The sequence below is a fragment of the Suncus etruscus genome, chromosome X (genome assembly GCF_024139225.1).
Source record: "Suncus etruscus isolate mSunEtr1 chromosome X, mSunEtr1.pri.cur, whole genome shotgun sequence".
Lineage (NCBI taxonomy): Eukaryota > Metazoa > Chordata > Mammalia > Eulipotyphla > Soricidae > Suncus > Suncus etruscus.
In genome coordinates this window covers 55203511-55275599 of record NC_064868.1, presented here as the reverse complement: position 1 = coordinate 55275599, position 72089 = coordinate 55203511, and the positions used below count along the sequence as shown (strand labels likewise).

Sequence of the window (72089 nt, the reverse complement as noted above, 5' to 3'; positions counted from 1 at the left end):
TACTCAGAAAATGTTCCCCAGACGTACAGTCACCTAATTTTTGATAAAGGAGCAGGAAATCCTAAATGGAGCAGGGAAAGCCTCTTCAACAAGTGGTGTTGGCACAATTGGATAGCCAGTTGCAAAAAATTGAACTTAGACCCTCAGCTAACATCATGTACGAAGGTAAAATCCAAATGGATTAAAGTCCTCAATATCAGCCCCCAAACCATAAGATATATAGAACAGCACATAGGCAAAACACTCCAGGACATTACAGGCATCTTCAAGGAGGAAACAGCACTCTCCAAGCAAGTGAAAGCAGAGATTAACAGATGGGAATATATTAAGCTGAGAAGCTTCTGCACCTCAAAGGAAACAGTGCCCAGGATACAAGAGCCACCCACTGAGTGGGAGAAACTATTCACCCAATACCCATCAGATAAGGGGCTAATCTCCAAAATATACAAGGCACTGACAGAACTTTACAAGAAAAAAACATCTAATCCCATCAAAAATGGGGAGAAGAAATGAACAGACACTTTGACAAAGAAGAAATACAAATGGCCAAAAGACACATGAAAAAGTGCTCCACATCACTAATCATCAGGGAGATGCAAATCAAAACAACGATGAGATACCACCTCACACCACAGAGAATGGCACACATCGCAAAGATTGAGAATAAACAGTGTTGGCGGGGAGTGGAGAGAAAGGAACTCTTATCCACTGCTGGTGGGAATGCCATCTAGTTCAACCTTTATGGAAAGCGATAGGGAGATTCCTCCAAAAACTGGAAATCGAGCTCCCATACGATCCAGCTATACCACTCCTAGGAATATACCCTAGGAACACAAAAATACAATACAAAAACCCCTTCCTTACACCTATATTCATTGCAGCACTATTTACCATAGCAAGACTATGGAAACAACCAAGATGCCCTTCAAAAGACGAATGGCTAAAGAAACTGTGGTACACTGGAGAGATAGCACAGCGGTGTTTGCCTTGCAAGCAGCCTATCCAGGACCAAATGTGGTTGGTTTGAATCCCGGTGTCCCATATGGTCCCCCGTGCCTGCCAGGAGCTATTTCTGAGCAGATAGCCAGGAGTAACCCCTGGACACCGCCGGGTGTGGCCCAAAACCAAAAAAAAAAATACTCTCCTTTCTCTTCCATCTCTTGCAGCGGCCTTTGCCTTGCAAGGAGCCGATCCAGGACCAAAGGTGGTTGGTTCGAATCCCAGTGTCCCATATGGTCTCCCCCGTGCCTGCCAGGAGCTATTTCTGAGCATACAGCCAGGAGTAACCTCTGAGCACCGCCAGGTGTGGCCCAAAAACAAACAAGCAAACAAACAAACAAACAAAAAAAGAAACTGTGGTACATATACACAATAAATTATTATGCAGCTGTCAGGAGAGATGAAGTCATGAAATTTTCCTATACATGGATGTACACGGAATCTATTATGCTGAGTGAAATAAGTCAGAGAGAGAGAGTGAGAAAAGTGCAGAATGGTCTCACTCATCTATGGGTTTTAAGAAAAATGAAAGACATTCTTGCAATACTAATTTTCAGACACAAAAGAGAAAAGAGCTGGAAGTTCCAGCTCACCTCAGGAAGCTCACCACAGAGAGTGATGAGTTTAGTTAGAGAAATAACTACATTTTGAACTGTCCTAATAATGAGAATGTATGAGGGAAATGGAGAGCCTGTTTAGAGTACAGGCGGGGGTTGGGTGGGGAGGAGGGAGACTTGGGACATTGGTGATGGGAATGTTGCACTGGTGATGGGTGGTGTTCTTTACATGACTGAAACCCAAACACAATCATGTATGTAATCAAGGTGTTTAAATAAAAAAAAAGAATAGAGTTGCTGTGTTCAAAGAATACAATTTGCGACGCCACTATCAAACTCAACATAAATATAAATATGATTGTTTGGTTGGAGAAGTGAGAAAAGATAAAATATTACAACTGAAACATTCACTGACGACTCAGCAAAATACTTTTGTGAAGCAGAAGCAGTTAAATACTTCCTCACTGAGGGCAAGTTTTCAAGTTGCAAAGCTAATAGCATGCAATGGCAAACCATTTGTGGAGGGAGAATTTGTTAAAGAATGCCTTATTTCTGTTGCAAAGAGATGTGTCCAGAGAAGGCCGATTTATTTTGTACAGTGAGACTTTCAGGAGTTACAATGACACGAAGAATTGAAGAAATGGGAGAAAATTTGCTGCACCATTTGCAAAATTCTGCAAAGAAACTTTGCTATTTTTCCTTGGCACTCGACGAAAGCAATGATGTTCGTGATTCTGCCCAACTTCTCATTTATATGCTTGGGACAAATGAGTATATTGAAGTCACAGAAGAGCTTGCTGCACTGCAAAGTATCAAAGGTACAACCACAGGAGTGGATATATTTGAAAAGGTTTGCCAAAGTGTGAATGGTTTGGAGCTGGACTGGGTTAAACTAGTCAGTGTAACAACTGACGGTGGGGTCTAAGAGAGGAGTAATTCCTCACATTACGCAAGAGATGGACAAACATAACCATCCTCATCCATCAACACGCGCTGTGTTGTAAATCACTGAATTGGGACTCTGTTATGAAAATTGTGGTATCTTGTATTAATTACATTCGAACTCATCCACTAAACCACAGACAATTTCAGGAATTTCTATCTGAGGCAAATGTTGCTCATGAAGATGTTCTGTACCACACAGAAGTTCGTTGGCTGAGTAGAAGGAGATTTCTGAAACGCTTCTATGACTTACTTCCGCAGATTACAGCTTTTCTACTTTCAAAAAACCAAGAAGTACCAGAGCTCAATGATGCAGAATGGAAATGGCACCTTGCCTTCCTGACAGATATAACAGAGCTACTCAACAGTTACAATCTGCAACTTTAAGGCAAGAGGAAGCTCATCTGTGATATGGCATCGCATGTGAAAGCATTTGAAGTAAAATTAGGCCTTCTCATCAAACAAGTACAGGAGGAAAACTTCAGTCATCTCCCAACAACTCAAAACCTGTCAGCGGACAAACCATTGGTTGCATTCCCAAAGGAAGCATGTCTGGCTTCACTAGAATTGTTGCAAAAGGAGTTTCAATTTAGATTCAAAGAGCTTCATCTCCATGAACAGGACATACAGCTTTTTCGTAACCCATTTTCTGTTGAGATTGAAAATGTCCTTACAATTTACCAAATGGAACGGGCTGAACTGCAGAATTGTGACTCTCTGAAAGACGCATTTAAGTCAAGTAACCTTTTGAATTTCTATTCATCTCTCCCCTCTGAGACATATCCAAATATCAGGAACCATGCACTCAAAATGGTCACCATCTTTGGTAGCACTTATGCCTGTGAACAGACTTTTTCAAGAATGGAACATCTGAAATCTCCACCCAGATCAAGATTAACTGATGCCCACTTGCATTACTTGTTACGGCTGGCAGCGACAAATATGGAACCGGACATTGACCATCTCATTAGCCACAAGCAGGCCCACAGTTCCCATTGAAATACTGGTGCGTGATCTGTTTATTTATAAATGGTTTTCATTTTATTTATATAAGATATGTGCAGTGTGAGTAGGAATTAGTAGCTCATATAGTCCAGCCCTCCAGCTCTCTAAGGGACCGTAATCCGGCCCCCACTTTAAAAAGTTTGAAGACCCCTGTGTTAAACGAAGTAAGTCAGAAGACGCAAGATAAACACAGAATGATAGCACTATTCTGAAGCACCTTATAGACAACTAATAATCAACAACCAAATAACAGGGTTTAACAGGGTAGAAACTCCAAACACTGTAATAGTCAACATATACTCGGGAGCAGTGTCCAAAATACAAGAAAAAGGAGCAACACAAACTCTTGATAACACATTATACCACAAAGAAACCAGCAACAGCAGAAACAGCAGCATTGAGAGAACAGGTATGTTATCAGCCTTCTAATACATAGGCCCACAATAAACCCTTAGGGATCTTATACAGGATCACAGGTAAAGTGTACCACAGGAAATCACTGACTCCAATGGAAACATCTCATAATACTATGTTTTAGTGCCTTAATCTTACTATATTTAAAATAATCTCTCAGCTTTTCTATCCACAGGCGTTCTTGGATACAAAGGGCGGACAACCTAAGATGGCATCTTGGGGCTCAGTCACACGAGATATCATACCCAGCTTGCACTATGAGAATGTCCCAAGAAAACCCTTTAACATACACTTTATCTCTATGTTATAACTTCTTTTAGGATTTGAAGCACGTGAGCAGTCAGACCACCGAAGCAGCAACTGTGACATACAAATTTATACTACAGGCCCTACTCATCGAACACATTCAAGCAAACTAGCATTTCCTTGCTACTTTCTCCTCTCTTCTCACTACTTTCTTTTTTATTTTTTCTTTTCTATACCTTTCTTTTCTTTTCCTTTTTTTCTTTCCTTTTCTCCCTTTCTTTCTAATGTATTTTCTCTTTTCTTCCTTCCTACCCCTTCCATATACTTTCCTCTTCCCCCCCCCTTTGGAAATCCAACTATCCCTTCACCCTTCAATCCCATCCAGACCTCCCACCATATTAAAACTCTTCACCCTCAGTTCTTAATCCATTAGGCATCAAGACTGACCTCCTACCCCAACGAACCAGTACCCAGCACCCAAGCGAAGGGACACCCAGTCAAACCCACACTTCGTCCCCTGCAAGAAAAGGCAACCAACTCCCCTGCGGACTCAGGCTGCGTGGCCCTCCCTACCAACTCCCCCTAACGTGGACTGTTACTTGAAACCGGACTTAGCTCTAAAAGTATCCCCAATGCAAGAGCTCTTCCAAGACCTCCCTGCTGCAAATCTTTACCAATCTCAAGAAGGTCAGGGGCTGTGATGGAAAGGTGCCTGGGAACCCACACTCCACAAGAAAATCTCAAATGACAATGGGGAAACCTAAACTTTCAACCTAAGTATAAAACCTGTATTACACCATCTCCTTACCTGCTTATCCCCAAAAGTAAAGTAGTCTCTTGCATCACTTTGTTCCTTTAATTACTTTGTTAATTCATTTATAAAAAAATGTTTGTTATGCATATACATAGGTGAGCACACATATTTTTATTCCTATTTTTATCTTTTTTGGGTGTGTGACCTGTTTCTGTTTTCTTCTCTGTCCACCCCCAAATGCACCGACAATATAATGTAGCACCATTCCTCCCTGCAAAGGCACACTAATAAAAGGGGGAAATACTACATATAAAAACGAGCTCTTATCTACTAGGGATAAGAATTCATACTTGATTACAATACAGGGACATCTCCCACCTTGAAAATATGTCATGCGGACCCAACTTAGACCCCAGGTGATTAGACACCATCCATCCAGACTTGAACCCTGGATCCCAGACATAGAAACGACAAAGTTCTTCACAACAGCTACGGGAAACAAATCCCAACCGGGACATCCTTAAAACTGCTGGGCCACCAACAAGTGCCAGCTCTAATATGACATCCTGACAACGAGGAAAATGGGAACAACTTGACCTAAGAGCAGGTTATCCTACCTCACCAGCTAACGATAAGACAAAATCAGAAGACTTATCACCCTTTGGTCGGTCCAAACGCCAAGATCCAATTTACAGATGACTGGCTACTAAAACCATGACTGGACTGTATAAATCTTGGGATCAATAAAAAAGCCCCAATCTAGGGTTTGAATTACGACCTGCACAACAACCATCATCCCCAGTTCCAACGGTCTGGCTGAGACAATTGCAACGGAATGGGGCTTCTGGATACACAATGAAAGACGCTATCCTAGGTTCCATCTAGGATCAGTGCAAAGACCAAGACCACTAACCACAGAAGATGGATTAAAATGACACTGAGGGAACAGAACTTCTAGAATGACAAAGAAAGTCTTTATCATAAATCCCACTCCTAGACCTGTGCAGATACTGAGATCTCTAGATACAGAGGTCTGATTTTATCATCCAGGAAGGAGCAGAAGCCTTCCAAACACCACGGAAGCACCAAGGGGAGAGTAAATGAACCTGAACGGAGTCTATAGTTAATCCCATGACAATATACTCCAAGGGTGGAGAAAACCCATATCTCTTAGGCCAAGTGAATTCCTTTTCGAATGACCCCAATATTTACTGTGCCATTGCAGGAGGGGAAAAAAGGCAAAAAGCACAAAACATTTTTTATATATATTATTTTTTAAAATACTCATTTTTTAAATTATTTTTTATTTTTATTTACCTATCTACTTCTTGTCGATTTCCTTGTTTTGGTGTGGTTATTGAAGTTGTTGTCCCCATTTACATTTATGTTTTTTCCTTCTTTTCTTTTCTTTCTTTATATGCCCTGCCATGTTTTTTTTTTTTTTTTTTGGTTTTTGGGCCACACCCATTTGACGCTCAGGGGTTACTCCTGGCTATGTGCTCAGAAATCGCCCCTGGCTTGGGGGGACCATATGGGACGCCGGGGGTTCGAACCGCGGTCCTTCCTTGGCTTGCGCTTGCAAGGCAGACACCTTACCTCCAGCGCCACCTACCCGGCCCCCCTGCCATGTTTTTTATCTGAAGACCATGGCTATTTTTGTGGTGCTTATCATTGTTATTGTTGGAGTGCTCAATGGATATTTGACACTTCTTTTTGTACTGTTGGGGTGTTACACCTTATTTTTCTCCTTCGTCTCTCAAACCAATGAGGAGAGCCTCTAGAAGGATCCCGCCCATTTTCGGTGTATTAGACTTTTACCCCAGTTTATTACTTTTCTCTTCTTCAAACAAAACCACATAACTTGAACTATCTAGTCCTGCCTCCCAGTTAGAGGGGGAAATAAGGGAGGCACCAAGACCAAACAGGTGCAAGACTACTAAGTATTAAACTAGGTACTGAGGGGACCACATTTTCTAGCAGCCCCAGGGATGAGGGAGGAGGATTTGGGAGGTAGGACGAAAACGGAGGTAGAGGGAGGACAAATTGGTAATGGGAATCCCCCTGATTTTATGTAAATATGTATCTAAAATATTATTGTCAACAATATGTAAGCCACTATGTTCAAAATAAAAATTATATTTAAAAAATGTTACCATAGAAAAAAACTCAGACACCACCCCCATACCAATACTTAGGCTATGTCATGAAATGCCCCTAGAAAATCTCCACTTATCAGAAAGATCTCAGAACTCTTAATAATTTTCAAAAACTATTGGGAAACATTAATTGGATCCACCAGTCATTTGGAATTTCCAACTCTTGAGCTCAGCAATTTACTCCACACCCTGTAAGGGGTATTTACATGGGAAAGCCCCTGGAAATCACCTCCTGCAGCTGTAAAGGAATTAGATTTGTTTGTGGAACAGCTCCAAAAGTCTTATCTTTCCAAGTTCATGCCTGGAGATAAAGTATGTTTATTAATCTTTTCAATCCCTCAATCCCTCACCACCATTCTAGTTCCATTGTTGGGGATTATTAGAATGACTGTTTACACAACAAATAGCCTCAAGCTTTTGTGCTGTATTTAGAATTAATAGTTTCTCTTATAATCAAAAAGAAGCTCCTAATGCTTGCTTTACTAGGACTTGATCCAAATGCCTGTCAATTCTAAACAAAAAAAAAATTCCAAGGTTCTTCCATTGGAGTAGTATTAGGAGATTTCTCCTGAGACTAAAGCTCTGCAAAGAGCCCCACTGAGGGTCAGATGGATTCAGTTTTCTTCTCTTTCTTTTTCTTTCTTTCTTTCTTTCTTTCTTTCTTTCTTTCTTTCTTTCTTTCTTTCTTTCTTTCTTTCTTTCTTTCTTTCTTTCTTTCTTTCTTTCTTTCTTTCTTTCTTTCTTTCTTTCTTCCTTTCCTTCCTTCCTTCCTTCCTTCCTTCCTTCCTTCCTTCCTTCCTTCCTTCCTTCCTTTCTTTTTTTATATTTTTTTATTAATTTTTTATTTTGAATTATGAGAACAAAAGATGCAAAGAAAGAGGATAAGGTAAAATTACAGTGGAAGGACAATCACCCATAACATAATTATCAGAAGAAGTCCCCTTGCTGATATCTTAACTTTGAACTTTCAGCCAAAGAAAGTTAAGATAAATAAAACAGAATCCACGTGCAATTACTTTGTCTCTCAAGTCCCCAGATTGTAGCACATTATAATATTTCTTAACAGCACACAAGGCAATCTAAAGCCATCAAACTTACGTAACTCCTTAAACATTAGAGGCATAGTATTTTTTTACATTTCCATGTACATGCATATTAGCTTAAGTTAACCTCAAATTTTAAGTGGGTGAGTTTTAAGGATTAGAGTCAAAGGAGCACAGTAAAAACGATGTTAGAGTGGCAATTGTTGTTTGCATAGGCCCACCAAAATATGAGAGGCATGGAAAGGAATAACCTTGGCCTAAATACAAAGAGATCCTACCCTTGAATTTTCCTGGCATAAGACCAGCTCTAGGCTTCAGGCAAGTTATCGTTCAAACCAAGACATTGTCCGTAGCGCCAACACACTTATCACACAGTCTCTGTTGTTGGTATCATGTTTCTGTATTAAAGATTCTGGAATCTGCATGTCCTACATTGAAGTCATGATGTGGAGTGCCTTCTCGTTTCACCTCACCATGAAAGGGCAATGCAGGAAGCCCTGTCCTGTAAGCAGGTTGTTGTTGTTAAGTCTTCTCAGTGTTAAGGGAAGTCTCTTTTGAGCAGGACAATGTCTGAGCAGTGGTAGGGTCTTCCATGGTAGAGGATTGCTTCCAGGTGATGTTATAGACAAACCTCACCATTAAGGGGCAATACAGCAAGCCCTGTCCAGTAAGCAGGTCATTGTTCTTGTTGTCTTCTCAGTGTTAAGGGGTGTCTCTTTTGAGTAGATCGATGTCAGAGCAGCTGTAGGGTCTTCCCTGGTACAGGAATGCCTCCGGGTGATGTTATATACAACCTTGGATGTTTTGTAAATGTCTTCTGTAGATCAAGGGGTAAATGGAGAATGCCCATTCTTCTGAGGCCTGTGCCAGGTCTTTATGTCAATGTTCAGGGTGTAAGGTCTCATTGCACTACAAGATTTGTGTGTTCCCATTTCTATTAGATAAGAACTTATTGGTATGTATAGTATTTTCCCATTTTAGTGTGCCTACGCAAACAAGAAATAAAGCCACGTGGTGCTATCAGATATATGGGGGCGTAAGAACATTTCCAACAAGACCCATGACTTGATTCAAACATAAGTATTAAACTGAGGGATTCTTTCACACCAAATTCCATATTATGCAGTTCACAAAGAGAAGATAAAAAACATGGGGGGGTATCATCACTGTATAAGAAAGTATTCAGCAAAAGTTTATAGCCGTCAAAGAAAACACCCATAAAATGTTGAAAAGATATGTGTCATTTTTATGTTTTTTAAAATAGTTGGGTGGGTGTTAACTCCAGGGCACCACTTTGGTCTGTGACTTAGGACTTAAGTTAGAAAGGGTAAATGAGGAGTAATGATGACAGGAGTTAAAGAAGTTAAAGAGAAATATGAACTTATGAAGGGGTATGCAAAAGGGCAGAGTACAAAATGGACATTCTGCATACATAAAAACATAATTCAATGATAGTGAGTACTATCAATGTTTCTTGTGAAAGTACTATTAATGTTTCTTGTGAGAGTACTATTAATGTTTCTTGTGAGAGTACTATTAATGTTTCTTGTGAGAGTACTATTAATGTTTCTTGTGCAATAGCCCCCGTGCGATTTTGAAAATGTAGACTGGACAGAGATTACCAGTAACTTCAAGAAACTGGGAGGCCATGTGGCCGGCCCGGGGAAGCCCTGGAGATCTGGAGCAAGGCGGTAGAGGGGTGCTGGGGTTACCCAAGTCCCGCACCCCCACTAGGCCTGGTCAAGCAGGCCTCCGGCATGGCGGGGGCCTGCCAAACCTCCTCCTGCTGGACTCCCGGCTCCCAGGAAGGAGAGATCCTTCAAGAAGCTGGGAGGCCAGAAGTTCAGAGCCCCACCCAGACCCTCCCTAAGGAGCTGCATGGATAATGGGGGAAGGCCTAGGGTACCTTCAAGCTCCACCAAGGGCCCCAACTCACCGGCTTGCCCAGGCATGTGGCCCGGGGAAGCCCTGGAGATCTGGAGCAAGGCAGTAGAGGGGTGCTGGGGTTACCCAAGTCCTGCACCCCACTAGGCCTGGTCAAGCAGGCCTCCGGCATGGCGGGGGCCTGCCAAACCTCCTCCTGCTAGACTCCCCTCGTTCTTTCTTTCTTTCTTTCTTTCTTTCTTTCTTTCTTTCTTTCTTTCTTTCTTTCTTTCTTTCTTTCTTTCTTTCTTTCTTTCTTTCTTTCTTTCTTTCTTTTCCTTCCTTCCTCCTTCCTCCGTTCTTCCTCCTTCCTTCCTCCTTCTTTCTCTTTCTTTCTTTCTTTCTTTCTTTCTTTCTTTCTTTCTTTCTTTCTTTCTTTCTTTCTTTCTTTCTTTCTTTCTTTCTTTCTTTCACATTAGCTTTTTTCCAAAGAAACTCTGTCTTCTTGTAGTGATCTAATTTTATGTAGACCACACCTATGATTTCTGAAAAGCTAAGACTATTTACTCCTTCTTATTACAATGTTTTTCTGTCAAGGGTGTCCCCATGAGCATCAAAACTGACAATGGCCCTACCTATACTAGTAAAACCTTTCAAACATTCTGCAAAGAATGGCAAATCAAACATATCACTAATGTCATTTACAATACTCAGGGTCAAGGCAAAGTTGAAGTTGTTCACAGAACCCTCAAAACTCAATTTTTAAATACAAAAAGGGGCATGCCACTAACTGATCTTTTATGCTTAACACTATTTTCACTAAACTTCCTGAATTTACCCCTAGAAGAGCCTCATACAGCTGCAGAAAGACACTTTTAAGAGAAAGCATAGGCTTAAAAAACCCCAATAAACTCGCCTATTTGGGTAAAAATTGATAAAAAAAGAATGGTAATTTCATATGAGAAAAGAATATCTTTATATTTCTACAGATGACAATGCCAAGAAATTCTGGGTCCCACTATGCCTTGTCAGAAGCAGAATTCTCACAGGTTAGAAAATGATGAAACACAGATGAAACCCAAATGATGAAACCCAGCTGCAGATTCTTGATAAGCAACCCCACAAACAGAAGAATTCCAGATCCTCTCAAGATCCAACAGATTATTCAAGAGAAGAAAAAGAAAGAAACCAGCTGCTACCCCAACAAAGAATAGCGACATGTCAACATATCACAATAAGCAGAGATTTCAGGGATTAAGAGTGACCAGATTCAGAATTTCAGTTTTGTATATGAGGGAACTGGTCTAGCTCTCACCAGAATTTATAATATAGAAAGCATTTGTTACATGAACTCAATATTACAAAGCCTGGGTAATGCTCCATGTTGGCTGATTATTTTAACCAACACCATTATGATGATGATCTTACAGGTCAAATCTGTTGGAACATAAAAGCAAAGTAGCAGAAGAATTTGTCAAAATTATGAAAGCACTGTAGGAAGGACACAGAGCAATGCATATTAGCACCAAAGACTTTAAGATAACCATTGGGAAGCTCAGGTATTATTTTCAGGGCACAGCCAACAAGACTCACATGAACTACTTCTATTTCTGGTAAATGTTCTCCACAAAGACTGAATAAAGCCGATAGGCAGAAAAACATAAAGGAAAAAATAATGATAATCTCGATGACTTAAATGATGCAGAGCATGCTTGGCAGAGACACAAGCAGCTCAATAATTATATTATTGTTACACTTTTTCAAGGCCAGTTCAAATCCACAGTAGAGTGCCTCACCTGTCTCAAAAATTCTCATATAGTTGAGACTTTTATGCATCTATTCTTTCTTTTGACATTCACATTATACACTACAGAATTGCCTCAAGTTACTTTCCAAAGAAGAAAAGTCCGACAGACAATAATAGGTTTTAATGCAGTCACTGCAGAATGCAGCAGGATTCTCTATAAATGATAGGAATCTGGAAATGATCACCTATACCTCTTAGAAGCTTTTTCTATGAGGGAAAGCAAGCGCAAAAATCAGAGATCTATTTGGACTTCCCCTTAAAGAACCTAGACTTGTCATATGATGTTATCGATTCTAAGAATAACTCTGAAAAATACAACTTATTCTCTGTTTTGAATCATTGTGGTGATATGGACAAAAGTCACTAGATGGTCTATTGTAAAAATGCAGCAAGATAAGGCTGGTTTAAGGTGTCATGATGTTTTAGATATCTTCACCTCTTCTGTTAAGTCTTCAGCAATTCATATCTTTTTTTTTTTTTGGTTTTTGGACCATATCTGCAGTGCTCAGGAGTTACTCCTGGCTCTGCTCTCGGAAATCTCCCCAGCAGGAGTGGAGGGCCATATGGGGTGCTGGGAGTAGAACTGGGGTCCGGCCCACTTGGCTGTGTGCAAGGCAAACGCCCTACAACTGTGTTATTTCTCCAGCCCCAGATTATATCATCTTATATCCTTCAATAGGACCTATAACAATGGATACAGTTGCATACATTAGAGCAGGCATTCAGATAACTGTCTTACATAGATGTCTACCAAAATGTTATAATGCTTTCACCCACAGAAATCTCTGCAGAAGGGCTTTTGATGCCATGAACTCCCATGACAGTGTTGACCATAAGAATGTTTTAGTAACTAAATTTTAAACTGATATGTTTGCAATAACTTTCCAATGTTTTGTTCACAAAAGTCCATGTGTAAATAGATGCTCTTAGTCTAGAAATACATTATAGTGCTCTACACTATAGATTCTTATTATAATGATCATCGTAATATGTCTCAATTTATTACCTATGTCTAATACATAATTTTCAAATTGATTATGCTGTCAAAATGCTCTAATGTGGGGCCGGAGAGATAGCATGGAGGTAGGGCATTTGCCTTGCATGCAGAAGAATGGTGGTTCAAATTCTGGCATCCCATATGGTCCCCCAAGCCTGCCAGGAGCGATTTCTGAGCATAGAGTCAGGAGTAACCCCTGAGCACTGCCGGGTGTGACCCAAAAACAAACAAAAAATGTCCTAATGTTTTTTTTTCCACAAATATATTTGAAGAAGGTTTCTATATAATCTTACTATAGTGCTCATTATGAGAAAGTTCTGGCAAGCTATATTAAATTTACATATCTTTTAAATAATGTTCTAATGTTTTGGTTCACAGATTCCTACAGGAAAAGAACATGGATGCTCTAGAAGAATAATGAAATGCTTCATGATCTACTCTTGTTACAGTGCTCTATACAAATTTATATAAGAAATATAACAATAGGCTTTAGTGTTGTGCTAAAAGATGGATTTAGAAAAGCAGATTGTGGCCTACATAAAATACTTAATGACATGGCTTATAAAATTAGAAAATGATCAACAAAATGAACCAAAAATAGGTAGACAGAAGGAAATAACAAAGCTTAGAGCAGGAATCAATGAAGTGCTAATTCAATATACAATTCTAAAGATCAACAAAAGCAAAAGTTGGTTCTTTAAAAAAATAAACAATATTGATGAGCCACTAGCAAAACTCACAAAGAAAGGGAGAGAAAAAATAATAAACTGGATTAGAAAGGAAAAGGGGGATATCACTACAGATACAGTGACAAAGGGTAATCAGACAATACTTTGAGAAACTATGCCACAAAACATGAGAACCTGGAAGAAATAAATAAATTCTTGGACTCTAAAATCTTTCAAGGTTGAATCAGGATGATCTAGCACAGTGGTCCTCAAACTATGGCCCGCGGGCCACATATTGTATTTGTATCTGTTTTGTTTCTTCATTGCAAAATAAGATATATGCAGTGTGCATAAGAATTCGTTAATAAGTTTTGTTTTTACTATAGTCAGACCCTCCAATGGTCTGAGGGACAGTGAACTGGCCCCCTGTTTAAAAAATCTGAGGACCCCTGATCTAGCATATCTAAACAGAACCATCACTACTGAGAAAATTAAAATGGTAACCAAAAGTCTTCCCCAAAACAAAAGCCCAGGTCCAGAGAGATTCACTAACAAATTATTTCAAACCTTTAAAAAAAAAAACTACCTATCCTTTTCAAGATGTTTCAGGAAATTTGTGTACCCCCCAAAACATTTTAAATTAAATAAAAATATAATGAAGAAGAAAAAATGAAAATTTCATTTAAGCACCATGATTACAAACATGTTTGTAGTTGGGTTTCTGTCATAAAAATCACACACACCCCTTTCACCAGTGCAACCTTACCACCATAACTACCTCCCCTTTCCCTCGTCCCCCATCCCCTGCCTGTATACAAGAAAGACATTCTATTTCTCTCACTACCATAGTTGTTTTCTAGTTGAGCCTAGTAGTGAGATGCATGTCGGGAAGCAAATGTTGACACAAGAAATAATCAACATAGTAAAAAGGTATAAGAACGGGTTCAGGAAATCTAGCACTCAAGCAACGGATCCAACCACACAAGCTTTCTTCTCCTAAGAAGGAATGTAGGTTAGTGGAGGAAGACAGAAGAATCAGTACCTGCCTTCCTCAGACCCCTGCTTTTATTGACAAGAACCCGCTACACCCTAAGGTTGGAGAGGAATACCAAGCAGGGAATAATCCAATAATTCCATCACCAGATCATACCCTAGAGTGGAATACGAATATTGATTAGGGTAGGACCAACAGTTGTTAGTACAGTTGTTTCTCTAACTGAATTCACCACTGTCATAAGCTTTCTATTGTTGGGGTGGTGTTAAATCCAGTGCACCACTTTGGTCTGTGATTTGGCCTGTGTGGTCTGATAACTGGCTGATGACAGTACCATATCAGGAAAGATGCTTGAGCTGTGATTTCTTAGAAATTGAGTCTCTTAGCAAGCAAAAGTCCACAATAAAGGAAGAAGGAGGAACAGAGGCCTCTGAAGAGTAGGTCAGAAGCAACAATGTACTGGGATCTTCTCAGGCTGAGAGTCTATCTTATCACTTAGTGTGCAGGTGGGCCGCTGGCTTTGTGTGGAGACAATGATCTGCCTCTTGATGAAACAAGAACTGAAGGTAAAAAGGGTTAAATGTGGGGTAATGATGGTTGGGGATGATGGAGTAAAGGACTAGAAATGAGCTTGTAGGGCGGTGGGCAAGGGCAGAATAAAAGATGAACATTCTGCATATGCAAAACATACATTAATCATAGGGAATCCTATACATACATACATACATACATACATACATACATATGGCCAGTTTTGAAAATGGAGACTGGTGAGAAGAAAAGTTGTCAGTGACTGCCTCAGCATACCCCACTTGTGCTGGGTGGGTGGGGTAATATCTGGCCTCCCAGCACCCCCAAGCTAGGGAGAAGGCCTTTGGCCTGGAGTCTCCCCAAACCCCATGCTGACAAGAGCAAGCCTCCAGAACAGAAAAGGATACAATATGGAACCGAAAGCCAGTCATCTGTCTGCCCTCCTCCCCATGCCCTCCCCTCTAGTGCAGGGTGAGGGGTGGAGAAAGCCTGGTGTCCCCTTAAGAGTCCTCCTGGCACCCACCTTTCTAGCCACCTGGGCAGGCACCCAGAGATGGCTTGGAGTCCGGGGGAAGAAGAGGGGAACGGCTGGGGGCCTGCCAGGCTTCCCAGCACCTCCCAATCTAGGGAGAAGGCCTTCAGCCTGTGGTCTCCCCAAACCCCATGACAGCAAGAGCTAGCCTCCAGAACAGAAAAGGATTCAGTATGGAACAGGAAGCCAGATATCTGCCCGCCTTCCTCCCCGTGCCCCTTCCCTCTAGTTCAGGGTGAGGGCTGGGGAAAGCCTGGGGTCCCCTTAAGAGTCCTCCTGGCACCCACCTTTCTGGCCACCTGGGCTGGCACCCAAAGATGGCCTGGAATCCAGGGGAAGTAGAGGGGAATGGCTGGGAGCCTCCCAGAACCCCCAAGCTAGGGAGAAGGCCTTCTGCCTGGATTCTCCCCAAACCCATGGTGGCAGGAGCTAGCCTTCAAACAGAAAAGGATTCGGGATGGAACAGTAATCCAGATATCTGCCCGCCGCCACCCTCCTCATGCCCCTCTCCTCTAGTGCAGGGTGAGGAGCGGGGAAAGCCTGGGGTCCCCTTAAGAGTCCTTCCAGAACCCACCTTTCTGGCTGTATGGGCCGGCACCCAGAGATGGCCTGGATTCCAGGGGAAAGAAGAGGGGGACGGCTGGGGGCCTGCCAGGCCTCCCAGCACCCCCCAAGCTAGGGAGAAGGCCTTTGGCCTGGGGTCTCCTCAAACCCTATGCCGGCAAGAGCTAGCCTCCAGAACAGAAAAGGATTCGATCTACATTTTTCTATAAAGCTAAAAATGGGGAGATGTTGAATTAAAGTTTCCACTTTATTCAATATATTTCTTTGTTGATGCTTGTTACTCATTGGATGGAAGCACCTTTTGGATTGGTACCTTAGACCACCTATTCACCATCGCAGGATGTGGTCTTTGGGTTCCCAATAAAGCCTGTAGGTCTCAGGGAGAAATGTTTTGTAATTTTGAATTTCCACGACTGAGCTATCTGCTTGCCAGGAGTGGAGGGCTTGCTGTGGAAGTTCCTGAACCTGCTTTATATCCTTAAATGTGCGTGGATTATTTCAAGTGTTGGCATTTGCTTCCAGACATGTGTCTCCCCAAACTCCTGGGATTGTGGCATGAGGTTTCCAAGTCAATTGGGTACTGTATGGCTGGCAAAACAAAAGACTTGAACACCACTTTGAATTTATTAAGTTTTATTAGGATTAACGGGGTTCACAGGATTGATGTGGGGCTTCTGGGGAAGCAGGGCAGTAGTACGGCACTGTGGAAAACCTTGCACAGGCACAGAGCAGACTAGCTGTTACAGCAAGAATAGGTAAGAGATAGAGAAAAAATAAAGTCTTGGGAGAACAGGGTGACTACAGAGCCCCTAAAGGCCCAGCAGCCCTTCCCAGTTGAGGATCAAAGGTGTACACTCAAAACAGCACAAGGAGGAAATAATGGGGCACCAATTATATAAGGCAACACAATATATACATGTTTAACAACACATAGAAACCTGAGGGGAGGAGGGTCAAAAGAGAGGCCCCTCCTTACCCTCTCCTCCAAAATAAGAACTCTGAAATTATTAAACCATAAAAATAAACCTTAAACCTGCGTATGAATTCGGTCAATACTCCCAGAAGTGTAATGTGGGGCTGGCATGGTTTGATGGAAGGAGAAGGCAGATGGGGCAGGGGGAGTGGGTACAGTGAGGCTCCTCACTCCCATAAAGATAATACTAAACAAATTATCCAGTTTTGCCGCTGTTCTTTCCACAGTTCATCCAGGTGTTTTGGACCAGAAGCACTCCCTCTACATTGGAGTCTTCCGAAACATCCTCACTCTCACTCTCTTCAAATACATCTTCATACCTTCCTTCCTCTTCATCAACTTCATCTTCTTGCTCACTGCCTGCACAGGTTAAGAAGGGAGGACAGGGAGGGTGATTAGATGGGCATGCAGTTGTCACTTAAAGTGACAAGGATCAAAGCCCATTGCTAGAGCTTTAGAAGTCTTGTGACACTAAGTGCTTCTGCTCAGAGCATGTAGCCATGGAGGAGAAGAATGTTAGAGAAGCAGGATGGGCCTTTTTTTTTTATCAAATCGGAAATATTTTTGAAAGCATCCCTATTTCCCTGGTATATGCCCTAATATGTGTCTCTTTCTTAGCTCTGGTCACAGACAATATGCTTTCTCATCCCCAAGCAGCTCCTATATTTGTTCCCAGTGTGATTTAAACAAGCCAGAGTCTTTAGCTCAATCTCTCAATCTGCTGAACAGATTGCACTTTCCCTCTCCTCAGAAAGTGGTGGTCAGAAGTGACAAGGCTCACAACTCCCTTATTTCTCTATCCTACCCAAAAATGTCTTGGATGAGTTTATACATTCATTCCTCTTCATCAGATACCTTTCTCTACTCAATGTTTTCCAGGAGCCCTATGGTTGGTCAAACACCTTAAGGTGTTGCCTGTATTCTTTTCTTCCATTTCAGGGGTTACTCCTGGCTATGCACTCAGAATTGCTCCTGGCTTGGTGGACCATATAGGATGCCGGGGATCGAACCTCAAACTGAGGTCTTTCCTGGGTCAGCCGCATGCAAGGCAAACACCCTACCACTGTGCTATCATTTCGGCCCCACTTCTAGCCAATCTTATTATATTTACACCCCATTTGGTCCCTCATTTCACAGTGGTCTAGGTTTGCTGTACCAGTTCACTAAAACCACCAAGGTCATAAATGATCTCTTCAGCTTCAAATCCAATGGGTACATCCTGGTTCTCATTTTACTTGACCTTCAGCAGCAATGAACACTATTTATAATCCTCTTAGAATGTTCCATGTAATGAAGTTCACTACAAAGAGTATTGAGTACAGTTAGGGAAATGACTACACTAACAACTATCATGACAATCTTAATGAATGAGAGAAGTAGAATGTCTGTCTCAAATACAGGCAGGGGTGGCGAAGGAAGGGGCGCATTGTGGTGGGAATGTTGCAACGGTGAAGGGGGTGTTCTGTTTATGACTAAGACCCAACTACAATGATGCTTATAATGATGGTGTTTAAATATTTTATAAAATATAAGTATGCTTCATGTACTGGTGTTGGGCAGATAGTATAGTATTTAAGGTACTTTCCTTGTCTGTAACTGAACTGGGCTTGTCCTTGGTTTCCCATATGGTCTCCCAGCCTGCCTGGAAAAATCCCTGAGTACATAGCCAAGATTAAGTCCTGAACACCTTGGGGTGTGCCCCCAAGAAAAACAATAATAATGTCTCTTGGGGCCGGAGCGGTGGCACTAGGGTAAGGCATCTGCCTTGCAAGGATGTATCGCAGTTTGATTCCCCGGCATCCCAATGGTCCCCCAAGCCAGGAGCGACTTCTGAGCGTATAGTCAGGAGTAACCCCTGAGCATCAATGGGTATGACTCAAAAACAAAAACAAAATAATAATGTTCCTTGAAATGTTTTTCCTAATTCTACCTTTACAGAATCGGACACCTCATTGAAAGAGCTCAGTTTCAGCACTTATAATTGGTCCCAAAATCAAGTACTAGATTCTGAATACGTTTCTTTGTACCTTCAACTTCCCAGTCACATAGTTTCAAGTACCTATCACAGGCCACCTGTAATTTATGTAGCTCAATCAATTTTGTGTTCCTCTTTACATTCTATGAATTTGACCCTACGTTTTACTTTTCTTTGGGGGGGGGCCACACCTGGGAACGCTCAGGGGTTACTCCTGGCTATGCACTCAGAAATCACTCCTGGCTTGGGGGACCATATAGGATGCCAGGGGATTGAATCGCAGTCCATCCTAGGCTAGCGCAGACAAGGCAGATGCCTTATGGCTTGCACTGGCTTCTCCCATAATGTTTTTCATCCCAAGAGATAGCATCTTCTTTAACCAGACTTTCAAGTCAAAACCAAACCTGGGATTTATCTTAAATACTGCCTTCTTTTTCAAGTCCCACATGCAACCCTTCCTCAGCATTTCCCAAAGACACATTTTTTTTTATAAGTAGTGAACTATGGTTTTAGTGGTCATGAAGTTTGGGAAATTCTGGATTCCATAAAGTTTAAATGGGTTTCTTCTAGCAGGACCTCTGAAGTTTTGTCTATGTAACTGACCAGGCTTGATTCTATGATGTGCAGTATTTATACAACATATATGACTGCTAAAATCTTTAAAAGTGGGTAGGTTCATCAGAAGACAATTTGGAAAACCCTGCCAATTTTCAGCCTTCCAAGATCTTATTCCCTTAATTTGAGAATGTTCTAAAATGCACTGGCAAATTCCAGCATCCCTTTTATCAAGTTCATCTATCTACATCTTGAGGTAGAATGTCTCACCCTCCTCCAGAAAGAGTACACAGTTCATTTTATTCCCAGTTCCCCAGAGAAGCATAGGAGTTCCCAGGCCAGAATGGGTACAGAGTGTGCTGAATTACAATGTTTGCACACATCCTCCCATTTTGATATTAACCTTTCCTTTAATTTACCACCACTGTTTCCATTAACTCCTGCTATTGTTTTTTTTTTTGCTATGTTCAATCTAGAAATAAAATGTTTCTTCAATTTTGTAAATTTTAAAGTTAAATAGCCTGATGTTTTGTTGCAAAGTTGCAAAGGTTTTTTCTTATTTCCATAAGTGTAATTTGTATTCATGCCTTGCTGTTATGATAGCAACCAGTTTTTCTCTGAAAAAGAGAAAAGAGGAAAGATGAGAGGGGGTTCTTTCTCACCTTCCTCACTATCCTGGTACTCGTCTTCCACAGATGATTCCAAGAAGTTTTCTGCCTCATCCATATAGTCATTCTGGCTTTTGCAGTTAGCTTGATCCTTGTCAGAGTCTTCATCATTATCCTCAGAGTCTTCAAAGTCTCTGTCGTCATCGTCATCATCATCACTACCTTCATTGTCACCTTCATTGCCATCATTACCTTCATCATCACTGTCTTCATTGTCTCCACTGTCACTGTCACTGTCACTGCTGGTTGCTGGTTGCTGCAACTGCTGCTGCCACTGGTTGCTGCCACAGCTGCTCAGGTTGCCATCTTTCGGTTTCATATTACCAATGGGGTGGTTGTCATCATAACTGCTGTCAGAGTAGTTTTCACTGTCATCAGGATTCTCTTTGTTGTCATTGTTGTCATCTCCAGGTTTTTCATTGAAGTCACTAGAACCCTCATCATCAGTGGTCTCATCATCAAAGCTCTCGTTACCAATTTTACTGTTTTCAGGATTCTTATCATCATTGGCAATCATAATGCGGTTCTCATTATAGTCAGGGCTCTTGCTATCACAGAGGTTCTCACTGTCAGTTATCTCATTGTCAGTGGTCTCCATAAAATCAGAGATTTTGATGTCATGAATAGTCTCAAAGTCAGTCATATCACTGTCTGAGGAACTGATGTCTTTCATTATGTGATAGTCTTCATGATCTTCTAAGATCAGCATATCATACCCCTTCTGGTATTTACTGTGAAGAAGCCTGGAGTTGAGTTAAGGTTGTGATAAGAGTCAGGTCAGACAATAAAATGTAAATTCCTAGGAAGGCAGTAGACTACAAAGGCTTCCAAAGATGAGATGAGGGAAAAATTATCATTTCTGTCTTTGTGTAACATCAGAACACATTCTATTTGGGGTCATCACTTCCCAATTATAAAACATATTGAACTACATTATCTCCTAAATCTCTTTTATTCAGTCATTGCCCAATAACTAATAAACCACTTCTTGGATAACAGTCTCCCATTACCTTTTTCTCTTTTCTTGCTTCTTTCTGTTTGCCCTGTAGCCTTCTTCTCCCATCATGTAGTAGCGTACAGGGTTAACCCACAGGTCATTCTTGATAACCTATTGAAAGAGAGGGGGAAAGGGAGAACAGATATATAAAAAGCCTATAACCTACACCAAATTCCCCGGGCACCCAGAGGGAAGCCTAGCAAAGCCTTCTCTGGCTATGCCTGGAGCAGATAGGACCCCTCACCTCAGCAATGCTGTCAGCCTCTGGGAGGCTGTGGTTTGAGAACCAGCTGAAGAAGCTGTGTTTGACTCGCTGGTTCTTCGGCTTGTGGTCCTGGGGATCCTGGTTCTGGGGTTCTTGGCCCCGGTGCCAGCGGATTGGGGTGGAGTGAGACACCAGACGGCCTTGTAAGAAAAAAATGCTATGGAGAAGGCACAAGAAGATGTGTGGATTTTCTCTGGGACTGCCTCTTACCTGAGCAGCTGCGCTGGAACTCCTTGACAATCACCATATTTGTGAAGTAGGGGTTTGTCTGAAAGTATAGCTTCATTTTGTAGCCCATGGAAATATGTCTGAGATCCTGAACCTATTCGGGGTGGGGATGACAGAATTCTAACCACATCATGACCCTTTCCAGTACCCCCCTTACCTCCAAGGATCAGATTCCTTGCTCAGATCTAATAAAATATCTCTTTGATCTGACCTGTAGATTGGTCAAGTAGTGGAAAATGTCTTCATCACGTTGGTTGATCAAGATTGAAATTTTGGGGTGGTTGAGGAACTGATGGAGAGAGCAGTTTAGGTTAAGGAGTGACTAACCATTGAGATAAAGGTCTAGAAGGGCTGATTAAAAGAGAAGCTAGAGCAGAATTTCTTCTATGTTCATGTGATGTATGTGAAGAGGGTTGGTCATAAGTCATAACTTGTATTTTTATTCTCAAGATATGTGGTAAGAACTTGTTTTTATTTTATTTATTTATTTTTTGTGTGGTTTTTGGGTCACACCCGGCAGTGCTCAGGGGTTATTCCTGGCTCAAGGCTCAGAAATTGTCCCTGGCAGGCACGGGGGACCATATGGGACGCCGGGATTCAAACTGATGACCTACTGCATGAAAGGCAAACGCCTTACCTCCATGCTATCTCTCCGGCCCCAAGAACTTTTTATGTATATTAATCTTCATCAAAGGTTTTACTTTTTGAACCTATTCAATGTTATTAAAACTCTTAGGTGGCTTTGCCATGGTTTATATTTGCTGTGTATAGTTGCTATGGATCTATGTCCATGTGATGTGTTTTTGGGTACTGACAACAAATATTCACAAGGTATTGTGTCTTGTGGAGGTCTTTGTTCAAGTGATGCTTATGAATGGTTGTTGAGGGCCTATAGTCACAATGCAAATCTAGGTGTTACGTTCTGTGTCCAAGTGATACTATGTGTTTAGATATTCAGAGTTAATATTCACATAGCATGTGTCTGTGTTAAGGACCTGTGATCATGTGATAACTTTGATTATAGAATTCTATGGCTTATCTACATATAAGTCTATGTTACTCTCATGTGTTCCTAACACAACTCCTAAATCTTCCCCTCCCTGACCCTTCAAAGGGTCCAGACACTTTATTTCTTTTTTCTTTTTTGGGGGGTGGGACACATCTGGCAGCACTGGCTCAGGGGTTACTCCTGGCTCTGCACTCATAAATTAATCCTGGCAGGCTCAAAGGACCATATGTGATGTCTAGGATTGAACCTGAGTCGGCCATGTGCAAGGCAAAAGTACTACCTGCTGTGCTACTGCTCCAATTTAGTCACCTGAATTAGTTATTCATGATTGTACAGTCTCTAACGCCCTTTTATCCAGCCAGGATTTTAGTCTTCCCAGTATTTAAACAGATAAATGGCTTGCAATGTCGTGTGTAATTGAGGTAACCTTTTAAATGGCCATTTCTCTGCTGTGTGTCCTTTACCTCTTGATTGTCTGAGTCAGGCACTGACTTGTCATCTTTGTCACCCTTCTCTTTTCTTTACATCATCCCTAGTCCTATTTTTCTGCTGCGTGCTCCTTTCACTACTCTCCCTTTCCACCTGTGATCCATTTTGTATATTATACCTCTCCTCTTCCATGTTTCCATTTGGGGCCCGTTTTTATGGGGTTTGTCTCCTCCCGCTCCCATCTCTGGTGCAGCCTCTTTGCTCTTTTGCCCCTCTCCTTCCATTCCTCCTCTACCACCAAACCTTCAAAAGAAGTTCACCCCTTCCACTTTTACCCCTCCCCTCCTGGTCATGGCTCCTGATCCGTGATACAGATTACAAGGATACTGCTTTGAACCAGAAACCTGGGATGTGCTGAATGATGAGATCTCTTTGCTCCAGGAAGGGTCTTCGCAACTGGATGAACTTGCGCTTCAGACGGATGAAGGCCTTGCCTGCCTTGATGTTCACTGCCTCCAGGTCGAGCTGAACGTTCTCCAGCGCTTGCAGGATATACTCTCTCTTCTTCGCATTCTCCTCTTGGCTTTCCCCCTTCCCTTTCTTCTGCCTTCGGCGTCTCTTTTTTTTCCTCTTCAGTATACAGTCATCCTCCTCCTCCTCATCATCTACCAAGACGACTGCGTCTTCTCCCCGCTGGGTGCTGGCTACTAGCTGAGGCTCCCAGGCCCCTGAGCTACAGGTTTCTAGAACCTTCTCTTCAGCCAAACTGCTGGACTCCAGCGCCTGAAAACCCACTTGCACGCTCCCCCCAGAAGCATCCTGAGGAGAGAGTGCTTCCAGGCTCCCCGGGGGGAGGCGCCTAGACTCGACCCCAGGCTCCCCCTCGGCACCCCGGGCCAAGTAGGAGCGAACGCCCCCCTCCTCCCGCAGGGCAGAGGGCGCCGCGGGAGGAAGAGCAGGGCCCAAGCCCAAGCCCACCCGCCTCATGTTGGCCAGCACCTGAGCGGCTTCGGTTTCTTCCCGAGGCCTCGGGCGCTGCTGCGGTGGAGGCAGGGGCAGCCAGAGGAGCGGCGGCGGCGGCGGCGGCGGCGGCGGCGGAGGCTGCGCGTCGCTCGGAGGGGAGTCGAGGCTGCTCAGGCGGCGAGCCTTGGCCGGAGGCCCTTCGCCCTGGCGGTGCATGCTGACGGCGCTCACTCCGCTCTGGAGCTCCACCGCCGCTTCGCTCCAGGCCGGGCTGCGGCAGCCCAGAAAGCGGAGCTGCACCACGCACCCCCTGAGCGTCCTCCTGACGGGCAGCCTCTCCGCCGACTTCCCACAGCGCCTTCCCGACTCCCTCCGCGTCCAGCGCCAGGCCCCGGCCACTCTCCGACGTCACGGAGCAGGCGGCCTCCCGATTAGCCGCCCGCCGCAGCCGCGCTCGGCTCGCTCGGCCCTCCGTTCTCACGCAACCTGCCGGTCACCGCAGCACCTCGCGGCTTTTTGCTGGCCTCCCTCAAGCCCGCCAATTGTCGGGCGGTCGTCTCCAGCGACCCGAGGGGAGCTGCGAGGCGATTGGCTGCGCTGGAAATGAGGAGAAAAAGTCCCTCTCTTTATTCGTTGGACGTTCTGTGAGATGCCAAAAGGGCCGGTGGGTCTTTCTGAGGCGCCTCCCCCGCAAACCTCGAGCGGAAACTAACGCAGCCTCGAAATCAGCCGAGCCTCGCTTTCATTCCCCGCTCCTCCCTGCGCTCCGCCCGCTTCTCCCCCCCCCCCCCCGGTACTACGCAGTTCTGAAATCTGCAGGCTCCGTAGTCCGGACTGGTGCGCCCTCCACCAACTCAGATGTGGCCCCTTGGGGACTCATTTGGATCGTCCTACTAGAGCCAAGGCATTTAGAAACCTACGATTCTCGCTTTAGAGCTACATGTAGGGCTAGATTCTGACGTGGCGTTTTCCAGCTCTGCAAAATGGCTCTCGAAAAATAATTGCACAGGAAACTTTGCGTCTGCGTCATTAAACCGTCATTCAATGTGCGCTAGACTTTTCTAGGATTTTTATCTCGTCGTCTCTCAAAACCTTTTTTTTCCCTTTCTCATCCTCTCCTTTTTGGCCCAGTGTATGAGGTTAATTGTAATTAAAATGGGTCTCCTGAGAATTAAATGGTGGTTGGGTTTTGGCGTTAGCCTAGGAATTCAATCAAGGCTCAGCTTCACATTCGTAACCCTAATCAAACTACTGCCTCTCGTTTGCCTTTTTCTTTTTCCTAATTAGACGTCCCTTAAGAGACTTGTAAGAAACTATCTCCCTTTTCTCCACCCGCCTCTCCTGCCTTGGAGTAGCAGAGAATTGGAGGCAACCCTGAGATCCTTCCCTAGAAGAATGGATAAGAAAAATGTGACGTGTGTATAAGATGGAACGCTAGAATGAATTAAAGCTACGTAAGGCAACATGGCTGGATCTCAAAAGCAGAATGTTGGGTGAAAAAAGAAACAGAACAAGATTTATATTACAATATTGTTTATGTAAATTAAAACACATAACAATACCATATATTTTCACAGATACATATATGTAAATAAACATATGAAAGGTAGCTTGGAAGGACATACTTTAAGCACATGCGAGTGGATGCTTTTGTGGAAGGAGTGATGTGATCAGGAATGGGCATGAAGGGGACAAAAAACAAACAAAAAAATAACCAAAGGGTCTCACACTGACCAGTGATGATCTAGAGTGCTAAGAACTGACATTATTAACTTATTTTTCGCACCTCAGAGAATAGTCAATTGAATAAATACATAAATAAAAATAAAATAAATATAAATAAATAAATAATAAATAGTTGAATGATTGTCCAGGGAGCAGATTGACTGGGTAGATGCGCAGGCTTGGGTTCCTTGCCCCTGTGATTTTTATCCCTCTGACATTACCTTACCTTACCAAATCATGCCAAAGTACCAAATGTATATAGTGGATCCTTAGGATGGGCTCCTATCCCAGATTAAGGAGTACCTCCAGAAGCCATTACTTTGTGTATAGGAGGCATTTCCTAACCTTATCAATTCCTTCTACTTTGCCCTCTAATTCCTATTTCCCATGGTGATCCAGTTTCAAGAATACCTTGTTTGGATTTTTTATATTTTTTTAAATTTTTACTTTTTTTGTGCCACACTTGGCTGTGCTCAGGGGTTACTGCTGGCTCTGCACTCAAGGATCACTTTTGGTAGGCTCGGGGGACCATATGAGGACTGAATCTGGGTCAACATCGTGCAAGAAAAATGCCCTACCTGCTATATTTTCACTCTGGTCCCCACAACTTGTTTGAGTTTTAGAGAGGAGCCTGATACAGGAATTGGGGTAGTTTGGGCCAAGGGAGGAAGATCATAGGAGATGGGAGTCTATCTTCTTGCTACATACATAGATACACTCCTTTAAAATTCCTCTATATTTCCTGCTTCAGCCAGAAACATGCTCCTTTGTCTCCTCTCAACTAGGTTGTAGACATTTATGTGTGCCCACAATTATGTCTCCACATACAGGCATTTGCTCACATATGTATCAGGCAGGGGTGCCTCTCCCAGAGTCACACAGACAGTATTACTTGGCCACATGGTCATACAGACAGGACATATAGACAGAAAGAGAATACATCCAATATAGCTTTTTTCATTTGTTTTCCATTTGCAAAATCCAATGGTGAATCCAGGCAGTTAGAAAAAAAACAAATGAAGGAAACCCTTCCTGAATGTATCCTTATCTACCCCCACAACTGTACCCCCCACTCCCACCCCATGGGAAAAGCACACCCATCACTATCACTGAGAGAACAGGTACCCCCATCACTATCCTCTCAACCACTCTGACCTGCCTTACCAAAGCCACTCCATAGCCAGGCTTATTTCTGTCTTTTCTGCCCAGAGTGCCCTCCTCATTCTTAAGTCAAGGCTTCCCTAGTTCTGGGGATGTCTTGAGGTAGGAAGGGATCTTAGGACAGGCCTTCAGAGGGTTAAAGGTGGTGGATAATATCATCTTTCCATTTCCCAGGAAATGGGAAGGAGCCAAAGAACCTGGACAAGATCAAGTGCCACCTTGGCTCACCAGTTCATGTGAACTGACTTTGATGAGATCCCACAGTGAATTCTGCCCTAGAGTAAGGCTTGTAATCTCCCACCTCCTGGGGACTTTTGCTGCAGTCTATTCCCATTTGGATGAAGGGAGGAAGTGAGTGAATAGATATTAGGAAAAAAGAAGTTTGGGTCTGAGGGTCCAGAAGGTTAAGGATGATTACAGAGGGGCTTGAGACTCATGAGGCTTGTAGAGGACAAAAAAGAGATCAGATGGGAATGGATTCAGGTCCACTTTGTTTACAATATTCAACTGTGTACCAATATGAATTACCAAGGCCCCCAAAGTATTTTCATCTTCTTGAGAGTAGTAATGAATCCAGATGATTCTAGGGTTGAATTCCACTCACCTTCCAAGGTTAAAGATCTAACTACTCTGTATAACTCAGGTTTTTTCATACTTCTTTGGGAGAGGGGCATATCTCCTGCCTATAATGTCATCCACGTTAGCCCTACTGCAGGTGGAGTGTATTTCCATCCTCAGGAAGAGGTGGTCTAGGGATCCAGGAGGCAGTTCAAAATTACATACAGCCAAGCTTGATTCTATTCAGCTTATAGTGTGCAGCTCACATCCTGCTCTTAACTTAGGTCCTCCCAAGGATTCTTTTCCCTCCCCTTCTATCTTCTCAAATAGATAATCAAGAAACACTTGAGAGGTCTGGACATAGTGGGAAGGGAGAGGAGACTGGGCTTGTGAATAGGATTAGCTTAAAGTAACACTGCACATACATAGCAATGAAAGATTTCTGCTCTTGGGAGACCCAACACCCACCTTGGTACTTTGTCAGCGACTCAATTTCTCCCTAAATAACCAGGCTTTGTTAAAAGACTTGGAAGGGTGGGTTGCATGGGAGTAGGGTGGGAGAAGGTAGTAAGAGCCCTGGAAGTCTATTTTACAGAACATATTTCCCTCTTCTTCACAATGTCAAAAGGAGAGACATTAAAGCATGAAAGCCTGTCTCCTTAGCTGTTGGTAGAAAAACCTGCATTTTCAGTTTTTCTGGTTTTCTTTTTCTGAATTGTCACAGAAAGATAGAGAGGATAGAAGACATTATAGAAGTAGAGAAAAAGGAGGTGGAGGAGACAAGCCTCAAAGAATTAGAAATACTTCTTTCAGAGTCTCCCACTCAGTCCTCAGTTCTGGGGCAGTATTGATAAAGGTACCTAGAACCTGGGTAGTTTGAGGGGCTGGGGCAGAAGCTCAGAAAGAAAGGCTCCTGTACAGGACCCCACCTCTCATTTTTGGTTAGCCCAATCATGATGATGACCTTCTCCTTGCCCGCCTGCCTACCAGCCTTCTTCACATGACACAGTAGGGTTCTCTAGGAGCTGGGGCACCTCTTGTGCCCCAGCAGGGGGTATGAGTCCTCAGGCACTTCTTGAGGTCCTTGTTGAGCAGGAAGCAGACGATTGGGTTGACTGCAGCTTGGGCAAAGCTCATCCAAACAGCAGTGGCCAGATAACGGTGGGGCACAGTGCAGGCTTTCACAAATACTCGCCAGTAGCAGGCCACAATGTAGGGTGACCAGAGAAGCAGGAAGAGTAGTGTGATTGTGTAGAACATGCGGCCCAGTTGCTTTTCACCTTTAACCTCGTCCATGCCCAGGAGCCGCCGACTAACTGTGTGCCCATTCTGCCGGATACCCAACAGGGTTGGTGGCATGGGGCCACGGCCAAAGCCGGCGATCCAGTTGGCAGCAGCTTGGCCAGTGGCCCCAGGGCCATGGAATGTCCAGTTCTGACTGATGGCTGGCACCATTTGCACTGGTTTCATCTTGCGGTGCCGATACTCAAAGAGGAGCAGCTTACCATACACAGCGTGTGTGGCTGCCATGAGCACAGCCAACATAAGCATGAAGCCCAGTGTGTCATTGGCCTTGAAGTAGCGATGCTCAAAGATGCACTGATCCTCTTCACGAATAAACTTGTAGGTGCCCACATCGAAGACAGGTGGGAAGGCCATGGCCACAGAAAGAGTCCAGGCCATGCAGATTACAGCTGCACAAGTCCAGAGTGTCATGCGCTTGGCATAGAAGCGGTGGTGGGCAATGGCCATGTAGCGAGTGACACTGATGCAGAATAGCATGAAGGCTGCATGGAAGCAAAAGAGCACGGCCATAAAGGCCACAATCTTGCAACTGAGTGCACTGAATGTCCATGAAGAGCCATGGCGCACAGAAGCCAGCACAAAGGGAAAACAGACAGCAGAGCGTATGCCATCAGCCAGGCACAGGTCCAGCAGAAAGTAGTAAGGAACTTTGTGCAGGGCACGCTCCTTGAGCACCAGTAAGGACAAGATGGCATTTCCCACAAGGCTCACGCACATAATCAGTCCCAGCAGCACCAGTTTCACATAAGCTGATGCTGATGGCGGGGACAGAGCTCCGCTCACCTCCTCAGGCTCTCCAGTGGTGTTGGCCATACTGAGGGGCGGAAGCTGCTCCCAGCCCTATGGCATCAGCCAGCTTGGAACCCAATTGGCTCTGGAAGACTCCATCAGTTGTCTCGCTGGGTTGCACCTGTAAATATGGAAAACGAGGAAGACATATAAAAAACAGAGGTAACAAGAGAGAAAAGCACACGTAAGAACCAAGAGAGTGAGAGAGGATAGAACCAAGATGAAATGATAGCAATTGATACAGAAACAGAGGAGATAAGAGTGAGAAGTGATTAGAAGAGTCAGAATCAGCAAAATAGAGAGTGATGGGTGGGAAAAAGAAAGAAACAGATGGAAAGGGAAGGTGAGGAAGAAACAGAAAAAGCTATGTTAGTGCATCTATGTGGCTTCCCACATACTCCTTGGCTGGTGTCAGCCCCTGCCCCCGGCATTGCTTTTGCTTCTACCTACTTCTTGCTGTTGCTGGGTGAGGGTGTCTCATTTCTCTGGAAAGTCCCCATTACTTATCTCCTTCACTATCCCCCTTTGCAAAATCAAGGTTGTTTAGATATTTTTGGACTGCCATCCAGAATGAGAAAACAGTTTTCAATACACACACAGATGAACCAAAGTCTCACAGGGTAGTACTGATCCTATGTGAAACCCCATTAGTTTTCATTTTATTTTGTGGTTTTGTTGATAATTCTGGTAGCCACTCATTAAATAGGCTTCTTTATTCTCAATCAGGAAAGTGCCTCCCACATTAGAGAAAAAGTATGTCTGGAAGGAGTTGATCAAGAGGGCAGTGGCAGAAAGTGAGGTGCCTGAGTTACCTGCATAGTGTCAGCCTATGAGTTATGAAGTGAACATTGAGTATTATGTGAGGTGAAGAATATGTGACTACAAAGATGTACATATACATATATGCTCTTTTGTAGAAACACAGTTTATTGAGCATGTACTCTTTACCAAGCACTAGGGATTGGTAAAGCACTAGCCAAAAATTCCTGACTCCATAAACTGACATTCCTATATCCTCCTCCTTTTCTTTCTTCTCCTTCCTCTCCCTCCCCCTAATCCCTCCCACTCCTTCTTCTGTTCCTGGGTCAACAGCATGAAAGGAAATGCCCTGTTGCTGTGCTATCGCTCCAGCCCCACTTAATTTTTGGTAGATCAGCATTCTTCAACCTTTTGATATTTATGGGCTGGAACCTGTCCTATGTTCTGATCCACACAGTCAGTTCTAATCAAGGTGGTAAACCAGTGTTTTTATATATTTCTACAACTGAGAAATGGCAGACTGGTGGTTGAAAGAAATTGTCTTAGCTAATAAGGAAGATACAGAGGTCAAGTATCTGCACATATGCATCACTTAGTGATGTTTCAGCCCAAAACAAACTGCATATACCATGGTGGTCCCTATAGGTTATATCAAGGTGTGTAGTAGGCTAGAACATCTATGTCTGCATAATTACACTCAAATAATTATTTTGCACAATGGTGATATAATTAATGACACATTTATTTTTCACTTATTTTGGAGGTGCACACCTAGCAGTGTTCAGGAATTGCTCTTGGCTCTGCACTTGAGAATCACTTCAGATAGGCTTGGGGGACCATATCGGATAAAAGGAAGCAAACTCAGATCAGCTGCATGTAAGGCAAATATCTTTCCCACTGTACTATCTTTCTGGACCCACAATTACATATTTCTTTGAATGTATCGCTGTTGTTATGTGATAAAAGATCACACAATGATAAATTCCTAAAACTAAAGATAAAAGAGGAGCTCAGGTTGTACACTTTGCATGTGAAAGAACCAGATTGATCCCCAGCTCTCAGTGGTCTCTTGAGTACTTCTGGGAATGATCCTTGAGCAATAAACTAGAAACATCCCCTCAGAACCATCATGTATGTCCCCCCAAAAACAAAATAAAACAAAATAAAATAAATTAAAGGATAGAAGGGAATTGGGCAATGGTAAAGGTGGGTGAGGTTCAATCTTTCATGAGGTGGACAAGAAAGGTTTAATGGAGGCTATGTCATCTGGGCAGGAGTTGAGATCATACAAGCCACATATATGTATATATATGTATGGTATATATGTTATGATATATGTATATATAAGCCATATATATGTATATATATTTGGAAAGAGAGAAAAGTTCAGGCAGAGGGAACTGCTTGAACAAAGGCCAAAGATGAGACATGGTATGAGACATAGTATGTTTGAGAAAAAGGGAGGAGGTTACTATGGATGGAAGAGAGTGAGGAGAAATTGTGGGGTGGTTAGGGAACAAGGCTGGTGAAGTGTAAAGGCCAAATCAGGTAATTCATGGACTGACCAGCTGTGTGTTGAACAGAAATAAAATACAGTAGGATTAAGATTAAATAGTATCCTATTGCTGCTGTGAAAAGTATGTACCACTTGGGGGAGGGAAGATGAAAGGCAGAGACTATTTCAGAATATCCTGCAATAATTTAGTAAAGAGTCACTGCACCCTGTGGTTCTACCTAAAATTGATTTCTAATGAATTATACTGTTAAAGATGTGGTTTATTGTCTGCCTTTCCCTATAAGAAAACAAAACTTCAAAAGGGCAGGGAGAATAGACTCAAATACTCTCCTCCAGAAGAACAGTGTTTATCACAGTAAAAAGGTCTCAAATAATTTTCCTAGTGGGTCCGAGAGAGCCTAACTAGAGGCATCCAGATAGGATTTGCTGAAGAAGCAGACAGCCGAGCACAGAGTGGGAGGACAGGCAAAACTGGATAGGGTTGAAAACAGAATAATTCATGGTGTGTGTTTGTGGAGAGCATTGAAGTATGCAGGAGGTGTGGGGAGTGATAGAGTAACAGGGCAGGACCCAGAGGGAAAGCAGCAAGGAGATTGCAGCAGAGGCTGTAAATGCTCAGAACTATTGCTGGTGTTCAGATAGGCTAGAGATGTGGGCAGTAGGTCTTGAGTGGATATCTTGCTTTCTTTCTGGAAAAAAAGGCACGCCTCTGTACTGTTACCCAATGCAGTCAAATATAGGCTGCCACTCTACACCCCTCACACCAGGCATTAAATGCAAGGTCTGTTTCGTTGTTGATTTTGGTGGAGGAGTGAGGTCAGTGCCAATGTACCCTCATAAGGTACTAGGGAAAGGGCTTGGAAGAAACAGGCTTGATGAATTCCCTGACAAGATATAACTCACACAACTATGAACCTGCCAGTAGCTGTGTGTATAAATATGCAGGTGTTCTCTCTCTCCCCTTTCTTAACTTTAGAAGGCAGGGAAAAGGAGAGATGCAATGTGAACGAGTGATAGAGACACGGAGGAACAAAGAAGAGAAGTTAGTGTAAGAGAGGGGGGTAGATACATAAAAGGAACGGGAAAAGAGACAGAGAAATGAGCAAAGGCAGGGGCTTTATAACATAGACAGGAAGAAAAATAAGTGACAGTAAGGGGAAAAGGGCAGAAGCAAAGAAAGCATGTGAGACAGGGAAGGGAGAGAAATAGAAATATCAAAACTGAAGACAGATAGAAGGAGAGAGACAGAGACAAAGAGATGTGATCAGGACAATGCCTGGGAAGAACAAGCTATAAATAGAGGCATTGGTAAGGAATTAGAGAGTTATGGAAAGAGATGGAGAGAAAAAACAGAGACAGAGACTAAAATAAAGGTGTAGATTATGAGAGGGAGATACAGAGAGATACAATAAGATTGAACAAGAAGGTGGACAATATGTAGCCTCAGAATATCTAAAAACAGGACAAACTAAAATACAACAAATAAAAAAATAAAAGACATAACAAAACATAACAAACACCACAACCAAAAACATTGTATTAAACAAAGTCTTGGTGTTGTCTGGAAGCTGGGGTGATTCTATAAATGAGAAGGATTTTCTGAGCATACACTGGCAACTATAGCTTTGACCCAACTGGGCATACACCACAAACACACAGATGGCACCCCCTACTACTGTGAAGACCCTTAGACAGCAAATAGGTCACATTTATGGATAGTGGTGTGAGCATGGGCACACATTGCATATAGCTAAGGCTACAATGTTCACTCAGTTATTTTGCCTACCAATACTTGGGTCTCAACAAAGTTGAGATACTGCCCTCTAGGGGACATTTAGGGAATTTGTAGGAGCATTCTTGGTTGAGATTGTGCTGAGTGGATGGATGTTGGTCATTCAGTCTTATGAAGGACACCTCCCCTTCTCCCGCACAACACACAGCAAATATGTGCCCTGTGACCCTATAACCTGTAACCCTACAAATTTACATTGGTAATGTGATAAACTTAGAATCTAAATCTAAATCTAACAAATTTCCCCACCCCAACTAAATATAGCTTGGTTTTTCCAGATATAGGACTTTGGTGTATATTCAGAGGACACTACATTTTGTGTGGTGGATCCTTGAGCCCATTAGTTTTGACCTCTGAGTGCAGATCCAGATCTGGGTGTGGACCAAAAACCAAAAATAAATTCTTTTCTCAACAAAACGAAATGTTAGTTAGAAATGGAAAATCAGGAGATGCAAAGACAAATTCAACACCCCATGCCATGGTTCAAGTTAAGCAATTAAATGGGTCATCTCAAATTTGTATTCAGCCTTTCCATTAATCCTCACTTTCTCAGCAAGGAAAAGTTATCAAAAGAAATATAGTTTCCCAAGAGACTATATTTGTCAACTGACAATTAAAATATCACACTGAAAATTTTTGATTTGGGAGAGTTGCCACACTTTGTGGTGCTTAGTATCTTCTACCTCTGTAATCAGGGGTCCCTCCCAGTGATGCTTAAAGGACCGTACTGTACTGGGGATGGGACTCTGGCCTCCAGCATGTAAATTGTATGCTCTGGTCTTTTGAGTTATTTTTTGTGCTTATATCTTGATTTTTTTTTAAATCTGGAAGTGAAAAGGAGAAAATCTGGCTATTTTAGGAGTTAAGTTAAAATGTAAATTTTATAAAATTCACATCTTATAAAAATAAGATGGAGTCTATCTAGCTGTAGACAAGGTAGCATGGCTAATAAGTGAAGCTCAGATGGCCCTCTGAGTAGAATCACATGTTACATCGAGTGCAGAAAAAATTCCTACATTTTATGCAGGATCAATAAAGTAAAATGAATAGAAAAGATACCTATTTCTATCACTGCTATTAGGACAAAGGCCCTACAATTGAGACAGTGACAAAGGATAAAACATTAAAACAGCATTAACTTAGACAATTGCCTTAGCATTGATATACTTTCAGATGTTGATGCTGTTTGATTTACAGTATTAGATAGAAGGCCTGCCTACATATGTAAAAAACACCAAAATAAACCAAAGTTGAACTATTCAAAGAGATATAGAAATATTTTGAGATATTGCAGAAACTCTATAAGTCTGTGGACTGATGTTGCTGGTATGACGACAGGAAATTTACATCTAGAATTTGTTCTGAAAACAATGACATTCATCGTCATCTATAAGAGTTTTCTTGATTGTTTAATTTGAACAAAATGATGATAGGTGAAGTTAATTGAATTTATGTCATTACCCATCCTATCATAAACTTTCTGTGAGGCATAAGTACACCTTTCTCTATTCATTTAAATATAAGGGTATGAGGGAATTCATTAATGATTGGTTAAAAAAATTCAGGGACCTGAATGCTAGCATAGTGGGTAGATCATTTGCCTTGAATACAGCCAACCTGGGTTTGTTCCCTGACAACCCTTAAGATCTCCTGAGCCCGCCAAGAGTTATTTTTGAGTGCGGAGCCAGCAATAACCCCTGAGCACAACCGAGTGTGGTACAACTCTCACTCACCCAAAAATGAAAAAAATTCAGCATTTCTTTGTGAATGATTCTCATTTTGAAGATTTCATGCTCACAAATCTTCAACAAATGCCTCTTTGGGCGTAAATAAATGTAAAAATTAAATACATTAAATGTGTGAACGGGTCCAGAAAAATAATTCAATGGGTTCCAGCACATGCTTTGCTTGTGGAAGGTCTGAGTTATATTCCCAGCGCCATATAGTTCCTTAAGCACCACTGGGAGAGACTCCAAAGCACAGAGCCAGGAATAGACCCTAAATACTACCAGTTGTAACCCCCAGAGCAAAAGCACACATATATGTGTTAGTATGCAAACAAGGTTTATAGATTTGAAATAAAACTTTAACTTAGTAGTGAGTTTAAATATGATTCCCTGGGAGATATTTAAGTAATATTATGTTGAACACTGAAGAATGTTAAGATACTTAAAGCAATGTCTGTATCTATTTAGGGGGAAAATTGTATCAGTATTTTGAGATACTCAAAATGAAAATCTTTTGTTAGATTAAAAATTCACAAGCATTTGTTGTAAGAAATTTTGTAAGAGAAGCATTACATTTAAAGATTCTCTTAGAATTCGATCAAATATTAAATAATATTTAAAAATTATTAGAACCCAAGTTCTGATTATTGATGAAAAAGAATTTTTAATTAATTAAAATGTTCTTTGACTATTTGCTACTCCCTTCTTATGTAGTTTGATGTTAATGGTGAATACAAGAGACAGAAAAGTTTGTGTAACTATATCCATCATAACACCTGGGTCTCAGTCAGAAAGGTAGCTAAACAGGCTAAGTGCATGCTTCACATGCAGTAAGCACTGGTTCTGTCCATTACCGAAAGCTTCCTCAAGCACTGTCAGGAGAGATCCCAGAGCAACAAAGCAGAAGCAGCCCTCAAGCACCACTAGATATGGTTCTTTCCTTGAAAAAATCAACAAAAAGACCTGGGGCTTTGCATGCCATGTAACAACAAATGAGTCATGAAAGGGAAATGATAAAAAAGGAGGCACAGGCTGGACCGAGTGCAGTGGTGTTTACAATTAATTGATCACAGTCAGTTACAGATTTCTTTGTTCCTTCTCCACTCCCACTGTTTCACTTGACTAGCCTTAAAAAAAGGAGGCACAAACAAGTAGTTGTTTTATTTTATAAGAAAGTTTGGTTTGGTGTGAAAATACTGGCCACACTCAACACTAGAAAGAACAAAATTATGCAAATTGTAGCAGGAGGCAAAATCGGGGTGATCCTTGAGTGCAAAGTCAGTAGTAAGCCTTGAGCATTGGGGGTTTTGACCCAAACAACTAAAACAAAACAAAACAAAAAAAGATTCCTCTGGGGCAGAGCCACAAAATGTTGTAGGGAGGGCCGTTTGCGGCCCGCGAGTTTGAGACCCCTGGATTATAGGGTATCATGCTGAGTAAAGTCAGTCAGAAAGGTAAATATAAATATAGAATGATCTTTCCCATATGTGGAGTAAAGTCAGTCAGAAAGGTAAATATAAATATAGAATGATCTTTCCCATAGGTGGGATTTAAAGATAAACAGCAAGGTTGCAATAAAGGGCCAAAGGCAACACAATGGGACAACTGATCCATAGAACAGAGTTACTGAGAAGGGGAGTAAAAGGGGTTCTTGGGTGAAGGAGGTAGGTACACTGGTTATGGGTGTGGTATTGGAATTCTTTGACTGACAAACCATCATTAACAATATTGTAAATCATATAACCTCATTTTTTAAAAGTTAAAAATGGTGGGGAGGAATAAAAAACACTACACACCATGCTTCAGAGAAAACAAAATAGAACTTAAAAACTCATAGTTTAAGATGTGATTTGCTGATCTGAATAAAAATTAATCTTCATTTTAAACATTTGAAGAATGGATCTTTTCATTTTTTAATGCTGATTTTTTTGGTGGGAACTGTTGGGTCTAGTTGTGCTCAGGACTGATGATGCTTGGGAGGACACTAGGCAGTGCTAGGGGTGAGGGAGACCATATGCAGTGCCAGGGATCAAACTGAGACTGGCTGTATGAAAAGCAAGGGCCTTACCTCCTGTACTATGTCTCTAGTCCCTTTAACAACATACTTGAGCCAGAGAGATAGGACAATAGGTAAGTTCTTTCCTTGCATGTGACTGACCAAAGTTTGATGCCTGGCACCCTACATGGTCCCCCAAACCCACCTGGAGAGATTCTTGAGCACAAATCTAGAAGTCTGAGCACAGTAGCCAGGTATGGCCTATCAACAACAACAAAATTCAAAGATCATGCTTTCTAAGATAAAGGATGGATGGGAACTTTTTTCTTTTTCTTTTTTTTAAAATTAAATCATCATGAGATATAGAGTTAAAAAGCTATGGGGCCAGAGCAGTTGTGCTAGAGGTAAGGCATCTGCCTTGCAAGCACTAGCCTAGGACGGACCGTGGTTCAATCCCCCAGCATCCCATATAGTCCCCCCAAGTCAGGAGCAATTTCTGAGTGCATAGCCAGGAGTAACCCCTGAGCATCAAACACAAACACAAACAAACAAACAAGCTATTGATAGGGGCCAGAGCGGTGGCGCAAGCAGTAGGGTGTTTGCCTTGCACGTGCTAACCTGTAGTCTCGAAAGCCAGGAGTGATTTCTGAGCTGAAAGCCAGGAGTAACCTGGAGTGTCACTGGGTGTGGCCCAAAAACAAACAAAAAACAAAAATGAAAACAAAAAACATATTGATAAAGTTAAAAAGTTAAAAAGATGTTCTTACTGCACAATGTTCCATCATATATCCCTTCATCAGTATTCATTTCCCACCACCAATTTCCCCAATTACCCTACTGTCATCCCATCCTCAGCCTGCTCTTATGACAGACACGTTTTCTTCTTATCCTCCTCCTCCACCTCCCCCTCCTCCTGTTACTCCCCACTCTCCTCTCCTCTCCCCCCCTCTCCCCCACTTTAGGCACTGTGGTTTGCTGTTATCATGCTATCACTTTACTTTCTTTCAATTCCCAACTTTTTTCTAGAGTGATGATTTTTCTAGAGTGATCATTTCCAACTATTTTGTCATGGTGGTACCTATTCTCAATTTTCCACATTATTATCAGCACCAACTCTTTTACCAAATCATTATGAAATAATAATACATAAATAAAATAAATGTAAAAATAAACAAATACAATCATGACCACAAGATCATGAAGTGGGGATGAAGGCTTTAGTGAATAAAAAGGTAGGTTTCCAAAGTGAGCTATTTCAAGTATGTCATGAAAAAAAAAATTTTTGGAAGCTGAATACAAAGTTAATATTTAACAACTCCCTAAAACTTTTCATTTACCCCTAACACATATAATAAAAAGAAAATGGAAGAAATTTATTTTCATAAATTAAGTACTATCCTAAATCCTCTTGATTACTCAGTGTGCTATATAAACAATTCACTGTTTCTATGCCAGATTCTGAATACCCTAACACACATGAAGTCAATGCTGCATAAACACATTATCACACAAAGGCAGGGATATGCACATTGTCATATGTGTACATGTTCATATATGTCCTCAAATCCTGGCATACACCAGTTGATAAGCACATGCTTTCCTTCTCATTTGCATAGAAGTAGGCATATATACGGGTGTCATTATTGTTGGTACTTGCCAGTTTTTCTCTTGCTGTAATAAGAGGCCTTTGGGTTGGTCCTCATATTGTCTTCTAATTAGATGTCTCTCCATTGGTTCCTTTTGTTTACATGTTAAAAAGATGTTTCCCTATTGCCTCCTCATCTGGCCCTATCACCTCCCTTGGGAATTGGCTTTGTTTTCCTAGTAAAGGCTGCTTTGAAAACCTGGAGGAGAAGCTGCCATCTTGGCTCGTCATTCCATGTGGTGGAACAGCTGGCTTGTGGGTGAACAGCTTGTAGTGTGAGTTCCTGGCCTGCTATTCTTTCCCAACTGTGTGTAAATTATTTACTGTGTCAGAATTCTGCTGGACCCATGCCTCTTGTTCTACCCAGATTGGGGGCAGGGGAATCCCTCTCCCTCTCTGGGAATTGTAGAACACACAAACTACGATTTCACAGGAAAGATAATTTCTAAATAGGGCAGCAGAGTATAAGGTTGCTTTTAAGTAAATAAACCTATTTCAAAGGCTCAGAGAGCTGGGCGATAGCACCTGTAGGTCTTTTAGGAGTTGAAAATACCAAATGCCACACCTTCTCTCTAGGTATGAACCTGAAAAGATAGGATTTTTGGAGTCTGTCTAAGAAAAAAATCCAATTCTTTCTGAGCTACTGGAGTTATGAACCTCGGGCCATTCAAGGTAGGATCTCCCTCCAGGGTTTGTCAAAGATTGGTGAACTCAGAATTTGAGATACCACGGGATGGAGGACCCAATTCAATTCCCTCAAGACAAAAGCTTTTTTCTTTGGCTATTTTTAACCCTGCAGCTTGTAAACATTCAGTAACAAATGAATACAAATGTTGTAAGTCTCTTTGATTAAGCAGGGCTAACAAGATGTCATTAGTGTAATGACATTGTCATAATTATAATAATGACTTATTATTGCCTGAGGGAACTTCTCATTACCAGGACTTAAGATTTTATCCACAAAAACTGACACGTTGTTGGGGAATTGCTAATCGCCTGGGGGAGCACCTTCCATTGATAAGACAAGTTGGGGCATGTTTGTTGCACGATGGAACAGAAAAGGCAAAACGTTTTCTGTTTTCTGGATAAATAGGAATATGGTAAAAAAAACTGTCTTAAATCTATTATTACCAAGTGCCAATCTTTTGGGATGACTACTGGTGAAGGCAGGCCAGTCTGCAGCTTACTCATAGAGATTATGAATAAATTCACAACTCTAATGTCCATTAGAATTTGCTATTTCCCAGATTTATTTTGTATCACAAATATAAGGGAGTTCCATTCAGAGAAAGAGGTTTCTATATGGTCTAGTTTTAACTGTTCATCCACTATTTTTTCCAGCACCTCTAACATATTTGCTTTTAGGGACCACTGACCTGTCCATATGGGATCATTAGATCTCCATTCTATCTTTTTGGTGCTATATTTTCAATAGTAGTGGCCCCTAGTAGAAATTTTGAGTCTCTGAACCTTTGTGTAGTTTGGGGCTCGCTGAAGGGGGTATGAAATTCTGCACGCCACTGCTTATGCAAGTCAAGTCCTCACAATATTAAAGGAATTGGGCCACATGTGGTTTTATTCTAGCTTGCTGTTCCTTAGTATGTTTCTTTGCATACCATGAATCTGGCACTTTGCTGTGAATATTTAAAAAAATCCACCCATTCCCTCCAAAGAACATGTGATTTTTAAAAGAGGCCAGTATCAGGGCCAGTCTTTAAGAGAAATCACTCTAACCTCCGTTCCAGAGTCAAGAGGGCTCTTGAATTTCTTGCCCTGAATTTCGAGGGTTAGCATAGGATTTTCTTCCTTTAGTTTGGTACTTAGGGCTATTAAGGTATTAGCAGATTCTCCTGGGTTCATACTACCAAAAGTGCCTATCCATCTTACTTCTGATTTTCCAGGTATTATATAGGGTAATAATAATAGCTGGACAATAGCTTCTTCTAATCTGAGTCACTCCAAGTCAAAGAGTCTGAGTCTATTATTCCCAGGAGAACAATTATATATTTCACAGTCAAACTATTTCTTCCTATAATCAAACCAACTCTGCCTGGGAGATGGGTACTTTTTATCAAAGTTCTCAACTTGTAAGAACACTGACCCAGAGTGATAGTTATATTTTCAGAACAGGAAATATAGCAGGCTCTCCTTCTGGAGGTCTCCGGGTTGAGGTTATTTATGCAACAGTGTTTTCTTGGGCTGGACTGGGAAGCATAATTGCTGGTGCGAGGGGTCCACAATTTTAAGGAGCCAGGGACAGGCCCCTTTGTCAGTTTCCCTGCATAGAAATTTTTGGCCCCAATGGAGCAATATTGGAAAGCTATCTGCAATTTTTACACAAATGTCCAGGCTTCCTACAATGGAAACAGATATGAGTCCTTAGGGCTGTGTTTTGACCTTTTCTCTGGTAATTTGCAATACAATGTAATGGTGTAAAATAATCTTCGGACCAGTGGAATCCTCTACCACTTCTGGAGCAAAGTCCAGACTTCCTTACTTTAACTTATTCCCCGGGGTTTGTTTCGTAGCTGCATATGTTATCACAGGGGTCTTGGGGGAGGGCTGAGGAGTTACTGCCAAATTTCTACATGTTTTAGGGTAGCCAATTAGTTCCTCTGACTCCTTGATGGACTTCAAAATCACCCAGAAGGTTTCATTAGCGTTTTCAAAAGCTAAAGATTTCTCAATAACCTTTTGAGCAGTCTGATCCTTCATTTGTAATTTAAGAGCATCTTGTAGCCTCCCTATGAATTTTGTATAGGGCTCAGAGCTACCCTGGGATATTTGGTGAAACTTCTAGAATATTCTTCTAAAGTATCAATTAGCTCCCAAGCCGTCAACACAATGTTCTTGGTAATATCCAACACAGCATGGGGGCAATTCTGCCTGTTTTTGTGCATTAGAGAAATTATTTCCTCCCATCAGCAACTCATAGGACAATGTAACTCCTGTTACCACCTTTTTTGTATTATCTGGACCATAGAGCTTGGCCTTAACTCCCTCAGCATAAAACATTTTCCACTGCATGCATTAAAGAGTACTCAAACATAGTTTAACAATTGTCTGAAAATCGTGAAGACACAAGGTGCTTTTTTACATCAAAATTAGAGAAGTTGAATACAATACACTGAAATTAGGCCATATTCAGAACATGCTTTTTAAAATTTTCTTACTTGATTCATATGTAAAGGTATATAGATTGGTTCCCTCCTTATGGGAAGGAACTATGTCTGGGTTATTAATGTCAGTTTTCTTGCTATGACTTCATGGGAAAAAAGGGATGATATTACATTTTTTGACTCAGCCTTAGATTGTGAGGTATTTATCTCTCCATTACTAATATAATTAGGACTAGTCTATGAAATGAGTATTGGATGTTGTGGGCTAGTATTAGCGATAGATGGTGAATTGCCAATTTCTAGACTTTTTGCTTGAGCCAGCTTTTCTGGTGTAGAGATAGGTGGTGAATTGCCAGTTTCTAGACTTTTTGCTTGGGCACATGTTCTTACAGGAAAGACATCTTTGTCTTCCTAAATGAGAGGTGTTTCAGAACTCTTGTCTTTTTTATCCTTTGATGCCCAGCCTAACAAAATGCCTATGAGAACATTTTTACACAAATGGAAACATTTTACACAAATGTTTACACAAGGAAAAGGCAGTAATATAACCACCTAATTTCTCTGGCACATAGGTCCACAGCCAACTTATAGCCACAGCTCTAAACCACACAAAACCAATTTTTCTACAAAAGGGTGGAATTATCCACTTAATCACAAACATCTACATCCAAAAAGCAATGACAGAATCTTCCAAAGGAACATCTCACCAGTAGATGAAGAGGCCCCTGTTCCAGGTGCCAGCTGTACAATAGTGGGTTGTGTGTTCTACAATCCTCAGAGAGGGAGAGGGATGCCCCAATCTGGGTAGGACAAGAGGCATTGGCCCAGCAGCAATTCTAACACAGGAAATAATCCACACACAGTTGGGAAAGAATAGCAGGCCAGGAACTCACACTACAAGCTGTTCACCCACAAGCCAGCTGCTCCACCACATGGAACAACGAGCCAAGATGGCAGCTTCTCTTCCAGGTTTTCAAAGCAGCCTTTACTGGGAAAACAAAGCCAATTCCCAAGGAGGTGACAGGGCCAGATGAGGAGACAATAGGGAAACAAAAGGAACCAATGGAGAGACATCTAATTAGAAGGCAATATGAGGACCAATCCAAAGGCCTCTTATTACAGTGAGAAAAAAAAAGTTAGTACCAACAATTATAAGAGAAAATCACATGAAGATATACAACATAATTATACACATACCCATGAAGTTAACTACCCTTCCACAAAAATACAAATGTAAGCAGAGACGTTGTTCATAATGGCATATGCAAACATTTTATCTATAAAAAATAGCATGGATCTATGTACTTGATGATACAAATATGCATGAAAAGTCCTCACATACTCTATAACTCTAGGCCTTTCCCTGCCACAGTACCTTACAATGAGAGATTAAAATCTATTTTCCACAAACACTCTCAAAAATCTTCCATAGAACATACATTCCTGTGATAGAGTTATGCTCCCACATACAGATATAACACTCAGACTCACTTCTGCAAAGGCAGATATGCAGAACAATGCAAACTCATGTGAACTTGCCTATATTTATAAACAGAGACTCAAACCACAGATGGTCATACTCATTCACAACTACATATACACTCAAGCAACAAAGATACACACAACTAAGTATTTGGCCATATAGACACAAACACTTTATTTTCTTTAATAATATCTATATTTAAGAACTATGGTTACAAACATGATCATAATTAGATTTCAGCCATAAAATGTACAACACCCTACATCAGTACAACTTTCCCACCACCAAAGTCCTCCATTGCCTCCTCCCCCCAACCCCTACCTGTCTTCAAGACAGGCATTGTATTTCTCTCTATTATTATCATGGAAGTTGATAGTGTAGTTATTTCTCTAACTGCACTTACCACTCTTTGTAATAAGTTTCATATCATGGGCTGGTTCTTCTGCCCTCGTCTCTATGGTTTCTGGGTATTCTTACTATACTCTTATTTTTCTTAAATCCCATAGATGAGTTAGACATTCTGTGTTTATCTCTCTCCTTCTAACTTATTTTTCTCAAATAATAGTCTTCATATACATCCATGTTTAGATAAATTTTGTGCTTCATTATTTCTAATAGTTGCATAGTATTTCATTCCAGTTTCTTTAGCCACTCATCTGTTGTTGATCATCTGGGTTGTTTCCAGATTTTAGCTATTGTAAATATCACTGCTATGAACAAAGAAATGCAGAGGGAATTATTGAATTGTGTTTTTATGGTCCTAGGATATGTCCCTAGTACTGATATTATTGGATTAACGGGAGTTCAATGTCCAGTTTTTAAAGGAATATCCATATTGTTTTCCAGAAAGGCTGAACTAGTCTGGATTCCCACCAGCAATGAATGAGAATTACTTTCTCCCATTTCCACACCAAAAGTGGTTGTTCTTGTTCTTTTTGATGTATGCCTGTCTCTATGGTGTGAGATGGTATCTCATTGTTGTTTTATTTGCATCTTTATAATTATTAGTTGTGTGGAGCATTTTCTCATGTGCCTTTTGGCATCTGTATTTCTTCTTTGAGAAAATGTCTGTTCATTTTGTCTCCATTTTTTTATGGGAGGTGTTTTTCTTGCTAAGTTCTGTCTTATATCTTAGATATAAGCCCCTTATCTGATAGGTATTGGGTGAATAGTTTATCCCATTCTATGAGTGACCTTTTTACCTTAGTTGCTGTTTCCTTTTAAGTGCAGAAGCTTCTCAGTTTTATATAAAGCCATGTTTTTCTCTGCTTTCACTTGTTTGGACAGTGGTATTTCTTTCTTGAAGATGCTTTTATCTTCAATGTCACGGAGTGTTTTGCCTATTTTATTCTATATTCCTTAGTTTCAAGTCTGATATCAATGTCTTTAATACATTTTTTTTTGTTTTTTTGGGCCACACCCGACATTGCTCAGGGGTTACTCCTGGCTGTCTGCTCAGAAATAGCTCCTGGCAGGCACGGGGGACCATATGGGACACCGGGTCGAACCAACCACCTTTGGTCCTGGATCGGCTGCTTGCAAGGCAAACGCCACTGTGCTATCTCTCCGGGCCCTTTAATACATTTTAATTTGACTTTTGTTCATGGTGTTAGAAGCCTGAGTTCGCTTTTTTGCATGTGACTGGCCAGTTGTCCCAGCACCACTTGTTGAAGAGGGTTTTCTTGATCCATTTTGCATTTCATGTCCATTTGTCAAGAATTAATTTATTGTATGTCTGGGGTCATTCTCTTAATACTCAAGTGTATGCCATTGATCTGAAAGTCTGTCTTTATTCCAGTACCATGCTGTTTTAATGATTATTGCTTTGTGGTAAAATTTAAAGTTAGGGTAAGTGATGCCTCCCATCTTTTTTGTTCCCTAAGCTTGTTTTAGCTATTCTTTTGTGTTTTTTTTTTTGTTTGGTTTTGTTTTTGTTTTTGGCTCACACCCTGCGGTGCTCAGAAGTTACTCCTGGCTTTGCACTCAGAAATTGCTCCTGGAAAGCATGGGAGAACATATGGGATCCCAGGATTTAAACCACCGTCCATCCTGAATCAGCTGTGTGCAAGGCAAAAGTCCTACCACTCTGCTATCTCTCCATCCCCCTGCTTTAGCTATTCTTGGGATTTTATTTTTCCAAATAAATTTCAGGAGTGTTTGATCCACTTCTTTGAAGAATTTCATGGGTGTATTTAAAGGGACTACATTAAATCTGTACAATGCTTTGGGGAGTATTTCCATTTTAATAATGTTAATCCAATCAATGAACAGGTATATGTCTCCAATTCCTTGTGTCCTCTTTTATTTCTTGGAGCAATGCTTTATAGTTTGCTTGTATAGGTCCTTTACCTCTTTAATTAAATTGATTCCAAGATATTTGAATTTCTGTACTGCTATTGTTAATGGGATTGGTTTTCTATCTCTATTTCTTCTCTATCATTATTTGTGTATAAGAAGGGCATTGATTTTTTATGCGTTAATTTTGTAACCTGCCACTTTGCTATATGAATCCATTGTTTCTAGGAGCTTTTTGATGAAATCTCTAGGATTTTAGAAATATAGTATAATGCCATCTGCAAAGAGTGAGAGTTTGATTCCTTTCTTCCTATCTGGATGTCTTTGATATATTTTCTTGCTCAATTACTAAGGCAAGTATTCCAGTACTATGTTGAATAGGAATGACAAGTTGGGGCAGCCTTGCTATGTGCCAGATATACAGGAAATGGTTTTCAATTTTTCTCCATTGAGTATAATATTTGCCATGGGCTTGTGGTAAATTTCCTTGACTATATTGAGAAAAGTTCCTTCCATTCCCATATTGTTAAGTTTTATCAGGAGTGGGTATTGGTTATTATCAAATGGTTTCTCTGTATCTACTTATATAATCATATGGTTCTTAATTTTCCTTTTGTTAATGTGGTGTATTACATTAATGGACTTGCATATGTTGAACCATCTTTCTATCTTCAGAATGATGAGTGGCATCAGAAATGGGTCTTACGGTACTGACATTTTTTTTGGTCTGAGATGAGGTTGTCACAAATTTTTAATATAATTTTTATTTGACTCATAGTGGCTTACATATCGTTCACAGTAATATTCCAGGTACATGTTAACATTAAATCAGGGGAATTTCCATCACCGAATTGTCTTCCCTCCACCTCCGTTCCCATCCTGCCTCCTATATCCTCCACTCTTACCCCGGGGGCTGCTAGAATAAGTGGTCCCCTCTGTGTCTAGTTTATTACTTAGTGATCTTATAACTGTTTGGTCTTGGTACCTCCATTACTTCCCCCTCTAATTGGGAGACAGGACTAGATAGTTCAAGTTATGTGGTTTTGTTTGAGGAAGAGAAAAGTAATAAAATGGGGGTAAAAATCAACTACACCGACAATGGGCAGAGTTCTTCTAGAGGCTCTCATCCTCGGTTTGAGAGACGAAAAAAAGAAGGTGAAACACGACAATTCAAAAAGGAGTATCAAATAAGATATCCAGTGAGCACTCCAGCAATAAAGATATGCACCATCAGAACTTTACAAGAAAAAAACATCTAATCCCATCAAAAAATGGGGAGAAGAAATTAACAGACACTTTGACAAAGAAGAAATACAAATGGCCAAAAGACACATGAAAAAGTGCTCCACATCACTAATCATCAGGAAGATGCAAATCAAAACAATGATGAGATACCACCTCACACCACAGAGAATGGCACACATCACAAAGAATGAGAATAAACAATGTTGGCGGGGTTGTGGAGAGAAAGGAACTCTTATCCACTGCTGGTGGGAATGCCGTCTAGTTCAACCTTTATGGAAAGCGATATGGAGATTCCTCCAAAAACTGGAAATCGAGCTCCCATTCAATCTAGCTATACCACTCCTAGGAATATACCCTAGGAACACAAAAATACAATACAAAAACCCCTTCCTTACACCTATATTCATTGCAGCATTATTTACCATAGCAAGACTCTGGAAACAACCCAGATGCCCTTCAACAGACGAATGGCTAAAGAAACTGTGGTACATATACACAATGGAATATTATGCAGCTGTCAGGAGAGATGAAGTCATGAAATTTTCCTATACATGGATGTACACAGAATCTATTATGCTGAGTGAAATAAGTCAGAGAGAGAGAGAGAGAGAGAGATAGAGAGAGAGAGAGAGAGACGCAGAATGGTCTCACTCATCTATGGGTTTTAAGAAAAATGAAAGACATTCTTGCAATACTAATTTTCAGACACAAAAGAGAAAAGAGCTGGAAGTTCCAGCTCACCTCAGGAAGCTCACCACAAAGAGTGATGAGTTTAGAGAAATAACTACATTTTGAACTGTCCTAATAATGAGAATGTATGAGGGAAATGGAGAGCCTGTTTAGAGTACAGGGGGGGGGGGTCGGGTGGGGAGGAGGGAGATTTGGGACATTGTTGATGGGAATGTTGCACTGGTGATGGGTGGTGTTCTTTACATGACTGAAACCCAAACACAATCATGTATGTAATCAAGGTGTTTAAATAAAATAAAAAAAGATATGCACCACATAATTGCCATGGTCTCGAGATAAAAAACATGACAGAGCGCAAAAAGAAAGAAGAAAAAAGAAGAGAAAAAGTAAATATATAAATAAAAAGTGGACAACTACTTCAATATCCACCCCAAAACAAAGAAATGGACAAAAACTAGATAAACGAAAAAAAAAAAAAACAAGGATTATTTTGTATTTTTTGTCTCTTTTTTCTTTCTTCTTTCTTTTTCTCTCTTTCTTTCTCTCTCTTTCTTTCTTTCTTTCTTTCTTTCTTTCTTTCTTTCTTTCTTTCTTTCTTTCTTTCTTTCTTTCTTTCTTTCTTTCTTTCTTTCTTTCTTTCTTTCTTTCTTTCTTTCTTTCTTTCTTTCTTTCTTTCTTTCTTTTTTTTTTTTTTTTGGTTTTTGGGCCACACCCTGTGACGCTCAGGGGTTACTCCTGGCTATGCGCTCAGAAGTTGCTCCTGGCTTCTTGGGGGACCATATGGGACGCCAGGGGATCGAACCGCGGTCCGTCCTAGGCTAGCGCAGGCAAGGCAGGAACCTTACCTCCAGCGCCACCGCCCGGCCCCCAACTTTCTTTCTTTCTTTCTTTCTTTTTTTCTTTCTTTCTTTCTTTCTTTCTTTCTTTCTTTCTTTCTTTCTTTCTTTCTTTCTTTCTTTCTTTCTTTCTTTCTTTCTTTCTTTCTTTCTTTCTTTCTTTCTTCCTTCCTTCCTTCCTTCCTTCCTTCCTTCCTTCCTTCCTCCCTCCTTCCTTCCTTCCTTCCTTCCTTCCTTCCTTCCTTCCTTCCTTCCTTCCTTCCTTCTTTCTTTCCTTCTTTCTTTCTTTCTTTCTTTCTTCTTTCTTTCTTTCTTTCTTTCTTCTTTCTTTCTTTCTTTCTTTCTTTCTTTCTTTCTTTCTTTCTTTCTTTCTTTTCTTTCTTTCTTTTCTTTCTTTCTTTCTTTCTTTCTTTCTTTCTTTCTTTCTTTCTCTCTCTCTCTTTCTTTCTTTCTTTCTTCTTTCTTCCTTTCTTCTTTCTTTCTTTCTTTCTTTCTTTCTTTCTTTCTTTCTTTCTTTCTTTCTTTCTTTCTTTCTTTCTTTCTCTCTCTCTCTTTCTTTCTTCTTTCTTTCTTTCTTTCTTTCTTTCTTTCTTTCTTTCTTTCTTTCTTTCTTTCTTTCTTTCTTTCTTTCTTTCTTTCTTTCTTCTTTCTTTCTCTCTTCCTCTTTCTTTCTTTCTTTCTTTCTTTCTTTCTTTCTTTCTTTCTTTCTTTCTTTCTTTCTTTCTTTCTTTCTTTCTTTCTTTCTTTCTTTCTTTCTTTCTTTCTTTCTTTCTTCTTTCTTTCTTTCTCTCTTCCTCTTTCTTTCTTTCTTTCTTTCTTTCTTTCTTTCTTTCTTTCTTTCTTTCTTTCTTTCTTTCTTTCTTTCTTTCTTTCTTTCTTTCTTTCTTTCTTCCTTCCTTCCGTCTTTTCTTTCTTTCTTCAGTCTTTCTTTCTTCCTTCAGTCTTTCCCTTCCTTCCTTCCTTCCTTCCTTCCTTCCTTCCTTCCTTCCTTCCTTCCTTTCTTTCTTTCTTTCTTTCTTTCTTTCTTTCTTTCTTTCTTTCTTTCTTTCTTTCTTTCTTTCTTTCTTTCTTTCTTTCTTTCTTTCTTTCTTTCTTTCTTTCTTTCTTTCCCTCCTGCATAGGCACAGTAAATATTGTGGTCATTCGAAAAGGATTTACTCTACCTTTTGAACTGCTCAGCTATGAAGTCCCTTCTCCCAGAGCAATTTGGTTATTTGGAACCGGCTCCATTCTGGGCTGGTGGTGCTGAAGTACACGAAGGGCTTCAGTACATGAAGGGCCTCACTGATCTCCCTAGGCCTCTTCTCTGTGCCATGGCTTCCCTGCCATACTCAATGCCCAGGATACTATAATATGGCCACCAACCCACCCTAGTGCTGATGAATATGGACACCAACACATAGGCTCTCTGGCTGTGGTGCTTCAATTCATTGAGCAGACTGATGACCTGCCATGCCCTGCTAGAGCCCAGCATGTAGCCCAAGGTACAGCATGTAGCACACACCCAGAGGATTCACCTTCTTCAAGAGTATTCCCAATTTCTCCACATAGTAGAAGCCAATGCCATAATGTCATGATGTATGACTTTTTTGATGAAGCATTTGATTCTATTTGTTAGGATTTTGCTGAGGATCTTTGCATTTATTTAATCAGGGAGATTAGTCTATACTTCTCTTTTTGTGGCATCTCAGCCAGCTTTGATACAGTGTGAAGTTAGCTTCATAAAACCTTTTTTGGGAGTGTTTCTGTTTTTTCAATTTCTTAGAAGAACCTGAAAAATATAGGCTATAGGTCCTCTTGGAAGGTTTGAAAAAATTCGTTAGTGAATCCATCTAGGCCTGGGCTTGTTTTTGGGAAGACTTTTGATTACCATTTTAATTTTCTATAGTGATGGGTCTGTTGAAATATGCTAGATAATCATGGCTCCACCTTGGGAAGTTATGAGTCCAAAAATTTATGTATTTCTTTCAGTTTCTTGTGGTTTGTGGCATAGTTTATCAGTCTCTGGTTATCCTTAGAATTTCTGAGGTATCTGTAGTAATCTCCCCATTTGATTTCTAATTTGGATTATTAAGTTTTTATCTCTTCCTTTCTTGTGATTTTTGCAAGACATTTATTGACCTTGTTTATTTTTTCAAAGAAACAATTCTTGCTTTCGTTGAAATTTTTGGGTTGTTTTTTGATTTCCCATTTGTTGATTTATGCTCTGAGCTTTATTATTTCCTTCCATCTTCCTATTTTTGGTTCATTTTGTTGATAACTTTTCATTCTTATAAACTGTGCCATTAAGTTATTTATGTAGACTCTTTCTTCCCAATGAATTCTTGCAAAACCATATATTTTCCGCTTAGTACTGCTTTAGCTGTGTTCCATGGATGCTGATCATTGTGTCTTTATTCTCATTTGTTTTGAGAAATCTTATATTTTCTTCTGATTCAATCTTAGACCCACTGTCTAATTTCCAGGTATTAAAATTTTTCCTGTGTCTGCTTGTTTTTCACATCAAAATTCAGTGCATTATGATATGACAAGGTAGCATGTATAATTTCTATCCTCTTTATATTTTGTAGGTATGTTTTATTGGATTGCAGGTGGTTTATTTTGAAGAATGACCCATGTGGATTGGAGAAAATGTGTATCCTGTTTTCTGGGAATGAAGAACCCCATATATCTCCTAAGCTGATTTCTTCCATTGCTTCTTACAGTACTAGTATATTCTTGTTAGGTTTCAGCCTAGTTGACCTATCACATGGTGACAAGGTAGTGGTGAAGTCTCCCACTATTATTGTGTTGTTACTGATATTTTCCTTCAAGATTGTCAGAAGTTGTTTTAAGTATTTTGCTGATCCCTCATTGAGTGCCTATATGTTTAGAAGTGTGATTACTTCTTGTTGTACATATTCCTTATTATTAAGAAATGTTCATCTCTGTCCCTTATAACTTTAAGTTTAATGTCTGTGTTATAAGAAATTAGTATGGCCACTCTAGCATTTTAAGGAAGTTGTTTGCTTGAAAGTTTGTCCTCCAACCTTTGAGTTTGAGCCTGTGTTTCTTCTGACTATTCAGATGTGTTTCTTGTAGGCAGCAAAACATTGGATTCAGGTTTTGATTCATTTTGCCACCCTGTGTCTCTTAACTGGTGCATTTAGTTCATTGACTTTGACAGAGATGATTGTTTTAGGATTTAGCATCATCTTTCAGTAGAAGTTTGATGTCTTGTGGTCTGTCTTATCTTAAAGTTGATCTTTTAGTTTATCCGTAAAGGCTGGTTTTGAGTCTTTAAAGTTTCTAAGCTGTTGTTTATCCATGAAGCTGTGTATCCTTCCTTTAAACCTGAATGCAAATCTGGCTGGGTGTAGTATTCTTGGCAATACATTAATTTCATTGAGTTTTGTAACTTTATCCCACCACTGCTTTCAGGCTCTGAGGGTTTCTTGTGACAAATTTGCAGTAAATCTTAGTAATGCTTCTTTGAATATAATTTCTATTTTGATTTTACTACTTTTAGTATTCCATCCCTATCTATGGGGTTTGTCATTGTTACTAGGATGTGCCTTGGAGTGCTTTTCTTTGGATCTCCTTTGGTTAGTACTCTTTGGGCATGTAGGATTTGGTTGCATGTACTCTTTAGCTCTGGTAGTTTCTTTGCAATGATGTTCTTCTTCTTTTTTTTTTTTTTGCAGTTTCAATTTTTCTTTTTTTTCTTTTTTTATTTAAACACCTTGATTACATACATGATTGTGTTTCAGTCATGTAAAGAACACCACCCATCACCAGTGCAACATTCCCATCACCAATGTCCCAAGTCTCCCTCCTCCCCGCCCGACCCCCGCCTGTACTCTAAACAGGCTCTCCATTTCCCTCATACATTCTCATTATTAGGACAGTTCAAAATGTAGTTATTTCTCTAACTAAACTCATCACTCTTTGTGGTGAGCTTCCTGAGGTGAGCTGGAACTTCCAGCTCTTTTCTCTTTTGTGTCTGAAAATTAGTATTGCAAGAATGTCTTTCATTTTTCTTAAAACCCATAGATGAGTGAGACAATTCTGCGTTTTTCTCTCTCTCTCTCTGACTTATTTCACTCAGCATAATAGATTCCATGTACATCCATGTATAGGAAAATTTCATAACTTCATCTCTCCTGACAGCTGCATAATATTCCATTGTGTATATGTACCACAGTTTCTCTAGCCATTCGTCTGTTGAAGGGCATCTGGGTTGTTTCCAGAGTCTTGCTATGGTAAATAGTGCTGCAATGAATATAGGTGTAAGGAAGGGGTTTTTGTATTGTATTTTTGTGTTCCTAGGGTATATTCCTAGGAGTGGTATAGCTGGATCGTATGGGAGCTCGATTTCCAGTTTTTGGAGGAATCTCCATATCGCTTTCCATAAAGGTTGAACTAGACGGCATTCCCCTTGATTATTGATACTTCATGGGGGTTTTCTTCCTGTGTTTTTGGGACTCCAATGATTCTTATGTTGTTTCTGTTCTGCTTATCAAAGACTTTCATTTTCATCTGTTTACATTCTTTGAGTACTTTTCCCCTTGTCTTATCATTTGTTTTGAGGCTCTTTTCAAACCTCTTTTGTTGCATGGAGTTGTTCTGCATCTCATCTTCCAGCTCACTGATTATGTCTTCAGCCATTGTTACTGGTTTTTATTGTTGTTGTTTTTTTTGGGCCCCACCTGGTAATGCTCAGGGATTACTCGTGACTCTGTGCTCAGAAATTGTTCCTAGCAGGCTCAGGGTACCATATGGGATGCTGGGAATCGAAACTGGATTCTTTCCATGTAGGCAGTGTGAAAGGTACACACACACACACACACACACTCACACACACACACACACACACACCCTACTGCTGTGCTATCTCTCTAGACTGCTGCTATTACTCTATTGATAGGCTTTCCAGGGAGATTTTCATTCATTTCGCCTATCAAGTTTTTCAGTTCTGTAATTTCAGTTTGAAGTTTTCTTATTTCTACTCTCAGGTCCACTTCATTCTTATTTGTGGCATTTTCAGTTTATCCCTTGCTTTCTTTGTGTTCTATAAACATCCTCCATGTTTTTGCTCTCAAGCTTTTATCTGGAGAGCCTACATAGATAGTAGGTACTTTTTGGGTCATTGGAACTACTCTCTTTGTTCTCTAAGCATGATGGAAGCCTGCATTGTTGTGGTGTGATATTTTCTATGACTCATGCTGATGTTCCTTGACTTAGAAGGAGTGCGTGGCCAGAATGTGGAGTGGAGTGGCAACATGCCACTGGCTCTTTGTTTTGGATTCTGTCCCTCACCTGGGAGCCACTGACATGGCTTCCAGGTCCCAAAGCTACAGGTTCTACAGCTGTGCCTCTGCTATCTCTGGGACCTGGGTTCCATAACTGTGGGTCCCCTCCCCTTTGATCCTGTCCTTCCCTTTGCAGTAACACACCAGGCTGTACTCTTATCACATCCCATAGTTCTCCGGAACCGGGTTGGATGAATGCCTAGAGACAAAACCTTTAGGCACATGCACATATCATCACATATATATATACACCAATATTCTTATATTTACAGATATTTACATCATATACACATGGCTACATAGTGACTTTTGCAAACCTGTTTTGAATATTTAAATCAAAAATACACTGCATATACAGATAGAAGCACACTCATATATTTAGAGATACCAATAGCTAACAATACATTTACATGGGCACAATGTACCTACAGATACAGGTATGTGCATTCTTAAACCTAGATATGTGTGCACTGAGAAGTAAACACACAGGGTCAAATTCCCTTCATCAACCTCCAAGACAGACTCTTCCTTCCTCATATACACATGATTTTATATACACAAATGGGAACATATAAGCACATAACCAATTTTTTATAGAAATGCTGTCATATCTTCATTTGATCTGCTTATTATTTCACACATAGCTATGTAAACAAAAACATGGTACATAAGCACAGAGGACACATAGAAATAATCTCATTGACAGTTGCAGAAGGAAACAATACTGTTATTTACCAGCATTGTAATAATTAAAGCTTTAGCAACACTTTTGTGGCACTGAGGTCTCATTATGTACCTGTACTATCCTAAGAATTTTTCAGATATCAATTCATTCAATACTCACCCCTCTATTACAAATAAGAAACTGGGGTTGAGGTTAGATGATGGGACCAAAGTCACACAACTAATGAATGGTGGAACTAGGATTCAAATCCAGAGTTCATCTCCAGAAAACTTGCAGATGAAACTTACATGTAGAAATAAATGTACTTCTTGCACACATAAAGATACACATCATTTTAGATATGTACATATAAGTTATGTACTACATGTTCAGGTGCAAACAAGCAGACACATATACAAACATGTTTAATTTATAGACATTCTAGAGTATATACATATTTATATAACCTCGGAATGATAGACACATTCATACATATGCCACAAATCATACACACCACTTAAACATACCTGCTTCTAAAGCACAATAAATGATTGGAGAGAGAGAGTACTTAAGGTAGAGCATTTACCTTGCATTTTGGCTGACTTGAGTTCTATCCCTGGTGTTCCAAATAATCTCTTGAACCTGCCAAGAGTGATTCCTGAGTGCAGAGTCAGGTATAATCCATGAGCACACTGGGTATGCCCCCAGAAAATACAAAAAAAAAAAAAAAGAAAAGAAAAGCAAAGCACAGGAAATACCTAGAGAGACCACCTCCACCTTCCAAATAACTCCACACTCACATACTTCATACACATATACAGACCCACTACACATAAATTTTATTTATTTATGAATTCATACATAAATATGTATGAATATTTATACTCATACATAAATTTGATTCATATGTACACATAATTTCTCACATACTTTGTCTCACACACACCTAAACACAAGCCCATTTACAAAGTTTCACACAACATCAAAAGCAATCTTGTATGGACTACTGAGATAAACTAACACCCAGACATCACCTAAATCCAGTTATACCTACATTCATATATATATCCCATCCAAATATATCGAGTTTTCATATAAGTATCCAGGCATAACTTCCCATACACTCCATTGCCTAAATATATATATGCTTTCATATCCTTCAGGCCACCAGATGCATCAACACTTAAAGCACACTTAGAAATCTGGGAAGGTAGCTCTAGGGAGCAGATATTTTCCATCTCTGGTACTTCATGGTTCTCCAAGCATGACTGAGGGAAAACCTCAAGCCCCAAGACGAGAGAAATTTCTGAACCTCTCCAGGAATGGCCCAAAACCCAAAGAAAAATTTTACAGCTAGATATATACGTTAAATTTTCTCTTTCATATACCCCATACAGTTACACACTTACCCAGTGATTACATATATAAATATATTATGTATATACACACAGAGATAAGCATTTGAAGTATAAAATCCAATGCTATCACTGAACATTATCCAGGTGATATTTTGTTTCTGAAACACAATCATATTCTCACCCACTTCACACATCTGCGTTCAAACATATGCCACCCAAAAATACATATATGGTCTTATATATGACTCTGACATACCCCTGTAGTTTCACTATAGTTTCACATACCAACTAAATACTTCCACACCTCAGATACATAGCATTCACACCTCCAATTAACATACTCATATCATGGAACTAGTTAAACTCTTGCATAATATCTAGTATAACTACATACTTCTCCCAAAACATATCCATGCTTGCACATTAATCATACTTGGAAACACTTATTCTCTCTTACACATACATGCAATCCATATTCTACATCTTTTCTTTTTAAAACTTAAATTATGGTCAGCTACAGAGCTAAAAGTTTTTTACAGTTGAGTTTATATCATACAATGTTCCAATAACCATCCCTTCACAGTGTTCATTTCCCACCATCAATATACCCAGTTACCTTCCCATCATCCCACTCCAAGCTTGCCCCTATGGCAGACACTTTTCATCTCTTGCTTTCTCTCTCTCTCTCTCTTTCTCCTTTTTCCCCTTTTGGGCACCATGGTTAGCAGAACTATTACTGAAGAGGTATCATTCATATCACTTTACTTCCTTTCAATTCCCAATTTTTGTCCAAAGTCATCATTTCCATCTATTATTGTCATTGTGATGCCTTCTTTGTCTCAACTGCACTTCCCACCAATCATTTCAATTGTCTTTAGACATCCTTTTCATACTGCGTGTTTTTATAATATGCAGATGAGCATGATCATTCCGTGCTGTTCATCTCCCTCTGCCTCATTTCACTCAACATGATACTCTACATGTCTATTCATGCATAAGCAAATTTCATGACTTAATTTTTAACAACCGCATAATATTTTATTGTGTTGATGTAACAGTTTCTTTATTCTACCTTTCTTAATTATGATTATCCAGAAAATCTGAAGATATGTACATAATGCATACACACCCATACTCTTTAAAATATCATGCACATATCCTCACATGCACATACCTCTCAAGTTATTGATACTCTATAATTATATACACTCATATCATTCATATGTGCTCAAAATTCCTTTTATGCACATATGTACCATCAGATATATCTCATTAAGCAGTTCATTATCTGGATTTCTCTTTGGGGGGAGGGCACACCCATTGACACTCAGGGGTTACTCCTGGCTATGCGCTCAGAAATCGCTCCTGGTTTGAGGGGACCATATGGGACACCGGGGGATCGAACCGCAGTCCATCCTAGGCTAGCGCTTGCAAGGCAGATGCCTTACCTCTAGCGCCACAGCTCTGGCCCCATATCTGGATTTCTTTACTTTCACCCACTACACACTCTACTTAGAACATCCAAATATATATATGGATATATATACACCCAGTTACACCCAAATCCTCACTCATACGGTCTTTCACCCAAAGAGATCAGTTCTCTTATATTACCTTACATATACACCATTGATACACACCCACGTTCACATTCACTTCCCCCCAATATACCAAAATATTTACACGTTACTCAGAAACACCAAGGCCACATACAATCCATATTCTTATTCCTTACCTCTTCCTCTTCTTATATGTATTCCTTCTCCTCCTTTTGTGTTTTCTTCCCCTCCCTCTCTTCTCTGTTATTCTTTTATTCTCTCACCAAATGTACTTCCTCTATAAACTCATCCCACTTCACTCAGATATTTATTTACACTTATACATACTCTTTCAATACAGATTTTAGGCTGGATGGCATAACTTGGGTGCTTTCTTTCTCTGAAAATCACTTATTAACTCTAAATACTAGACAATGTCATTTTATTCTGGTTCTTTGACCATGAGATGATGATGAGAAGGGAGCCTTTGTGTTTCATGAAATTCTTTTTAAAAGAAGTTTCCCTAGTAAAACACTAAGGAATGACTAGTTCTATTTCCTGAGTATGAATGATGATAGGACTTCTACCAAGATCTTGCTCAGATAAAAAAAAAAACTCTACTATCAACTCCAGGGACTTCAAACAGGGCCATAGATTGCCCTGGTGTTGTGAATTGTGATTCGCTAAAATACCTACATAATTAGAGACACACAATGTGTAGCAGGGTGCCAAAGGATGTACACATAAATATATGCATCACACACTCATAAATACTCTCATCACTTTTTCAGTGATAAAGCTCAAGGCCACGTTTCTCTTTTCCTCTCTCTTCCACACACCATCAGAGACCAAAGCACAAACATATACACTCACTTCTATATTTAGGCAACTCACAATAATGTGTGTTCACACTTCACTTGAACCCTCATGTGCATATCTATTTCCTTTCCAACATAAGCATATAAGCATGTCACATTCCCATGACATAATGCCCATCATAGACATATATTTACTCACAAATGTGTATACATAGGCATACCTAACATGCCTATAGGCAGACTTTGTAACACAATGACTAAACAACAAAGATGATTCCCCAAATGTATACACATACCTCTAGACATGACTATATAATATTTTCACTTACATTCACATGTAAATATACCCACAGACATAAGCATTCAGATATATACATGCCTATCAATGAGATGATGTATTAATAAGCAGATATTTTAACACACAAAGACTTAAAACACAACTGAACATATACACCTATGAATAAATTTCCATGCACATACACTTGTATATCATTGATTCCCACATGTACCCTATTGGATATAGAAAAACAAATGTCTTTATAAAACATTTTATCATGTGCATATCTGACATACTATCACAGTCAGAAATGTACATATACATTTATACATGCACCCAGGAGAAGTTATGAAAACAAATATTCTCTTGTACCTAACATTCCCAGACAGATGTGAACACAAATGAATTTCATGTACACACATAAGTGGGTATACATTTAAATATTTCCATCTAATTGTGTATCTTTATAAGAATTGATTATGCTCTTTATAGACATACATATAAAAAGGATCCTTACATACACACAAACAGACCTTAAGCTAAGAGTAGCATATACATATATTCATTTATAATGTTATATGATACATGTTTCTAAACAAAAATGGCATATAAAAACTAACACGCATATAAAAATAATTAGAACTGTATAACTGGAATGTTCATAAAGTACTCATACAGAAGATGTTCTCACACGTCTAAATGATGTGTGCTAATACGGGAAAAACTATACTTACGTGTTTACTCAAATGCACACAGCCATATATCTACACAAACTAGCATATATGTTCACACATATCACTCAAGCCTTATCCACGTTTATTCAAGTAACAATCAGTTCACTCAAGGATTACATTCATTCTGACATTCAGAAGTTCACACAAAACACCCAAGATATGTGAATGCGCCCACCATGTATGATGAAATGAAACTACCCATGCAAATCACAATTGGAAATGAACTCACACATAAGGGTGTACAAATAAATATAATTAAACATATACCTCCATTCATTCACTTCACAAGACTTTTTGTATGTGTATTTATGCACATATAAATATATCTATATAAGCAATACCTAAATTTACACATACACATGTTACCTACAATCAAAATAAAATCTCAATCATACACATAAAATATAATCCTGTGCTAAAAACATGGTATTTACATATTCTGCCCCACCTACAAAATTAGTTTTTTTAATACTGGTATCACCATCTTCACTAATATTTCACTAATCAAATGTGGAATTTCTACAGACAATATATACTTAAACACACATACAGAGACATATATATAATTCAAAATGTTAAAGAATCCACATGAGCATCCACACACAATCCTACTCCTACATAGACACCAACACAGAAGCATGTTATATGCCCATATTTCCCCTTGTGTATGGACATGCACAAACATACCATTTAAACGTACCTATACTTAGATGGAACACATGGAAACACAAGAAAATAAACATAACTAGGTGGTTACTAGGTATTTAGTAACTAGACATTGCATACTCAGGTATTTTAAAACCTTCACACCCATACACATATAACAAGATATGTATGCCTAAAGACACATACATATACATCCAGACATTCAACACACAAACTGGTTTAGAGTAAAAATACTCACCCAAGTTCAGAATCAAGCACACCCACCATTTGGTCAACCAAAGTCTGATAGGAAAATCCATACCAACTCCCCTGTACTCCTACAATGCTCCTCAGACACCTACCACTCACCATTGTGTAGCCTACTCACACACATGGACTCATACACAGTCATAGTGCTCATGAACAGACAGATACACAGAAAAAAATTACAATTACATCCACATATTTTCATATTTGGCCCATAGATTGGATCCTCTTCTTTCCATGTCAAATGGTCTTCAGCAAAGTCTCCTGTGTAGTCTGAAGACCAACTATTTCATTTTCCCAAAAAAAGAGTATTCTAGATCCCTATCTTTTCATCTCATCCCCTCCTTTATCCTTGATTGCTCTCTACCCATCAACCTTTCACTCAGTGTCCACTATGTCTTCATACCTGGAAATCAACCAGCAGACTCCACTGTTCCCCTCACTACAGATTGTAGGATAGGAATCCCCTGGTAGCCATCCCCATCCCCAGGTAACATGGACCACACACCAGATCCACCAAATCCCTGTGATTTAGCCTTGTCTTAAAGTCATGCCAATCACTGACCAAAGGCCAAATGCTTACCAAATATACCCTCAACATGGAGATCCATATATCACCAACGCCAAGGATGCCAGCCAGGTTACTTCTAGCTTGCAGGAGAATCAACACATGAGCTCATGTTCATGCATCCCTCCTCCCACTTTATTTCCCCACTTGCCTGCTGTGATCCTACTCAGATCTCACCCTGGAGAAAAGCAACTAGTACCTCTTACAAAATAGTCAGTAACAAAATTAATCATGATTAGTAAGTGACAATATTAGCCATAAACTCTACTGACACTGCTTCAGGACCATTTTATGCTCATTATTTACGGTATGCATCAACTCATTAAGTCACTACAGACATCAGTGATGCAAGGATTACCAGTTTCTGACAAAGGGGAAAACCAAGGTTCAGTAAGTGTCATACTTTCACTCAAGTTGCAGAGCTAGGAGCTGGGGGAAGTTTGTCTGGAGAATCGTACCCAAGCCTTTCTGTCCTTGGAGACACAGGGACCACTGACCATATAAGCTGGCACATACAACATGGACATCTGAAGCAGATATAGACTGTCTGTGATGGAGACTGGGATCCACACTGTGGGTACAACTGTGTTGTATCTGGCCCCTCCAGGTTGTTGTGTGGCATGACTCTTGCCCACATAGAGCAATCAGGCAGCCAAGGACCTAGGAGTGCTCCTTACTCCCACCTTACATTCCATTTTAATTCTCTCCCTAGCTGGAAAATTTCCAGCAGTGAATGAGCAAAAGTCTGTACTACCTGTAGAGAGACAGAGAAGGAAGGGAAGAAAGAAAAAGGGGTGCAGGTGGTTTGTGCTGAGATCAGCTTCTCTGTCATGTCTACTCACCTGCCTGCTCACACCCAGGCAGACACACCCAGACAGACAAAGAGACAGACAAAGACACACACAGGCAAAGGAACCTAGAAGAGAGTGAAGGCATGAGAGGAGGTAGCCTTAGTAGCTGAGACTGCCCAAGATGCAGGTTTTGTGAAGGAACACTGCCATCCAGGCTCCCAGACATGCCAAGGCCCTCACACAATGAAAGATAAACACAGCTTTAAGCCCCCAACACAAGCACAATGATAAAAAAATAAACCAGACTTTTTTGTGCAGGGAAATAAACAGGTGGTGGTTTCCCTTCTCATGGGACACTTAAGATTAACACAGCCTTAAACCCAAATACAAACACAATGCTAAAAAACAGACCTTTTTTATTTCAGGGAAACAAACAGGTGATGGTTCCCCTTCTCATGGGATGATTGGAATTGGGGAAGAAAGGGACAGCAAAAGGACTCTTTAGGGTGTCTTTATGATAAAAGGTAAAGAAATTAACAAAGCAGGAGACAGACTAAAATAGAAACTGCACTCATGCACGCACAGCACACACACACACACACACACACACACACAAGAATATGAGCTTGCACAAACACACAGAGGGAGTGGGGATAGACAGACAAGCTAGGCAGGGATGGAGAATGAAGTAGGTATGGAGCGACAGAAGACAGACAGAAGTCCCAACCCCCATTCCCTGCTTACCTGAGCTCTCTCAGAAGGGCTGTCCTTAAATCCAGGGAGGGGATCACCCTCGGACAGTCACAGACTGGGCCACACTGTGGGACCCTCAGTGATCCATAGCTAGTGATACTCCTGCTTCGGTTGCCTTGGATACAGCAGGGCTGGTCTAAATCGAAGACATCAGGGAAGCAGGCACCAGTGGGGTGCAACAGGACAGGGCTGGGGATGGTGGAGAGAACACCAGGTGGGCAGCACACCACCTTAGAGTGTCCAGCTAGCTGGCAGGTGGGGGTCCCGGGCAGGTGCTTTCCTTACTACACATTCCTTTCCCCATCTTCAAGCCACCGCCAAGCTGGGAGGGAGGGCAACGCTGGCTCCAGCAACCGTCTGCCAGCCTGGATGCAGTCCTCCCTCCTGCTACCCCCACTCTACCCCACACCCCACCCGTCCGCTAGCTGGCTAGCTGGCTGCAGCCTTTTGTCCTCAGAAGACGGGGTCCCCGCAGGGCCTCTGCTAAGTCTATAGCAGATGCTCAGGGTTCAGAGCTCCTCCCTGGCTGCACTTGGACCATGGCCTGAGAGACCCCCAGCTTGGGGGGCGGTTCTCCTCCATGCTCGCCCAACTCCCCTGGCCTGGAGGGGCTGGAGAAGGGATGCCAGTCCACAGACAGAGGCAGTAGCAGAGGTGGTGTTGGGGAAGGGACGGTCGCCAGAAAGAGGGGGTGGGGTGGAGAAAGAAGCTGGCCTGATAGCTGTGTCCCAGGTTTTAGATCCGGGTTGTGGAGGGTGGCTCACAGCATCTGAAGGGGGTTCTTGATGCAAAACGAAAGCTTTACGACATGCCAGGGAGACCCTCTGGGCACGGGTACTACTTCAGCTCACATCAACTTTGGTTCCAAGATGTCGGGGAGACTCAGTCTGAATGGAGCATCAGAGTAGAGCTCAGGGTCTATGCTGGAGACTCTGCCGCTCCTCTGTCCCCCCTCTTCTGGATTTGCAAAGTCCCTGCCTCAGGGGCGGGTGGAGAAGAGGGAGGCTGAGAGGGAGAGGGAGGGAAGTGGAGAAGCTGAGCTGGCTGGGAGACTCCGAGCAGACAGCCGGTCCATCCTGGGGCGGGGCAGGGAGGGGAGATGGCGAAGCTCAGGAGGAGTTGCCAACTGGCTGACTAGACTGGCTGAGGCTGCTGGTGTGGCTTTGGTACCCAACAGCAGTCATCAGAGAAGTTATTCTGAGATCTTTGAGAGAAGCAGGCAGAGAAGTGGGGGAGAGATCGACTAGAGGCTGCTCAGAAGGGGCTGGTGATATAGTTCAGTGGTAAAGTGCAAGCTCTGCACCCATGATGCTCTGGGTTCAATGTCTGGAGCGAGGTGAGAATAAAAGAAAATGCTCAGAGACCAACTCCTTATAAGTGTAGAGGAGGCAGGTGTTGGAGGGGGTCTTGGTGGGTGGGGGCGCAGAAAGGTCCTGTGGAAGTTTATCAAAAGCTTTGTGATGGGAGGGATGTTTCGATTCCTGAGTGGTTAGGATACTTTATTTGTAATAAAGTTCTGTGGACATTTTCTCAGAAAGGACTGGAAGGGGGGATGGGTCTGGGCACTAGGGGTGCACCACTGAATTCTGAACTGTGTTTCTCAGAACACAGGCACGGGCCCATATTTAAGACTCTCAGAAACATAGCATAGCAGGTAGGGATCTTGCTTAACATGCAACCAACCTGAATTGAATGCCTGGCATTAAGAGTGATCCCTGAGCACAGAACCAGGAAGGAGTAAGTCTCTAGCACAGCTGTGTACCCCCCCAATCCAAAATAGTAAATAAAAAATACTATGTTTCATGGGCTGGAACAGGTAAGGTTTCTTTTTGCCTTACAAACAGCTGACCTGGGTTTGATCCCCAGTAACCCATATGTTCTTTGAAGCCCACCAGATGTGATCCCCGAATACATAACCAGGAATAAATCCCAAATACAACAAGTCTGTCCCCAGAACAATAAAAAAGGCCATGTTTCAAGCAGCAGAATGGGACACATGAGGAAAATGCCCAGAAGGGAGAAATTTGATAGCAAGGCAAAAATATTTGTCCTGAGTGGATTAGTTCCATAGAAGTTCTCCGAATTTACAAGAATTGAAGAATTCAAATTCCTTTGATACAAATAGTTTTTTCTTTTAATTTATTTCTTCTATCTACTCATAGATGCATCCATTTCTCAAAGGAGTAGATATTAGGAATGCACTGGATATCTAGGTTATTAAAACTTGTTCCCTGCTCTCTGCAGCCCAATCACCCAGAAAATTTGTAAAATGTGGATCCCCAGGCCTATCCTAAGATATAGGGTTTGAGATGAGGCTCATCTCTCTCTCTCGTGATTTTTTAATTCCCACTGAAGTTTTTGCATTATAATTTGGAAGGGGAAAACACACAAGTCAAAGATAAATTTAAAATGGAAGTTAGAGGACCCGGAAAGATAGAACAGCGGCGTTTGCCTTGCAAAGCAGCCGATCCAGGACCAAAGGTGGTTGGTTCGAATCCCGGTGTCCCATATGGTCCCCCATGCCTGCCAGGAGCTATTTCTGAGCAGACAGCCAGGAGTAACCCCTGAGCGCAGCCGGGTGTGGCCCAAAAACCAAAAAAAAAATGGAAGTTAGAAAATATCTTATTGAATGACAGCAAAAAATATTGTATCTGAAATTCTGTGGCAGTCTGATAAGCCTATTCTTAGAAATTTATAGCCTTAAATTTATGTTATTAAAAAAGAGGCTGAAAATTTACTCCCAAGAATTGAGAAAAAAGGCAAGATTAACTTAAGAAAGTAGGAGAAAATAATAGACAAGTTCAGAAATCAATGAAAAAGAAAGTAGAACTACAACAGATATAAACAAAGCTAAAAGTTGTTTCTTTGAAAAACTAGAAAAATAATAAATTCATCATAGAGATCCGGAAAATATTTATAGAAAACACATAACTAGCATTAGCAATATAAGGGACATTACAATATGGATCACAGAGGCATTACAAAGGGAATCAGATGGTATTAGAAGGAACTTTTATACTAAAATTTTGATAAAATGGGAAAGTGCCTGGAAAAATACAATTCATTAAAACAAACAAGAGGAAATAATTTGTTTCTTTTTTTTTTATTTTGTTTTGGGGCCACATCTGGCAGTGCTCAGGGGTTACTCTTGGCTCTGCACTCAGAAATTAAGCCTGGCAGTGCTCAGGGGGACTCTATAAGATGCCAGAGATCAAAACTGGGTCAGCTGCATGGAAGACAACAGTTCTAACCTCTTTATTATCAACGCTGCCTCAAGAGAAAAGCAATTATAATTTATCATACGACTATTACATAAACTGAATTTATCATTAAAAAGACCCCCTCAGAGAAACTTCAAAAATCTTACAAAAATATTTTAAAAAAATATCATTGTTTTGATATTGCACAAATTCTTCCAATAATATGAAGAAAGACTATTTCATTATTTCAAAAGATGTAAGAATATCATTACTGAAAAAAAAGAACCTTTACAAGCTTATGCTTTCTAAAAATATTAGGAAGGGATGGAGAGAGAGAACAGGAAGTAAGGCATTTGCCTTGCACATGGCCAACACTACTGGTTCAATCCCCAGCACCACATATCATCCTCTAAGCACTACCTAAACACTGAGTCAGGTGTAAGCCCTGAGGACCACTCGGTGTGCCCTCACCATAAGAGAAATATTGAAATTTAATGTGTGCTATTCACAAAAATGTCCTACATGGCTATGTTTTATTTCCACAAAATATCATGGCTAATGGGGAAATGTGGAATGTGTTGTATCTCAGATTAAATATGAAACAAGAGTGCTCAAATAAGCACTTTTATTCATGGAGGTCCAAGAAAGAAAAAGAAAAGGCATAGGATTATAAAGGAATATATAAACATACAGTTGCATTAATAGTCAAGAAAACATGAAATAAAATGAGTCACTAAAATGACTAAAAAGGACAAACTACTAGGGAGACTATGGCATAACTGGCATTCTCATACAATGCTGATGAAAGCACACATTTCTATAATCATGATGGAAGCTATATAGCAATATTTATTAAAGATGATCATACATATATACATATATGTATACACCCTACACAGAATTCCTTATTTTATTTTCTGGAAAACATGTAAAATGGTGTCCATAAAAGTACTTTGCTATAACAGAATGTAATCCTTCCCCCAACTTCCTGTTTCCCTAACCTCTTCTTTGGGTATGTAAAAATCCACCTGGATTACAAGGACCTTCCCCAACCCTGGTGGGTGGGATTCTGGATAATAAAGAGAAAAGTATGCCTGTGGTATATATATATATATATATATATATATATATATATATAGAGAGAGAGAGAGAGAGAGAGAGAGAGAGAGAGAGAGCTGTTTCTTTGACTAATTGATTATATGGTGGTTACTTAAAACAATTCACTGAGAGCTGTGCATTTATGCCTTTGTTACTTTAAAAATATGTGTAATGGTTTAATTAAAAAGTGTTTTGGGGCTGGAGCAATAGTGCAGTGGGTAGGGAACTTCCCTGGCATGTAATTGACTCAGGTTCAGATTCATGGGCACCTCAATGAATAGTCACTTGAGCCACCAGGAGTGATCTCTGAGCACAGTGCCAGTACTAAGCCATTAGAACCACTGGGTGTGGTCCCAAAACAAAAACAACCTCCAAAACTGGAGGGTTACACCCCTTGGTGTTCAAGGTCCATCCTGGTGCTGTACTAGGAGTGCCCCTGGCAGTGTTTGAAGGACCTTATGCGATTCTGGGGATTGAAAAATGTTTGAATTCAGGCAAAGCAAACACTTTAACCTCTGTACTATCTCTGGATCCTGAGTTTAAAAAGCTTTCTGAAGGTTAAAAAAAACTATTTTATTGAAATGAGAAGCAACAGTGGACTAGGGATGTGAGAGTTGGAAGATGTTAGGGATGAGGGTATGTGGAACGATTGATAATCAGTATTGGTGTGGAAGAAATAGAAGTGAACTATAAACAGTTTGAAAGGATATGTGATAATCAGAGACTGCAGGAAGGGTTTCATTTCTGTTACCCTCCTTGCACATTAAGTTTCTTTCCTGTTAAATAGTACAGTAATGGTGCTTAAAATATAGGGCTATGAAGATCCATGAAGAAATATTTGTGTTCAAAACAAGATCAAGAAATTGACTTAGTATGATGGGAATACATTTTAATTAAAATAAAAAGACAACTAGATGAATGAAAGATTCCATATAAAAGCTTGTTTGCATATTTGTGTGAGGGGAGGAGGTGCATCCCAGAAGGCATCATATATTTAGAGCATGGTGGAAACAATTGTTGTCATCTGGTTAGGGGTTACATCTTTGGCATAGGCCCTAATACCAGGCTAAGGATCTCAGATTTTCTCTAGAAGACATGCTTATATTCCTCTCTCTTGACTTATCCTCAGTTAACCTTCAACTTTTGACATTATACGGGTAGAGGGGATCAAATAAAAGCTTGTTTCAATGAGTGAACATTTAGGAACTTACAGGCAGAGCTACAGAGAAGATAAGGGAAACTGAATTATTCACTTACTGCTACAGGCCCATTATAAATTAACTCCAATATTCTAGGAATGGGAGAGCCCCAGCTACCTCCTGCTCTGAGCCTCTGCTCACTTGCTGAGCAGATCATAGTAAGCAGTTTACAGTGTTTTTAGAGTTCCTTATTTTCTCCCATTTCTTTCACTGAAATGACAATACACTGCCACAAGGTAAGCAAAAGTCACTTTGTGGGGCAGCTTTGTTTTTTATTTATCAGTCCTGGCTGCAATGAATTGATAGAGAAAATTATCATGCTTTATTTACAACTCAATTTATTTATTTACCGCTCAAATGTGGTTTAAAATTTTTAACATTATACAGTGATCCAAAAGTTTAGAAAGTGTGGAAGTAAAACCAATGAACCACCAAAATAGTAACTTGTAAAAGTTTATTGTGCACATACCAAAAAAGACAGTTTGCCAACTGGAAGTACAAAAGCCAATACATGGAATGTGGCTCAGGGATATAGACAGTAGTTTATAGAGATAGATTGCAGTGATTATTCATTATTCATTGTGATTTGTAGCTAAACATACAGAGCCTAACAGAACACACGTCCTCTTTTTCTCCCTAGACAAGGAAACATTTTTTTCTCTCTAGAATAGAGAGAGAAAACATCTGTTTTTCTCTCTAGGTAGAAAAAACATCTTGTTTTTCCTCCTAAACTTATTATATTTTGTTTTATCTTTCTACTTTTCCTGTTTTCTTCCTAACCTTATTGGCTGAGACACATAATAATATCCCTTCCCCACCTAAAATCAAGAGTTGTTGGAAATATTCCCCAGAAGTGATTTGTGGGTCTCTCTACTTACCTGGAGTCCAACTTCACCAGCCTCACTTACAGTGGCTGGTTATCATATTAGAATTTTCTTAAATGACAAGGAATTCAATATTTACCACATTCTAATATTGAGAAACAGTTTAAATTCTTCTTATTTCAGAGACATAAAAAAGAAATTACCCTTGTTAGTTTCATAAAATAAGCTAATATGTGTATGGTTAACCTTGTTTTCTATCTGCACAGGGAAATTTCAAAGCTAGTTTCCTTTTGTCAGTATATTTATATTGTGTTGGAGGTCTGGTTGTTACAATCCACAGTACTCTGGGTTAACTTTTGATTCTGTGCTTAGAGATCACTCCTGGAAGTGCTGTGTGCTGAGGATCCAATAGGGGTCTGCTGAATGCAAGGTAAGCACCTTAGCTACTCTACTATCCTTCCAGCCCTCCTCTTTTAAATTTAACAAGTACAAAATAAGTTAGAGATATAAATGTGTGTAAAACTTGTACTATACATGCAGACTAAGAAATAGATAAACACCCATATAGCTACTGGCTCATTTTAAAAAAGTAAATATTAATGATATACAGAAGCCCCTAATATTTAAATTCTTTGTTGTTTTTGGGCTACACCCAGCTATATTCAGGACACACTCCTGGTTCTACATTTAGGGATCACTCTCGGTGGCTCCAAGTATCAATATGCTATGTTAGGGATCAAACTCAAGTAAGCTGCATGTAAAGTAAGTGCCTTCCTGATGTATTATCTCTGGCCCCAATTATTATTTTATTTTAAAATAAAAACTTATTGTGGGTGGAAAAGATAGCTCAATAGGTTGAAACATAGACTTTGCATGCACAAAAACCTTGGTTTCCCAGGTTTGATCCTGACCTCCCAGGTTTGATCTATCCCCCGAGCACCTCTGAGAGCAGCCTCCCCCCCAAGAACTGAACCATAAGTAGGCCCTGAACTACTAGGCATGTCCCCCAAACAAAGGTAACTGTAGCAGGTCAGCCCCTGAAGAGGTTGACTGATGGAGGGATGGAGAATGAGGCCCTTTTCTTCCAGCTCGGAGCACGCGTCTGCCACCCTGTCAAGCCCACGGTTCTGAGGTGAAACGGCGGGTAAACAGCTCGCAGACAATCAGGCTCGTGGAAATATTTGCTTTATTCGGATGGACAAAACTGAAGTCCAAAGACTCAGATTCAGTTCCAGCCAGCCAAAGCCCTCGCCTTCCACAGACCCTTGCTCTTATAATCCAGAGTCAGGTCCCACCCAATGGTGGGATCAGATACCAACCAATGGTGGAAGCAGAATCAGGTCCTACCCTAGGGTGGGGGCAGAATGCCAGGTCACACCCTAGGGTAGGACACAGTCACCTAATCAGATTAGGGTGAGCAACATAGTAATCCCCCAAAATATTTACATACACAACAGGTAACTACTTGTATTTAAACAGTTTTGAATTTTTTGGTTTATATTCTAATCCATGTTTAATAGTATTAGTAAACTACCTTAGTAAACAAAACTTTTACTGCAGACTTGAATAAAAATAATTTTTATCAACTAATTCTATAAATGTTCTAAGTCAATGTCTCTTTTTATTCTCTCAACAGATGTTTTATTTTTTATTTATTTTTTGTGTGGGACTCATGGAATGGCAGATTGGATGTCTCTTTTATTATTTTTATTCTTCTATTCTCTTTTATTTTTATTTATTTTTAATTATAATAATATCTTTATTTAAGCACCATGATTACAAACTTGTTTGTAGTTGTGTTTCAGTCATAAAAGTACATTATTTTAATTTTATTTTATTTTAAAGATGACAATAATTATTATGAACATTTACACATCATCACCATCACTCAAAGACTGTATACTGAGGTAAATTATAGAATGTCTTTTATCTATCACATTTTTCTTTTATTAAAATATTTCAAAGAAAATTCGAGGCATTACATTTTATACACTTCAAAAATATTTCTAAAATTTACTAAAAGGGCTTAAGAGATATTACAGGGGTTAAGGCACATGCTAACTCTGATTAGATCCTTGGCACTACGGGATTCTGAGAGTATCACTGGTTACAACCCTGAAGTTGCCTGAGAACTTCGCTGGGTATGTTTTTGGAAACCCTCTATCTTGCTGCATACTACTGGGGCTACTTGGTCATTCTATTCTCACTGCACCACAGGATTGTAGCAGCATTGTATATCCTCAGGCTCTCACAGTGAACCTCCGACCAGGTTGGCCATGTATTAGTAGGTGGGCCTGGGCCTCCAGCGCATTACTTGAGAGGCCCACTTTAAAAAGTAAAAGTAAGCATCAGTAGTTAAAGTGTTAATAGCTTGCTTCCAAGAAACTAATGTAGACAAAACTGGCAGCAAGGTTCTCTTTGTGACTCAGAAGAGTCATTTTCACATTCAGGTCAGGGTGCCCTGAGAAGAGCATGACATCTCTGCTTTGCTTCATGGCTGTGGACTTATTCCAGTCAATAAGTCAATCACAGTATCTACAAAATACCACAACATTCAACATTTACAATGGAAAAACAATGCAGATCCCCCAAAACTTAATGGATGAAGATAGTAGTTCTGAAGTCCCAACTAGTATCAACCACCTATATAGATTCTCTGATAAAGACTTCAGAAAGGAAATATTGAGGATATTCAAGGAACTCTAAGAAAACGTGGAACAGACAGACAATAAGACTAAAGAGAATATGAGAGTAGAATTAAGAACACTTCAAACATAAATAACAGAACTGAAAAACTTGGTAAATAAAATTTTGAAGAACATTTTGAAAAAAATAATCACTAAAATGCCTCATCAGCAGAATAACAGCTGCTGAGAACAGAATCAGTGAGCTCAAAGAGATGCTAAAAACACTTCCAGACAACAACAAAAGATGTAAAAGAGTTTTAAAAAAACAAACAGAAGATGGGGAAAATCCTCAAAATATACAAATGATGAAAATAGAACTTTGGGATAAATTCAATAGAAACAACATAAGAATCATTGGGGACCCAGAGAGCTAGGAATAAAACTCCTATGAAGGAACAAAGTTAAATATATCATTGGTGAGACATTCCCAGAGTTGAAGAGTGCAAACACACATCCTGCCCAAAGAGTATGAGCTAAAGAGGCCCAAATAAAATTATTTTAAGGCAAATCTTAGTCACAATGATGAAAACCTTAGATAGAGATAACACACTAAAAGCATCAGAATAAAAAATGAAATTATATAAAGGAGCATCTTAAGATTT

At 40.5% G+C, this 72089-nt stretch overlaps 2 protein-coding genes across 2 annotated transcripts; both read right to left on the bottom strand.

Annotated features, from left to right (window-relative positions):
- Window positions 1-16700: 16700 nt before the first annotated feature.
- Window positions 16701-24409, bottom strand: TSPYL2 (TSPY like 2). The gene is made up of 7 exons (XM_049767223.1): window positions 23559-24409; window positions 21945-22022; window positions 21716-21827; window positions 21485-21645; window positions 21254-21351; window positions 20238-20974; window positions 16701-17405 (listed from the first exon to the last, which is right to left on the bottom strand). Exons 1-7 carry the CDS (start codon window positions 24348-24350, stop codon window positions 17242-17244), a joined length of 2142 nt encoding a protein of 713 aa, XP_049623180.1. The 5' UTR covers window positions 24351-24409; the 3' UTR covers window positions 16701-17241.
- Window positions 24410-26791: 2382 nt separating this feature from the next.
- On the bottom strand, window positions 26792-62883 carry GPR173 (G protein-coupled receptor 173). Its single transcript, XM_049767302.1, has 2 exons — window positions 62471-62883; window positions 26792-29793 (listed from the first exon to the last, which is right to left on the bottom strand). Exon 2 carries the CDS (start codon window positions 29694-29696, stop codon window positions 28575-28577), a length of 1122 nt encoding a protein of 373 aa, XP_049623259.1. The 5' UTR covers window positions 29697-29793; window positions 62471-62883; the 3' UTR covers window positions 26792-28574.
- Between the last annotated feature and the right edge of the window lie 9206 nt (window positions 62884-72089).

Bases quoted from the DNA above. Each gene is read 5' to 3' on its own strand.
- GPR173 (XM_049767302.1), bottom strand. From the start codon at position 29,696: ATGGCCAACACCACTGGAGAGCCTGAGGAGGTGAGCGGAGCTCTGTCC.
- TSPYL2 (XM_049767223.1), bottom strand. From the start codon at position 24,350: ATGCACCGCCAGGGCGAAGGGCCTCCGGCCAAGGCTCGCCGCCTGAGC. The intron at 21,646-21,715 runs GTAAGAGGCAGT...TTTTCTTACAAG, and splicing joins GTTCCAGCGCAGCTGCTCAG to GCCGTCTGGTGTCTCACTCC. The intron at 21,352-21,484 runs GTGAGGGGTCCT...CTCTTTCAATAG, and splicing joins AGGCTGACAGCATTGCTGAG to GTTATCAAGAATGACCTGTG.